The sequence below is a fragment of the Musca vetustissima genome, unplaced genomic scaffold, assembly GCF_032173495.1.
Source record: "Musca vetustissima isolate MV318-11 ecotype Yass unplaced genomic scaffold, APGP_CSIRO_Mvet_v1 utg5888, whole genome shotgun sequence".
NCBI lineage: Eukaryota > Metazoa > Arthropoda > Insecta > Diptera > Muscidae > Musca > Musca vetustissima.
Window position 1 is genome coordinate 119,506 of NW_026885167.1, and position 72,089 is coordinate 191,594.

The 72,089-nt window shown below is 34.7% G+C and overlaps 5 protein-coding genes across 5 annotated transcripts; 3 read left to right on the plus strand and 2 right to left on the minus strand.

The window, feature by feature from the left end:
• Positions 1-8,649: 8,649 nt before the first annotated feature.
• Positions 8,650-11,272, minus strand: LOC133332308 (probable ATP-dependent RNA helicase DDX56). The gene is made up of 4 exons (XM_061540711.1): positions 11,181-11,272; positions 10,369-11,111; positions 9,161-9,556; positions 8,650-9,094 (listed from the first exon to the last, which is right to left on the minus strand). Exons 1-4 carry the CDS (start codon positions 11,241-11,243, stop codon positions 8,656-8,658), a joined length of 1,641 nt encoding a protein of 546 aa, XP_061396695.1. The 5' UTR covers positions 11,244-11,272; the 3' UTR covers positions 8,650-8,655.
• A 1,336-nt stretch (positions 11,273-12,608) lies between these two features.
• On the plus strand, positions 12,609-13,172 carry LOC133332294 (mpv17-like protein). Its single transcript, XM_061540695.1, has one exon. The coding sequence runs from the start codon at positions 12,609-12,611 to the stop codon at positions 13,170-13,172; it is 564 nt and encodes a 187-aa protein (XP_061396679.1).
• A 1,951-nt stretch (positions 13,173-15,123) lies between these two features.
• On the plus strand, positions 15,124-17,769 carry LOC133332293 (protein misato). The gene is made up of 4 exons (XM_061540694.1): positions 15,124-15,204; positions 15,272-15,355; positions 15,428-16,079; positions 16,849-17,769. The coding sequence occupies exons 1-4, from the start codon at positions 15,124-15,126 to the stop codon at positions 17,760-17,762; spliced, it is 1,731 nt and encodes a 576-aa protein (XP_061396678.1). The 3' UTR covers positions 17,763-17,769.
• A 494-nt stretch (positions 17,770-18,263) lies between these two features.
• Positions 18,264-55,806, minus strand: LOC133332295 (inositol hexakisphosphate and diphosphoinositol-pentakisphosphate kinase). Its single transcript, XM_061540696.1, has 19 exons — positions 55,484-55,806; positions 55,244-55,302; positions 44,857-45,057; positions 44,555-44,786; positions 42,286-42,440; positions 42,132-42,219; positions 38,843-39,047; positions 35,701-35,982; positions 35,439-35,624; positions 35,272-35,375; positions 34,358-34,526; positions 33,888-34,085; positions 32,865-33,798; positions 32,718-32,798; positions 32,365-32,614; positions 26,129-26,344; positions 24,052-24,456; positions 19,332-19,729; positions 18,264-19,267 (listed from the first exon to the last, which is right to left on the minus strand). The coding sequence occupies exons 1-19, from the start codon at positions 55,800-55,802 to the stop codon at positions 18,293-18,295; spliced, it is 5,457 nt and encodes a 1,818-aa protein (XP_061396680.1). The 5' UTR covers positions 55,803-55,806; the 3' UTR covers positions 18,264-18,292.
• An 8,297-nt stretch (positions 55,807-64,103) lies between these two features.
• LOC133332306 (NEDD8 ultimate buster 1) lies at positions 64,104-67,242 on the plus strand. The gene is made up of 6 exons (XM_061540708.1): positions 64,104-64,227; positions 64,295-64,418; positions 64,490-64,839; positions 64,912-65,154; positions 66,121-66,672; positions 66,756-67,242. The coding sequence occupies exons 1-6, from the start codon at positions 64,108-64,110 to the stop codon at positions 67,224-67,226; spliced, it is 1,860 nt and encodes a 619-aa protein (XP_061396692.1). The 5' UTR covers positions 64,104-64,107; the 3' UTR covers positions 67,227-67,242.
• Positions 67,243-72,089: the final 4,847 nt, after the last annotated feature.

A 72,089-nucleotide genomic window follows, 5' to 3' on the forward strand; every position in this document is an offset into this window, starting at 1 on the left:
CCGACCTGTCTGTCAATGTATTTTTGTTAACAAAGTAAAGGTCGCATTTATGATCCGATTTGGATGAAATTTGGCACAGGTCACTTAATTGGCCCAAGGACGAACCCTATTAAAATTGGAGAAAATCGGTCCACGTTTAGGCATAGCTCCCATATAAGGGTACCCCCAATTTTTCGGTATATTGAGGTTCTTGAGCGCGTTTTTTAACTAAATCGCTGAAATTTGGTACTTTGAGTTCTTATTGGGTATCAAATCTCTCTACCAAAAATTATAAATAAAGGTCAATTTTTTCGGATAGCCCCCATATAAGATTAGCCCCAATTTTCGCTATTTTGGGGGTTTTGATCGCATTTTTCGACCGAATTCGCTGAAATTTAGTACTTTGTGTTCTTATTGGGTAACAAATCTCCCTACCAAAAATTATAAATAAAGGTCCATTTTTTCGGATAGCCCCCATATAAGCGTTTTTTATCTGAATTCGCTGAAACTTGGTACTTTGAGTTCTTAAAGGTCCATTTTTTCGGATAGCCCCCATATAAGATTACCCCCAATTTTCGGTATTTTGGGGGTTTTGATCGCATTTTTCGACCGAATTCGCTGACATTTGGTACTTTGTGTTCTTATTGGGTAGCAAATCTCCCTACCAAACATTATAAATAAAGCTCAATTTTTTCGGAAAGCCCCCATATAAGGGTACCCCCAATTTTCGGTATTTTCGGGTTCTTGGGCTCGTTTTATAACTGAATTCTTTGAAATGTTGTACATTGGGTTCTTATTGGGTACCAAATTACTCCACTAAAAATTATAAGTATAGGTCCAGTTTTTCTGGCAGTCCCCATATAACGGTACCCCCAAATTTTTGGTATTTTGGGGGTTCTGATCGTATTTTTCGACCAAATTGACTGTAATTTAGTACGTCGAGTTCTTATTAGGTAGTACATCTCTTCACTATAAATTATAAATATTGGTCAATTTTTTCTGGTAGCCCCCAGGTTTTGAGGTTCTTGAACCAAATTCTTTTTTCTGGTACAGGGTATTATGTCTTTGTGCATATGTTTGTAAGAGGCAAAAGGAAACGAGACAGACACATGGTTTCGTTTGAGAATATGCATGGAATCACTTTTTGAGTCGATTTAAGCACGAAATTTGGCACAGCGTAACAAATTAGGTCTTGAATGATGTGTGTTAAGTTTCCTGAATCCTGAAGATCTGACCAAATGAACAATTTAGTATCGGTTGCAGAATGACCTGTTTATGGTTCCAATTTCATTTTACTGGTCCTTTAAAAATGCGACGTCTGTTAGGATTCATCTGTTGAATATACTCAAAGTGGTGAAGGGTATCATATAGTCGGCCCCGTCCGACTTTACTACTTTCCTTACTGGTTTTGGAAAAAATAGTGGATTTTTCATGATTATACGAATTTTTACTTGCAATTTAAGCGAGGTACATCTACAATATAGAAAAGATAACATATAATTGAAATTAAAAAGACATTCATTCAAAATGTTGCTCTTTGTAGGTCGCCATATATACCAAAAAAGTTTCAAAACATTCACCTATACTGATTTTTTTTGCATTTTTTTAATTCCATGAATATTTATCTTTATTGTGAGTCAATGGTTGAAATTTTCAATGGGGACATTGAAAAGATAGTAGCTACGGATCCATTGCTGTCAGGAGAAAACGAAATACAAAACTACAGATACTCAGGTTGGAAATTTGATCGAGGACTTTGAAAATGCCGAAATGATACGTGACTTTTTATGGGGGTATGTAGAAACATGAAGAAGATGTTTACTATCAATGTCCCGGTATGCGATTTTTGCGATGTTCGTAGTACCTTTAAAATATACCTGTAAAGAAATTGGAAGTATATATGGGGGATATACCCAAATATCGAACCACATTTAAAATTTCGGTAAAAAAGATTTTCTACTTAAGGAAGCATATCAAACGCGTCCACAGGTTGCGTATAATGTTTATTGGATATTTATGAATTAAACCAACCACTTCTTATTTCCTCTGTATATTTACCTTACGAGGGGCCGGATCCACCGGGCAAAATTCATCAATTCAAAAGATCATCTTAGAATGTGATGCTAATGCTCACCATGTCCACTGGATAAGGAGCAATGCCACAGGTGAGTTTGTTTGCAACAGATATTGCAAATTATCATAAAAGTGCTCCTTCTCGGACCAAAAATTTAAATTTCCAATTTTGGTACGAACCAGAATCTATATAGGAATCCTAGACAGGCAAATTGGAATAAATTAATCGCCAAAACAGCACAGGGAATCAGTGACAATAATGACTTACTGACGACCGGTGGTGTTGAAAGAGCTTTGTTAATATTATAACTAAAACTCTCCAAAGATGCTATGAGTGTCCTAGTCCAACCACCTTTTGATGGACCTTTTGTCTCTACGAAGGGACACGAGGATATTATACAACAAAGTAAGCATAATAAATCAAAACTAAGTACAGATTGGAATACTTATAGGGACTTTTTCAATGTGTACAAAAGTGAGATTAAGAAAGCTAATCGAGAGTCTTCGATATGCTTTAATGAGTCAGTAAAGGGAGTTTATGAAGCGGCAAGATTTCGGAAAATAAAATCGAATGAAATGATGCAACGTGAATAAGAGACTCTGGACCTTCTATCGGATGTGGGTACGGATGAGAATTTGTTGCATCATATTCAACCTCAGGCCATGAATCTCGGGTAGAAGACCTAAAAAGCTATCGTATAATACCTGCAATGTTGCAGAATGGGACAGAGTAGGTGTTAATAACACTGAGAGAGAGAGTTATTGGGCCTGTTCTTGGTTATCATTCATATCAAGTCTGTGGAGAGAAGTTTAATGTAACCATCATTGCCAAGGTGGGGAAACCTAGTCACCCTTTACTGAAAGACTAAAGACCGATTAGGCTTTCTTCCTTTATATTAAAGGCAATTGAAAGGTTATTAGATCTTGAGGTCAGTAAATCAGTGGACTTATACAAAGAAACGTAGGTGAGCGTATTAAGAGAGGTCTAATAGCACTTTATTCTAGCAAGAATTCAATAAAGAAGAGCTCAGGACTGTCACCACACATCGTACACTGATTTTACTATGTAGTAGTACTTCCCATTCTTTCACGCAGCCATAAGCGCATTTAGGATGAATGATATAGGGACATGACGAACTTCAAACTATGTGTACGCCAATATCCTAAACTTGAGATTACGAACTCCTTCACAATAGAAATTCAAATGACTAAATTTACCCATACCTTAATTTTGAGGAATTTAAAATAACAATACCAAACAAAGAGTCCAGGGCAGGCCTTTCAATATATATTAACGGTTCAAAGGTGAAAGAAGATACAGCTGCGAGAGTTTTCTTTGAAGAAATTTTAATTGAGAACTTATACAAACGAAATAATAATTGTAGCATTTTTTGAAGAAGAGATTTTAGCAATTCTGAAAGTAGCCAAGTTGATCAAGGAACAGTGTACTAGTGACTCGGTACCGCTGACTATATTTGTTGATATCTCTAGAGTAGCTCATGTTTGTAAATTTGTTGTGCATTTACATTAGATATTTTTGCACGATTAACTTACTTTATGAGGATTTATTTATATTTGTTGTAAACCTACTATAACATAATGTAACATCAGAGCCTCGTAAGACCATACAATTGTATTACATAAGCATGGACTACCGACTCAAGACGACAATGACGTATGTAAAGTTTGATCAAACTCAAACGGTTCACATCTGATGTTGCTTTAAATTTAATGTAAATCAAAATAGGTTCAAATCTGACATTGATTTAAATTCGATGTAAATTGTGCAATGAAAACTTAAATTTGTCTATAAAAATTATTTATTAATTAATTATTTATATAAATTCATTCCTTAATATTAAAATTAATAATTAAATTTAAATTCGAAATTTCCACATTTCCGTTTACAACGGCCAACGTCAGCATCATTTTTCCCCAATTCAAATTAGTGTTGGCAACCACCCTTCCATTGCGTGTTAAAAACTTGCACACTACTAATCAGTTACCGGTTATTCATTAGCCATACTGTCATAATAAACATTTGCCGTAAAACGATCTACATAGCCCTAATAAACATCGGACATCGAAGAAAGTGCAAAGCAGATTGAATAAAAGTGCATATTTTTAACAAATTTAAGACAATTTACATAAATAAATGATAAAAATTCAATTCAAAACTGTTCAAACGTATATATTTTATAAAAATTTATTAAAAAATTATTGAAAAAGTATTCAAAACTCCAAATTATGCAAGTTTTTGTGGCGCTTTGATTAAACGGGGCAATGAACATCAAAAGAAAAACAAATAAAACTGTACTTGGTGGATGTGGTGGTGGTTGCTGCTGCCGTTGTTGTGCAGCAGTAGTGAGCAAGAACCAACAAATAAACGAAGGAGCAAGCGGACGTCAGAGCACCGCTCTTGTGCAATAAAGAGATAAAAAGACACAAACAGAAGAAAAAAACACGAAATCAGGACGCAATACATGTTCTCGTGAATGAACAAAGCGATAAATAATAATGTGAATGCAGTGCAGTGATCGTTTAAAGTTTCCCCTTTTCTTTGACCGAATGAAGGCATTGTAATTTTCGTGTGTCATAAGAAGAAAAAGAAGCAAGAGCCACAGAGTTACAAAACACTTTTTCGTTGAGCTTATAAATTCCCTTGAAGGAGGAGGTATGGCTCCCCAACAACAACCGCCACCTCACAATAACAGTGCCACCGCAGCAGCAACTGCTGTTGTGTCAGCAACGGCAGCGGTCACTGCAAATGTGACCGCCGAACCAAAACATTCCAACCAACCCTTTTACATATCAGCCCACACTTTGTGTCATAACAAACGCTTGAAGCAAAAACGTTCCAAATATGTGGAAATCTTTCGCAAAGCCCTAAAGCAAGCCGACAGGGTCAACCAATCTTCTGCGGCCCGCAATAGAAATAAGACTGATAAACGTCGTGAAAAGCTTAACTCGTTAAGAGCTGATGTTACCATTGACTTGCTGTCCGATGATGATGGGGTGCAGCAGGAGCCAGAAAGGCAGCATCAGCCCTCAACAATGCATGAAAATGTTTTTGTCGGTAAAATGTGCTTGGAAAGGGCAGCCATACTGGGCCTGATGCCAGTTGTGCGTATGACAAATGGACCAACAACAACGCCCCAAACTGAACCGCCACCCTTAGCACCGTTGAGTAAACAAAAGCAAACCGTAAATCTACAACAGCAACACCACCACCAACATAAGCCGAATCAAAGAAGATCATTGCAAATTCCACCACCACCAACGCCGCAACAATTATTAGCATCACAACAACAACACCAACTTTCACAGCTGCAGCAACAATATCTACGAAAACAACAACAGCAGCAGCTGCAGCAACAGCCGCCACCACGTAAACGTAAATCACGACCCCAGCGTCGCTCTTTACCAGTTGTACTCAATAATGAAAGTATTGTCCTTAGTGATGATAGTGATAGCGAACAAAGAACGATTATCGATTTGCAAAAACAACAACAACAATTTCTTAATCTACATTCGGATTTAGCTGTAATAATTCCTACCAACCAATCATCACCTTGTCAGCAAGCTTTCCCGGCTAATGTTGCAACAACAACAATTCCTGCCTCCTTACCTGCATCTACATCATTAGTATTACCAAATTCCATGCAAGTTGATGAAGATGTTACAATATCACTGGTACCACGTTCTCTTAATGCCACAACTTGTGCTCGTGCCACAAAGTCCTTAGTGTGCTCGATTAATAATAGTCCTATTAGTAGTATACAGTCATTGCCACAAGATCAACCAAAACAACAACAACAGCAACCACCACCACCATTTCCCATGCTACCGGATGAAACCACTGTGCATACAGTTATAGCAAATCGCATCTATGAATTATCGCTGACAAAATTACGTGAAGGCTTGGCATCCTGTGGCATACCCGAATTCAATGATGGCCAACAGAAAATCTCACCCACACGACGAAAAGGTATGGTGCAACCGCCACCCATTGTAACCCAGCCACAGGCTCCCATCTCATTGAAATTATCCAGTGATTTGAGTATATCATTGATCTCAGATGATGATGAAGACGATGGACAGCATCATCACAACAGCTACAACAACAATGAAGCATTACTCAGTCCCGCCTTTTTACAAAAGTTACCTGTTAATGTTTCGATAGCACCTGTCGTAACGATAACGCCACATGTAAATGGTGGATCACCATCGATGGTGGGTGGTGGTGGGCAAGCGGCTTTAGTGGATCCGAGAAAACTTAAATTTGGCTAAATTAGAAATATAATTTTTCAAAATTTCAAAAAAAAATATCTAAACAATATTTTGACACACTCGTGGGTTTAGGCCGCTGGAATAGGCTACAAATGGAAATAGAATTGAAGATACAGTCGAATTATCTTTGAGTCGGGACACAGTAGCACTAATTAATTCCATAACTGGAAGTCCCCATAAGTCGATTTTTTTGGATGTAATGGATGGAAGTTCGACTGCAACAATTTTACCAAAAAGACAGTAGCCAATATTGTAAAATTTTAAACTAAGCTTTTAAAACAAATTCAAAGCTTCTTAAGAAATTTGTATCTATTATTTATTATCATTTCACTTTTTTTAAAAAATCCCTCCATAACATTCCTATCTTAAAGAAGTTATACATATAGTTACAATTGGAATATTGTTTTCAAATTTCTATCAACATTTTTGCAAAAAAAAAAAAAAAAAAAAAAAAAAAAAGAAATTTAATTAAATAACAAATTATCAGAAGATAAAGATCAAAATTTATTTGCAAATTTGTTAAAAATGATTTTATAAAAAAGACGACACGAAAATAAATTCTGTGATTTTCCAAAAGAAAAATGTACATTTTCAAAACCTATGAAAATTAAAAAAAAAAAAAAAAACAAAAGAAAAAGAAAAACATTTACAAAATTTGCAACAAAATTCGAAGTCATGTTTTGTTTTTTAGAATCATATCGATTCTCTTTCCTTTCTCCACACAATCATGTTGTTAGTTCAATTTAATGTATATAAAAGTAGATTTACTCTCATATTTTTTATAAAACTGTATTAAGCTATTTTACAACACACTATGTATTTTTGGTTTATATATCTAATATTTTATATATAATAATATATAGAAGCCTCCCGTCATCATTTCTAATGCATTCCTACTCTACATCTCTTGTCGCAAGTATTCTTTGCCCTTCATATAGTTTAAGTAGAATCTTGTAGGGTTTTCTTCTATCGAATAGTTTTATTTAGAACTTTCTTTTATTTCGAAATATGTATTTTGAATTTTGAAAAATAGTTTTTTTATTACTTTCTTGAATGTGCAAAAAAAGAACGAACTACCTATCGTACAAAAAACAAATGCAAATATCTCTTTTTTATTGTTCTTACATATTCACATTATTTTTTTAATGGAAAACCGAAGACATATGCATATTTATGTATTTATAAGTGATATATAGTATATTATATAAGAAAAAAGTATTTATGGAATAAATTGAAATTTACTTTTACATTCTAAAAAAAATAGCTATTTTTTGTAATATTATCCCTATATTGACAAGATGTATTTACTTTAAATATGGACAATGTGATCGAATACATTCAGTCCAATCGTCAAAAATAATTCCGTGCGGAATTTCTTTCTTCTCCCTTTTCCCCAATTGTAAAGAAATTTCCCGCGGAATTCCCTTTTTTACATCTCATATTTTAATACTATTTTATGCAACAGTGTAAAATAGGAGTTAAAGGGAGAAAGGAGAAAAAGTAGGCATCATAAGAAATTAATTCTTGTAGGTCGAAGACAAATAAAACCCAATTGCAGCATTTAGTGTCAGTGATGGAATTACATTCTGACATTGCAAGTGGATTCTATAAAGGGAGCAAAGAGTCTTTTACTCGGTTTTGAAAAAAAAACGGAAAATGAGCTTAATTCGATGGACCACCAAAAAGGCCATCGCCGAATGGAAAAAGGTTTAGAACTCAATTTTTCACATTCATTTGCATAAAATAATTCATTCATTCTTCAAATTGCTTAAAATAGGTTTGGGCTGACCAAAAAAATATGTAAAGCAAAAAGCTGCACAGAATTTAAAATACAAAACAGGAACAGGAGGCGGCCCAAACAGGGAACAAAAATTATCAAGCACCGAAGAAGCTATCTATAATATTATTGAAATTAAATCTTCTGTAGAGGGTGTTGCAGTAAACTCTGTTGGTCTTGACGATGATGAAGAGACGCAGCGAATATTTAAGTACTGCCTGTGAAGAAACAGGATCAAAATGACTGTTTTCGACTCGCTATAGAAATATGACTGAAATTATTGGAATCGCTCTCGGCCCTTTAAAATTCGAAATGTGTTATTCATTGAAATGCCATCAATCTAATGATTTCCCTTTCTTCATAATGAAATCAAAATACCATGCTTTTTTTAATTATCACGACGTTGTCTCTATTTCGTATTAAAAAGGCATATTTTCTTAACATCTACATATATGTTAATATGTATGTATTTTACATAAAAAGTGAACTTAAAATTTATAACATACGTAACTAATTAACTACAATTACTGCATCTCTCATTTACGACGTCTATTACCTCCTGACTTTTTGCCAAAATCAATTTCACTACACAACAGAGGATTACTTGCTTTGCTTTCATACGCAGCCTTGGCAGATGAATTGAAATAACGTGGTTTCTTTGTGGATGCAGCTGACGATGATGACGAGGTAAGCGGCGTTGTAGCAATACGTTTTAATGCCTTCGGTACAATATATTCAGGAACATGTGATAAATGAGGTTGTACTTTAACTGTCTTGAGCGGTTTGTCATGGCGCAAAACTTGTAAATCACGTGTATTTTCACTAAAGAATGCCTTCAACTTTTCGCTATTGAAAATTTCTTGTTTAATTTCACGCACACGAGCCTCATGGACAGCGGTACGGGTTACAGCACGCCAGGCATCTTTGGCACGATAACGGAACGCCTCAACTTCTTCCATTTTAAATTGGTAGTTTCTAAAAAAAAAACAAGGAATAAAAAAATAATTTGTTTGCAATAGGATGTATTGAGTGGCTACTTACTTAATAACCTGTTCCTCGCTCATGTAGCCGGCCTTCAAACGCTCCTCCACTTCATCATTGATTTCCTTATCCTTAATGCTAACCATGGATAGTACGGTACCCTTGTTATTACCTCTGGCTGTGCGTCCAGCCCGATGAATATAAGAGCTAACATCTTTGGGGAAATCAAAATTGATGACATTGGTAACACATTGGAAATCAATGCCTCTTGATGCCCCAGATTCACGATCCGATTTATTGCGTCCAGGATTTTCCAACATATGCTCATCGGAGGCAATAATGAAATCGTATATGCCTTGATTAAATTGATTAATGGTGTGTATGCGAATTTTTGCTGGTAATTCCGAATTGAGGACACATGATTTTATGCTGAATTGTTCCAAAAATAATTTCAATCTGTAAGAATGAAAGAAATAAGAAGAATATTTAAAATGATCATTCATCGCAGAGAAAAATATTTTATTTTCGTGTAATTTGAGTCAGAGAGAAGATTAGATAGGTAAATCATCTGGAAGCCAACTGTGGTTCGGCACAGATGCTTCTTCTTTGTAATCGATAACAAGTTTTCATCATACAAATGGAAGGAATGTATAGTGGCGGTGGGCTAAATGATCAGTATTTTATTTCTTAAATTACGTTAATATGATCTGGATGTACATGATTAAAAAACTATATTTTTCCATAACATAATCTTAACATGTCGAATTTAAATAAATAAATTTATTTTTAAGAAATATTTTTTTTTTCAATGTCAGCTTATGCGTTACTATGTACGAAAAAAATGAAATTAATTGAAATCGTGAATATTTTAAAGAATATTTTTTCGAGGTCCTGGAAAGCGTTGACTCTTGAAAGTATATTTTTCAAGAACAAAGAAAACCGTAAATTATTTAAAGAATATTCTTCAAGGACCCCACGAAGTAGTGGCTTTTTTCAAGGACCTATGATATCGTTTTAGAGAAGGGAGAAGGTTTGGAAGCGTTTGAATTACTTGTCTTAATTTTTTTCCAATCTCAAAAGTTTGGATTTTTTTAATGGAGTTTCATTTGCAACAGCTTCATTTTGCAGATCGATTGATATATCTTCACGAGTTTAAAATAAAAATTTTAAATACAGCAAACCGCGCTATACGTTATCTTCCATAATAATATATTGGTTACGATCTAATATCGTACACGTATAAAATATTTTACAATTTGTATACTCACTTATAACAGCGATCCACGGTATTGACGAAAATAACATTTTTCCCGCGAACCAAACGAAGCTTCAGCAAAGCATATAAAATCGCCGGCTTATCTACTTCCTCAGCCAAAATGCGCTGATGTGATAACTGACTCTCTGGCACAAGTTCAGGCTCTTCAAGTTTTAAAATAACCGGATTATTCAAAATAATATTTTTCATATTCATAACATCTTCGGTTATTGTGGCCGATACCAAAACAGCTTGATAAATTGGTGGTAAATATTCGACCAACTTCTTTACATCTTTCTCAAAACCAAATGAGAATACCAAATCTGCCTCATCTACGACAAGAGTTTCTAAATGTTTCAAATCCATTGCACCCGATTGCATATGTGCCAAAACTTTGGCGGGTGTTGTTACAACAACATCAGGCCTCTCGGAGAGAACATGTCTTTGTGCCACCGTATCGCTGGACGACAAATCGACAACACGTAAAACTTTACCACATTTTTCACTCATTTGTTCCATGGCTTTACGTGTCTGCTGGCATAGTTCTTTACTGGGAGCCAGTACCAAAGCACTGATACATTGCTCGGCAGCATTCAACTTGGAATTGAGAATCTTTTGAATCAATGGTAAGGCAAAAGCAGCTGTCTTGCCAGAACCGGTGCGAGCCTTGACTATAACATCTTTACCTTCTAAAAGTAAAGGTATGGCGGCCTCCTGTATCAATGTGGGTTCACTCCAGCCCATTTTTGATATGGCCTACAAAATATTTGTAAAAATATATGTATTTAAAAATGTTAACAATTAAGCTTTTATACTGGGTTTTACCTTTATAATGCGATCATCCAATTCCATTTCATGGAATTGCTTTATTTTACGTTTCTCCGTCATAGTTTTATTTGCTTTTTTAACAATTTTTCCAAATCGAGGCGTTTTACCCACCACAAAACAATGCACGTTTTTATATGCTTCTTCTTCACAGAGAATGAAACTCATCGTAATTTATTAGCTACCATCTGTTATGATGCCATTTGATCACCGTTGCAAATAGTAAACAAATGCTATCAATTCAATGTGAATACGATCTTTCCTTCATTTGAAAACATAATTCATTTTTAAAAAATATATACAAATAAAAAAATTAAATATTAAAATATAGATTAACTTTTATCAACATGAAGAACTTTATAGTACGTTTACATTTATATTATATATATTATTATATTATTATTATTTATATTATTTTTCATTGCGCTCCGGTGATGTTACAAACTGTTGGATATAATAGGTTCGTTCGTTTACTTTCCCAGTAATATTTACTCAGTAAGAATTTGCAGAGAGTAAATACGAATTTTTCCTTCTCAAGAGAGAAAACTGCAAAAAGTAAACGAACAACATCCAGTAAAATATAGTTTCGACACAGCTGATTAAAACAACAAACAAATTCGCGCAAACTAAAAAGCAGCATTTTTATTAGAAAAATGGATAACAAGCGGAAAATTGATGTTGTTTGTTCCCCACAAACATTTTAAAGGGTTGCGACCTGTTATTCCTGTATCTGCAATTGATATGGGGGTGGACATAACCGATGGTGTTCCAGACATGTTAGGGATGCACACTTTTTTGTTTGGTTTTTGAACCTAAAAAATCGTTCGCCAATTACTCTTGTATTACCTTATTTTTAAATACTTGCGTTTTCTTCATCCATTTTGGTATTTAATGATACAAAATCATAATAAAATTCACAAAACAATCAATTTTCTTGAGAACAATTTTTTGTTTGTTTACAAAACATAACAAAACAGCTGATTAAATATCAGCTGATGGTACAAGAAAATTCTTACTGAGTAAATTTTCCTTGTAAGAATTTGCAAATACTCAGTAACACAACTGTCAAATCTGCTCTCTCAATTAACTCTCTTTTACTGGACTTTTGGGTAAACGAACAACATTTTGTAATAATTTGTATAAATTCGTACAAATTATTGAGTAAACGAACGAACCTAATATAAGGCACAAAGAGATACCCATGAAAAACTCATAAAATCTACAAAAGTCCCATGAAATATATTTATAACCGTGAATGTGGCAACATAAGGCCACTTTGAATTCCCCCCAAAACACTATCGAATAAACATATGTTTTGAAAAGTAGAAGAGTTGGAAAAACATAACACAAGACGCAAGCGGCTTATTTCACAACAATATTAAATTTAATTAATTAAAACATTTAGCTATTAAAGTTATTAAAGAAAATATGTCATCTATACGTTCACTGCGTCCATATTTGGCGGAAGGTTTGCGAGCCGCCGGAATTATGGGTACCGGTGACATTTTGGCGCAAACTGTTGTGGAGAAAAAGTCCCTTAAAGACGTCGATTTAATACGCACAGCAAAATATGGCTCACTGGGAATGCTGTTTGTCGGCCCAGTCCTCAAATTCTGGTTTGGTTTATTGGATCGTCAGATTAGAGGCCGTCAAGGTGTGCAACGTGCTCTAAAGAAAATGGCTGTAGATCAAGTGATAATGGCCCCCTCACTGAATTTAGCCATCGCCAGTATGGTGGGGTTAATCAATAATGAAAAACCTCAAGAAATAGCAGAACGTATTAAAACTCAATATCCGGATATAATGAAAACTAACTACATGATCTGGCCAGCAGTACAGATATTAAATTTTGGTTTAGTACCTCTGCGATATCAGGTGGTATTTGTACAGACAATAGCTGTATTTTGGAATTGTTTTGTTTCGCAAATGCTGAATGAAAAATTGGCCACAAAGACACCTCAGACTATCGAAGAACAAGGGAAGGTTTCATAAATTAGTACAATTTTTTAATTATGTTATTTTACGTAGTTTTTTATGTCCTATAGTTTTTTAATTAAATTATAAGATGATAATGACAAATACAACGTATATAGAATTGTATAAGATGAAATATGTTGACAAGTTCATATCATATTCCACATCTAAAAGTGGAGTTAAATTTTCGGAACATATTTTTCCATGTTAAGCATATTTTAAATTCATGATAAGAAGAATGCTTAAGACAAAAAATAAACAACTATTATATTTTTCATAAATTTAAATATTTGTATTAAATTACTTATAAATTTATAATAGACACAAATTAAGTGTAATATGCACAATTTACATAAAATCGGACGAAATTCTGAACATGTTTGATTAAAACATATGAAATGTCTAGTCTCAATTTCGAAATTTCGTCCCAATCGTTTTCCGTGCAAAATATCTTCTCAGTGGCACACACATTGGATGTATGGTGCACTATTTGAATAAAATCGGAGCTATGGAAGTTATATCTGAAACGATTTAAGTCAACCCTAACACACGTAATTCTTGACTCAGTCGCACACACATTATTTTAGCTGCACCAAATTTCATTCGGATCACAAATGTGACCTGTATATTATTTGCAATAATGCATAGAGAGGCAAACAAATGGGCGAACATACTAATAAGGTGAGTATAGGTAAATATGGGTTTACTTGTGTAGAAGTAAAAACGTCTTTAAGTTTAGCCAGGACTAACATTTATAACCTCCATCTTTAGGTGGATGCAATCGTTCGGCACCTTTTTTAATTCATATCCAATATGTACCTAATTTGAGCCAATTTGGTTAAAAAACCCGAATAATGACGATACGTTTATAAGGGGACAATTTTAAAAATTGGACCAATGTTGAATTTCAGCGAGAATTGAAAATAATAGGTTCTTTCGTTTACTTTTCCAGTAACATTTATTCAGTAAGAATTTGCAAAGAGTAAATACGAATTTTTCGTTCTCATGAGGGAAAATTGCAAGAAGTAAACGAACAACATCCAATAAAAATATTGTATCGATACAGCTGATTAAAACAACAAACAATTTGTCGCAAAAAAGGAGCATTTTTGTTAGAAAAATAGACAAATTGATATTGTTTATAAATACTTAAGTTTGTTTTCACCTATTTTAATGTTTAATCATACAAAATAAAAATAAAATTCATAAAACAATCATCTTGCTACAGAACAATTTTGTTTTTTGTTTACAAAAAATAACAAAGCAGCTGATGGTACAAGAAAATTCTAATTCTTTGTTAATTTTCCTTGTAAGATTTTGCAAATACTCAGTAACGCAACTGTCAAATTTGCTCTCTCAATTCACCCTCTTTTGCTGGACTTTTTGGTAAAGGAACGAACCTAATAGTAAAAAACGAAAATTGGAATGTACCGTTATTAGGAGACTATCGTCAAAAATTTACCAATACTGAAAATTTTTAGTAAGATCCAATGTGATTAAATATAAATCAAAATTGTTTTCGATTTACAATTTTCTCTTTGAAATTGTTTTTAGTTGTCCCATTAAATACAATTGAAAAGTTTTCAATTTTCAGGTTTATTTTATAAAAAGGGAGATATTTTCTGAGAGTCACTGTATAATAATGTTAATACGTTATTAATTCACTTGTGAATGGCAAATAAAAGACAATACTGGACCATATGTTTATTTGTTTACCCAATTTAATTCGTCACTTTCCCGGATTCCTCACGCCGTTTCATCAACGTTCCATCTCATATGGGACTTTTTATACCGGAAGATTAAAATATTTCTATTAAATTTGTATTATTTTTAAGGATATATCTTCAAGGAGAAGAAAAACACGGGTTTACATTTAAGCTTATGTCATAAATCATCCTACTCTATTTAATTCGTGTATTCCAAAAAGGCTGTGTTGCTTCGAAGGCAGCATATTTTATTACGCTTTAGGATGTCCAATGTTCGTGAAATCTTAACACTACAGTTTGGTAACTATGCCAATTATGTGGGAACCCATTGGTGGAATATACAGGTGGGTTATTAATAATGAAATTCTGTCAATGAGTTCTGAATAAAATTTTCTCCATATTTAACAAAAGGAATCTGGATTTACCTATGATAGCGGTGCTGAACCGTCAGAAATAAGTCATGATGTGTTGTATAGAGAGGGAGTTAATCATAATGTAAGTTACTTTAGAAAAATATTTATTATTTACATTACAGAAACTGAATGTGTTTCTCTATTTCCTTTACAGAGACAAACCACCTATACACCACGTTTGCTACTTGTCGACTTAGACGGTTCCTTGAAACATTTACCACGTGAAGGTGAATTATATGGCAACAGTTTAAAACGAGACATTCATGAGAAATTATTCGGGAAAGAAGGTGATGATGAAAATACCGAAGAACATGAATCGGTTAAAAAGCTCAAAGAGGATATAGCATGGCAGCCATCGGATGTTGAAATCGTGGCTGAAAAAGAAGCCGCAAAACATGAATTTCAAGAGGATTTAGATAATGCTGCCACCACATTAGAGGAGAAAAAGTACAATCTAGCCGATAATGTTGATTCATGGGCAGATTTTCTATATGGTCGTTATCATCCACGTACTGTACATGTTGTTAAACAATATCGTCATGATGTGGAGAAACAAACATTCGATACTTTCGGCAGTGGTGTTCAGTTGTGGAGAACAGAACAATTCGAAGAAGATTTTTGTGATCGTATACGACAATATGTTGAAGAATGTGATTTTATGCAGGGGTTTCAAACGCTATTCGATGCATTTAATGGTTTTGGTGGTATGGCCACACAGTGTCTGGAACATTTAAATGATGAATATGGTAAAGCCAATTTGGCAATACCTTTATATACGCCGAAAAATATGCATTATGAAAATGCAGGTAAGTAAACGAAAATGTTGAGGCAAAAATAATAATATACTCTAGACTTTATGGATGCATATTTTATATTACATCTGTTGGATGAAAGGGATTGAGGGCTTGTTCGCGTATTATTTTGAATGACAATTATGGAACGTCACATACTTTTTAAAATTCACTAAGGGTATCAATTAAGTACGAAATCGAAAAAATCCATAACATTCCATTTAAAAGGAGATTCTGTCGCGTAGCCGAATTTGACATCTGTCTATAGGAAAATTTTTTTATTATCCAACCCAAAAAAATGTTTCGGATTCTGTCATGTATCCGATTTTGGCATTCATCCATAGCAGAAAGTACATAAAAGGGTCCCAGTGGAATTTTGAACGTTTCCACGACAGAGGGGTCTACGATCCGAAACGACCCGAGTTTTTCTCGGAAAACGTCTGTCTCCTCAGCCAATAGGGCTGCTACAACAACAACAAAAGTGGAATTTTGAAACCCCTTATTTAAATTGATATCCATATTGCCTTCAGGAAGTGGTAAAATACACGGTTCTCAGCGGAACTTTGATTTTGAAATCCCATATATAAGGATGTATGGTATTCTCCATAGAAATAAAATAAATAAAAAGTGTTAAAAATTCAAGACGACCAGCGAGCGGGCCATAGACATGACTTGTTTCAAATTTGGTTTAATTTTAAGGAAGGCTATAAAAATTTAAAATTGTTCCACAATTTTTATTAGTTAGAAAAATAATTTTTATTGATTAACTTTTCGTTATTTATAGATGAAGCCATGTCGGATTCAATACGTGTGGTAAATAGCGCCTTGACTTTTAGCCAACTTATCGAACAGGCCAATCTCTTTGTACCACTAAGCACACAAGATCGTGTTTGGCGTCAGCTGGGATCTCCGCGTAAATTCAATTCCATCGAATTCCGACCGGACAATCTTTACCAAACATCAGCGGTGTTGGCCTCTTATCTGGATACAATTTCCTTACGTTATCGACTCAAAGAAGCACCAGCTTCAAATACTTTGGCAGGATTTTGTGGTGATATGACCAATTATGGACGAAAATTTGCTGCAGCAGCTTTTAATCTTCCATTTGCAATGCAATATAATATGGACCTTATCGATTGTTTGGATAAATTTGAAGGTCCATTGTTTACACAATTAACGCCAAATTGTAAAGTGGGTAGCGATTATGTTATACAATCGTTGTGTGTCCGCGGTATATCCAACGATCGCTTGAAACGACCACGCGAAGCAGGCAATACGGAACAAATGCGTATGGCAGCATATCGTTGCGAAAGTGTATCGGAAATGTTCCAATTATATCTGCAATGTTCCAATCATGCTGGAATGGCTCATGTAACATCGATAAAATCGCCTATGCCAACACGTCTACCATATCCCGATGAAATATTTGCCGATCATTTAACTACCTCAGGTTTTATACATCCTACGGAAAAAAGACCGGAAGATAAACGTGTTAACACAGTGCCATGTGTTGCATCTATACAATCATCAAGTGAATTGGGTGATACCTTGGAGACACTACATCGTGAGGCGAAACGTATTAAAATTGCAAAATTGCATCGTTTCAAGGCAGCCGGTTTGGAAGATGATGATTATGTTGAAGTTCTTGAGAGTTTGTTACAATTTAAAGATAATTATGAGGATAATTTTGAATTATAGCCCCATAAACGTTGTCTCGTTGAAGACAAAAAGGAGGAACAGTACATAAATGCAATGTGTACAGGATCATTTAAGAAATTAAAACTATGTTTAAATTATTGATTTATGCATGTGAGCAAATCAAAGAGAGGACTATATAAAGTTGAACTGATGTGAAACCTTTTGGAATATCAATAATAAAGTTTGATATTTATTTATAAAATTTATTTTTTTAAAGTGAATACTAAAGGTAATTAGAACTGATATGAAGCCTTTTGAATTTCACCTGTAAAGCTTTATAATACTCTTACTTACATTTGAGCGATTGTAAAAATAAAAAACAACAACGTATTCTTCCTTTCAAAGTAGAATTTTATTTAATTTAAATTTCATTTAGATCCACTATTATTCTCATAACACATACAATTTGCATAGGTTTTTGTTTTTGTTTGTTTCTTAGTTTTGAACTTACAATTTAATAATTTATATAGTTTTTGTCCCATCTGACAATAAAGACCGTACTCCGGTATATGTTTTTTTCTTGTATATTTCTAAACTTTATCTACATCTTGTTGTTGCTGTAAAACTTCATCCATTACCTTTGTGGTGGTGAAACGTTTATTTGGACGATTTGTGGACGGTGAAGTTGACGAACTACCCGCCTCACTGCTTGAGGAATGTTGTTGTGTTGGGGCCTGAGCGGGAACCAATAGAAATTCATTGAATAAAAAATCGGCGTCCATTGATTGGGTTTTGCCATGGAAACTGCGTGTTATACGTTTGGGTGGCTCAATAAATTTTTCTTTGACAATTAAGGCGCCCGGGCGAGGACTGGCTGGGCCACTGGCTGAACCCATTTCTGTAGGCATTGTTATGGGGCGAAATATTGCCGATTGTGAGGCTTTATGTTGTGGTGAACCACCACCGGACGATGGTGGTGGTGAGGTTTTCAAATTTATACATGACTGCGTTAGATTGACATCAACAAAATCCTCCACATTATTTGGCACTCTCTTCAGGGTATTGCTTTCGAAGGGAAAATTGGAATTAGATGTGGATTGTGTTAGATTTTCGAATTTCCTCAAACGGGCATCTTGTTTCAATTGCAAACTGTTCGGTTGGGGTATATTGATGGAGGCATGCAAGGCAGCATAGTCCTTTTGGCGATCGATATCGCCACTTTCAAAAAGACTTATTTGTTTTTGGATTTTTGGTGAAATAGTATCGGATGCTTTGCGTATACTTAGCAGGGGTGGTACAGGATCACCACATGTTTGGGGTCCTGCACTTAAGGGGGCTTCATCATCGACGCTGCAACAGCAAGGTACTTTGGGTTCATTTTCATCTAAACGTTTATTGCGCATACTGCTAAAGAGTTCGGTTGATTGTTCGGCATCATCATCGGGTGGTTGATCAGATTCCGCATGACCTTCACAACAATAACACATTTCCAATTGAGGAGCCTCGTCGTGGGGTAATGATGGTGTGGTAGCAGCCGAAGGTGTGGCATCTTCATCATCAAAGCCCTAAGGACGATAAACAAAAAATATTTATTTCCATAATTGCCTCAAAAAATCTATTACAACTTACATCCACGGACAATGTCAACGATCCTTTATTCGCGACAATACTTAAATCCATATTAAAGCTAACCGGTGTTAAACAGGCACTTTTTCCACCTCCCGGACCACCTCCACCACCACCACCAATGGTACCCATATTAAATTCCGTATCATTGCTATCCAAGCTATCCAAATTCATTGGTGTGTAAACGCTAACCGTATTCAAATCACCATCCAATCGAGGAAAGAATCGTGCCAATTTCGCTGCCGTAGCCGATGATGCAGGCAGACTATAATTCCCACCCTCATTACTGGTCAAACTAATCGACATCTCACAGCTGGGTGTTTCCTGGGAATATGTATCCGATATAGCCGGTGATGATGGTTCCGTAATGCTACTTGCAATACTGGATTGTTTACTCCATACTTTAGGAATAGAAGAAGTGGGGCAAAGAAATCTTCATAATTTAGCAATTTCAAATATTGCTTGGAAGTTATGTTGGAAATCATAGGCATACCATTTAGATTTTGATGTAAACAATATTAAAATTGTAGTTTTGTTTTATAAAAAATATATTTTGCTTTTATTTATTTTTTTTGTGATTTGGCAGAAGAAATTAGAAACGGGCATCGGTGCTTTAAACTAAAACAAATAAAAGTGTATTTATTGCAAAAAGCATGCAAAATATATTGAGAAATAGTTTTTAGTGCAAGATAATAATAATGAAATGATTTCTTTTAAAAATCAGGACCCTAACAACTTCGCCTACCCTCTTATGATATATCACAAAATAGCAAAGATTAATTTAAAATTCTGGAAAAAATGAATCGTAATATTTCTTTCAATCTTAAATCAAATTCGAAGATGGGACCCATCAGTCCACACCTTCTAGTACCTCCCACACAATGTAATACTCCATAAAGTTGTGTTACATATATTAAATTGAGCACAAATTTAATAATCTTCTATCAATGTAAATATCGGATTACATACACACTGTGTTTGACCTAGAAGTATGTTATAATTTTCTTTACAAACCACCAGCAGAAAGACAAAGTTGTCGTTTTTAAAAAATCAATTTTTGTGTGGTTTTTCATTTTCAGGTAATAGGTGCCCAGCACTGAACAGTATGTTTCGGAACATCACTAAATTTAAATGCAAATAACTCGGCGACTACTTAACCGATTTTTAAAAAATTTGCACCAATGAGTCGAGGGATTTCTAAATTTTTGGCATTGTGTGAAAGTTCAATGATATTTTAATCCACTATATCGACTATTTAAGAATATGTAAAGAAGGTAGGCACAACCTTTGTTCGATTTGCACGGTCAGTTTTTTTTTACTCTCAGCCTTAGTGAGAATTTTTACAACGGTGTTAGAAAGAGGACATGTATTGCTTTCGCATGAACTAGGATTATTCACTTCGGTCAAAAATTAACAAAATGACAGACGTTTGAAAAATTTTTTATGGAAAATCGGCTATTTTTGACTACAGCCTTAGTTAAAAAAAAACAGTAAGGAAAGTAGTAAAGTCGGACTTGACTGACTATATGAAGATATATATATATATATATGGGAGCTATATCTAAATATGTACCGATTTTCACGAAACTTAGCAATTGAATTAAAATCGGACGAAAATATATATATGGGAGCTATATCAAAATCAGGACCGATTTTCACGAAGCTTAGCAGACATTATTCTAGACTCAATTTAGTACGCTATGCCAAATTTCGCGTAAATCGAAAAATATATAGGGACATTGGTGCACCATTTATATAAAATCGGACGAAATTAAATATGGGAGCTATATCTAAATCTGAACCGATTTTCACAAAACTTAGCACATGTGATTCTAGACCCAACTCAGTACGTTATGCCAAATTTCTTTCGAATCGTAAGATATGAAGGACTTCGAAGCACCATTTCTATTAAATCGGTCGAAAATAAAATTAGCTACCCCACAAAATGGAAAAAATGTTTATGAAAATTAATTTTATAATATAATGCGAACTAACTATTCGATTTCAACTAAACTCTGAAAAACCTAATATTTTATCGAAAACCTGTATAATGTTGGAAGATGGGACTCATTAGTCCACTCCTTCCTATATCTCCCCTACAAAGGATCAATATTTCGAAAACTTGTAAATCTCAAATGAAGCGAACGCAATAGCCAATTTCATCCAAACTCTGCACAACACAATGTTTTTACCAATCCTATCGGTCCTCTTTCCTGGTACCTCTCACACAAAGTATCAACATATTGAATATTCATAAATCTAATATAAAGCGAATGGAATGTCCGATTTGGTCCAAACTGTGCACATCGTAATATTTCATTCAAACTTAAATCTATTTCGAATATGGGGAATATCGGTTCGCTCCTTCTGGTACTTCCCCCCAAAATGGTCTAAATTCTGCTGAAGATTAATTGGGAACAAACCATCGGATTTAACCAAACTTTGACACCCTAATATTTTAACTAAACCTGTATAATGTTGCAAGATGGGACTTATCGGTCCACTCCTTCTAGCTCCCCTCCTACAAAGGGTGAATATTTTGAATGCTTTTAAATCTCATAAGCTCATATCCATCAAGAATTCTCAAATTATGTATTTGCAGATGTGTCTTCTTTCTAAGTACTTTTGACCGCAGTTTTATTGGGCGGATTTGAACACGGCTGGTTTCAGTAGATTCAGCACGTAAAAAAACTAAAATCACGCGGAGTTCAACCCAATAAATAGGATTTTTTTCAAAAAAAATTGTTGGTGTCGATGTATGGTTGTTTTTTTTTTTTTCAAAACAATCGTTTCTGACCCCATGATGTATATATTCTTGATCAGTGTAAAATTCTAAGACGATTTAGCCTTGTCCATCAGTCTGTTGTAATCACTCTAGCATCTGCAGAAACTGAGCTAGCTGTCCAAAAATCTGCACAGAAGTGCCAGAGCTATATCAGTCGACGTGTAGGCATATCCCCCATATAACAGTACCTCCAATTTTTCTCTATTTTGAACACGTTTTGAACCGAATTGGCTGCTATTTGATATTTTTAAAAAAATCCACGCCAAGGATCGTAAGCCCGATTATGTTCCTTGCAAACAAATACTCGTGAAAATCCTCACAACATCCTTGGAAAATAAATTCCATCCCAATGATAAAAAATGCTTCCAATATACTTGCAAACATAATTTAAATATTGTGGATACTTTTAGCCATTTTAAAAAAATACTTAAAATCAAATCAATCAATTTTTGGAAAATAACTTTTAACAAATCCACGCCCACTAGGTTAGTGATGTTTATTTTTTTTATAAAACTCCCCAAAAAAATTATATACAAATTTTTCACATCTATATTTTCATAGCTATATAGTTGTGTATTAATTAAAATATTTTCCAAGGATATTGGGATTATTTTTAAGAATAGTTTTATGGTGACTATTTGCCTGATAGGGATGGATTTTCATATATTTTTCCAAGAATATTTGTCGACATGTTAAAGAAAATTCTTATTACAGACCTGTAGCTCATCTTATCAACGACTTGTAGCTCCTTGTAAAAAATAATAATAAAAATACTCTCAATATCCTTGGAGAAATATTTTTAAGAAATTCGCACCTATCATTTTAATGTTTTAAAAAATCCTACTAATATCCTTGGAAAATATTTTTTACAAATGCATACCTACTATGCTTTCTTATAAAGCTCCTTCAATATCCTAGGAAAATATTAAAAAACACGTCTATGAGACAATATAGAAATTACCTTAAAAACCTACACAATATATCTTTTGAAATTTATTTTTATAAAACCATCATAGACATAGGGTCTAGGGTCCTTATACAAATACCCTTAAAATCGTCCCAATATCCAGAAAATATATACCCTACAGCATTTAGCTGTCTTTTAAGGCTTTGAGCCCCGACTTCTTTCCGTAATCATAGAACAATTTTCTATTCACAGAATTAATGCAACTATCCTAAGTGATATATGAACAAAATTTGACATCGCTATATCCTTGCATTCGGGAGATACAGTACATTCTTTCTGAAAAATAAAAGTCCAATATCATGAAAACCAAAAGCAAAATCGACGTATATTTTTTTACAAGAATCAAAAATAATTCTGATGGCAGAATTCGTACAATTCGAATACGAAGAGATTTAAATAATTTGGACTGTATACACAAATTAGTACTGTATCGCATAACTTTACCAAAAATTTTAATTTTTAGATTTTTTTTTTTATATGGGTCGTCCATATTCAGGTCTTGACATATGAAATCCAAAGAATATATATCTACAAACTGCATATTAAATATAAGCTCTGATAATGTACGTCTATAGTTTCCAATATCTTTAGAAAATATTCTTAAAAAATTAACGCAAATCATTCATATTAAAAAAATGGAATTGAAGTGATATATTTTTTTAAAAAAGTGCAAAAATCTTACCAAATTTTGAACTGAAAATATTTAAATAGCGCAAACAGCAATACTTTTTTCTAATATATCCAAGGAAAACGTTTATAACTCAAGATAAAAATTAAAATAAAATAACATAAAATTCCATGTTATATTAAACAATATTTTTATTATATTAAAAATAAACATATATTTTTTGTTTGTTTCACATAATTTAAAATTTGGAATTGAAATGGAAAATATAAAATGTAAACATTGAAAATAATTCCAAAAAAGACTTTTTTAACTGCTTTGAATTTCTAAATAAATTAAAACTTACAACTTGACCCACCAGCTACTGAGGCCGTGTTTGATGTTTGCAAACGCTGTTGATCCACCACAGCTGCTACCGGGGTCGACTCAGCATCTGGTGCTGATGTCCGAATCGGATAGCCGCACAAACCACAACGTTCCGGATTCTTTTCATTCAGAATACTATTGTCGTTGCAACGACAAATGTTATTGGTCGGTGTACTGGCCGTTCCCGAACAGATATCCTCATCGGTTATTGTTGTCATCATTGATAGTGGTGTTGAGGGATTTTTCGGGGGTGTGCATGTTGGAGTTTTGAATAGCGGTGCCGAAGTCATTTTTTCCAAAAACTGATCCAATTGTTTGAGCGACAAAGCATTGTGCAATGTTTCTAGGGGCCGTATCGGTGGTACACCACCAAACCCATCCAGAACTGTTAAAGGGAAGACTTATAAGATGAATAATAGAATTTTGTTTTTTCGTAATTAGAGAAAAACACATTGGTTGGATGGCAGGTGAGTTTTGTTGTTGTTCATTGATAGGGTAACACAGATAGGCACAACAGATCGAAGAGTTTATGAAATGATTTTTTTTGTTAAAAAAACATAATAAATTATTAAAAAACATAAATAGAGTATTTGTTTGGATCTTATTTTAGAATTTATTAAGAAATAACAAAAATTTTAAAAATTGGAATCGAGTCATGAATTTTTAAAATTAGCTTTAATGTTTTGCTATAATTAGGACTCCGCTTTCCTGCTACTGATATGGAATATTTAATTCCTATAGCTCTCATATAGTAATAAAGAACATAATACAATAATTTTCATTTCATTTATTAAGCATAGTAACAAAGCCAAATAGGCCATTTAAGTAACACAAAACAACAAATTTTTTATGTCCGAAGTTTTATTAGGCCTTCATGGGAAGTAACTAACATAATTTACAACAGTTACACACCTCATGAGCCAACCCCTTGTATCAATACAAACTCTAACCGATTAATATGATACCCTTCACCACTTTGGGTATATTCTACATATGTATCCTAACAGACGTCGCCTTTCGAAGGAACATTGACATGAAATTGAACGAATATGTGATCTTTATCTATAAGTGAACCGACTAACATCGATCCATACACATACCTTTCTGCATTCTAAGCTGAATGCATGAATGCTAACACGGACAAAAATGTATATGGGAGCTATATCTAAACCTAATGTCACGAAACTTAACACACATCATTCTAGGTTTAATTCAGTACGCTGGGCCAAATTTCGTGCAAATCGAAAAATGTATAGGGACTTTAGTACACCATTTACCTTAAATTGGACGAAAATATATATGGGAGCTATATCTAAATCTGAACCGATTTTTCCCAATTTCAATAGGGTTCGTCCATGGGCCAAATAAATAAGCTGGCCTACAGACGGCACAAACTATTGGGTGCTCACTTTCCACCGAGTCTTAGTTTCTTCTCAACAACGGAACCTGCTCTAATCTACAACATCATTTGAAACATAAAGTGGTTGGGAAAGTGCAACATTGGCACGTAATATATCGTCTGTCCCATCTCTATAGCCATCGATACTATCCCATACTTACCTTCTCACACTTCCTTGTAAGCTTTTCATCCCTCTCTCTATCCACCTTCTTTTCAAAAAGTTATTTCTAAAATCTAAGCTAAAGATTGTCTTCAGAAAAAGTCATTAATAAAATATACGCTGAGGATTGCCCTCAGAAAAAAATATTTGAAAAAAATACGCTTAGAAAAAATCTTTAAATAATCTATGCTTAAAAATGTTGTATTAAATATTCTACACTTACGTCGAATGGTCCTCAGAATAAATTATTTAAAAAATCTTCCCTTCTGATCGTCCTTTGTGAAACAATTTTTAAAAAAAGTTCAAATGTGGGTTGGTCCATAGAAGAAATGGTTTAAAAATATCAGAAAGCACAACTCAACTTAAACTTCCCTTAGCATGGTTCTCAAAGAATGTTCCCTCTATCTTTCCATATCAGTAGCTTTTTAAAACATTTTTTTAATTAAACATTTCTTTTCTAATAAAAAATAATAATTGTTTCGCAACATTACTACTTACCCGATGATGATACTGGTATCATATCTCTTAAATTTGGTGCCGATGAACTGCCACTGATCACGGCCGTACTGAATAGACTATTGGCGCTTGTGGTCATCTTTTTACTAAAACCACCGAATCCCAACATTTTCATATAAGACATCTGGCCGGCAATACTGTGTCTTTGGCGTCGGGACGAGACCGATGACGACGACGATGTCGAAGTGACAGTATTATCTGTAGTGGTATCAGTAATAGGATTGTTGATAATGGAGGATATGTAAGGGGGGTCATTGGTTGTGGTGGTGGTGTTGGCGATAGCGGTGTTGTTTTGGTCATTGTTATTATCGACAACAAAAATGTTAGTAGTAGGTGTTGTGGAGGAATAGTCCAGGGAAATGGTTTTATGAAGTTTTTTATGTGATGCACAGGGGGAGAGTGTATTGTAGGGTGATGTTTCGTCATTTATGGTTATATAGGGAGTTGTGTGGCGACACGATGTTGGGAAAAAGGAAGCAGAGGATATGGGAAATTCATCATTGTTAGTCGTTTCATTTAAATTATCATTATCATGGGAAGTAGTAACAAGTATGTGAGAAGAAGAATTACTTGGATTAGTGGTGTTGGTGGTGGTATTGGTGGCACTGGCTAATGGTGAGGGTCTTGAATTCAAATTATATAAACGATAATGTCCCGCATGTGGATGGATGTGATAATGATGATGATGGTGATGATGTATGTGATGATGCAAATGCATATGAGACAGTTGGGCTGATGGGGTATAGTCATCTGTAGTGGAGGAGTTGAGGGGCTGGTTGGTGGTGGTGGCTAGATCCATGTCCACGTCTTGAAAATTGTTAGTTAAATTGCGATATGCAGTATTAGTTGCGGTAACATTTTCAGCAATTGGATCAAATTGCCTAAAACTACTAATTGTGGGAAACTTAAATGGACTGGAATTTAGCTCAGCTATAACGGGTGCCGATTGTGAAGCAACTAAATTGGACATTTTTCGTTTCGTTTGTGGATTGTTGTTGTTGATGTTTTTGTTCACGTCTTGACTTTGCACATGCTTGTTGTGGTTGTTGTCGTTGTTATGTTGTGTTGCAGTTGTTGCAGAGGGGGGTTTATCTAAAGCCTGACATAATTCCAATGTGGACGCTGTGGGTGAATTTGTGGGCGAACCCCCCGGTGCCTTCAAACTATCCATGAGAGATAATTTCCTTGTTGTTGGTGGTGGGGGTATAAAAAATTCACTACTTAGTAGGGAGGCTGGTGCGGAAGAAGAAATTTGTATTTCTTCTTCAAATGGTGTGGGACAATCATAGGCCGGTGAATTGCTAATGGCCATAGGGGGACTCGATATTTTACTATAATTGTCCATGTCACAAAGATTTGCCTCACTTTTAGAATGGGCATGCGGTTGCACAAATTCATCTTGATTTGTTGACAAGTGACCCGAACAGTTACACGTCAACGGGCGCTCGTTTGTGGCCAATGGCGATATGCGTCGTATTTCTCTTAACTTGTGCATAAAATCTCCCTCATCACCACTCTCCATGCGTCGCATGGTCAACAACTGGGCCTGTTTCTTTTGCATTTGACTGCTGGGTGAGGGTGATTTGTGTGCCGTACACAGAGTATGCGATTCAGGGGTACCCGGAGTTAATGAAAAATCTATTTCGGACAAAGGTAGCTCATTGGTGGACGAGTCGATTTTAAAGAATGTCAAATTATCGGTTACACGTATTTGAAAACAAGACTGAGTTAAATTAGTATTGGGACGTGATGTTAAAATCTCTTGAAAATCTTTATTTTTAGCTGTGGAGAAGGTGGAGGGAGGTGAGGATTTGGGCTCATCGTTAGGTGGTGATGAACTTGGCGTCATAGCTAAAAAGCCATAATCCAAAACAAAATATTGGCAGACAGAGAGATATATAAACAGAGGAGAGAGCAAATGTCAATAGCAAGGCGGCATTTACAAAGAAGGTGGTGTTTATTTTTTTAATTTTGGGTCGAAATGTTTTGGAATGTAAATGTTGTTGTGTTGTCGAAAAAAAAAATAAACGAAAAAAATTGTAGATTTGTTTCTTTTTTTAATAAATGTTTATATGGCATAAACTTAAAGGTATGTGACATACACGCACAACAATAATGCATAACAATTTGGTTTTTTGTTAGGAGGCGAACGAACGAGTAACCGCTTGATTGGTTAATGGCAAATGACAATGGTTAATGGCACACAAGAAATTGTAAAGGTGTCATTAGGTGGTCCTAGGAAAACATTATTTAAACAAATCTTCTCTTAGGATGGTTTTCAGTAAACAATATTTAAGAAAATCAACGCTTATGAAAGAGAAACTTTTTTCAAATCTACACTTAGAATAATCCTCATTGAAAAAAATGACTTAACAAATCTTAATTTAGAAAGGTTCGGTGAAAACAATATTTAAAAAATCTATGCTTAGAAAAGTCCTCAGAAAAGTATATTTAACAATTTCGCTTGGAAAGGTCCTAAGAAACAATATTTTAAAACTCTACGTTTAGGGAGGATCATAGAAATAATTACTTTAAAAAATACGCTTAAGATGGTACTTCGAAAATAATATTAAAAAAATATACGCTCAGGATAGGCCATAGAAAAATGATTTTAAAATCTACGCTTAAGATGGTCCCTTGAAAAAATTATTTAAAAAATACATGCTTAAAATGTTCTTCAGAAAAAATATATATTTGGAAAAATCTACGCTTTGGAGGGTTCCTAAAAAAATACTTCAAAAATCTTGCACTAGGATAGTACTAAAAAAATCTGCACATAGTCCCTAGAGTAATGTATTTAAAAAAAATACTTTTAGCATGATCCTCAGAAAACAATTACTTTAATTACGTTTAGGATGGCCTTCAGAAAAAAGTAAAGTAATTTAAGCAATGGATGGTTGATGGTACATACTTTAATCTACTTATGCATATCAATCAGGCCGTACAAATGTCGTTTTAACATTTGATGTTCATATTGAAATATATTAACCCTAATTCTACCACCCTTAACCTCTTTAATACCTTTACTATATTCATTGTGCCAACCACATGGTAATTTATGAAAACAAGAGAATGTTTGGGTTATTTTATTATTCGCATTTTTTGTTTTGTTTTAATTGAGCGACAAAAAAATTAGTTGTTAAAAAAATTTATTGCACAGCGCACATAACACACATTGAAATAGTAGAAGAAGAATTGAATGAAGAGAGAACAACAGGCAGGCAGTCAAAAGCAAGCAATTATTTTGCTTTATTTTTTAATTTGCTATTTAGTTTATTTTTAGATGAATAATGTACATTATTATGTTAAGATTTAGGTTGAAGATTGAGAAGAAATAGTAGTAGTGGTGGTGGTGGGTAAGTGTTTTAGAACTTAGAAATATATTCAACAACAACAACAAGAAGTAACACAACATTTTTACAAGCATGCAAAAAGTTAGTTTTTGTGATTTATTTTTTTTTGAAATTGTTCGGCGGATTGTATTTTTGGAAAATGTAATTCGAAGTCCCCTAATTGTTTTCGTTATTAATTTTGGATTTTATATTCAGTATGTAATTGTGGATATTAAAACATAGTTCTATAGTTGATACTTTCTTCCTTAGGATGGATCTTAGAAAAAATATTTAAAATAATGAACTTCAGAAAGCTATAAATTTAAATCTAGGCTTAGGATGATCCGAAGATTTCTTTTATATCTTCTCTTACGATGGCTCTCAGAAAAAATATATCCTTAGGAAGGTACTCGAAAAAAATATTTAAAAAATATATTCTAAGGATGCCAATTCGAAAAACAAATATTAAAAACCAGTAAGGAAAGTTCAAAAGTCGGGCGGGGCAGACAATATGATACCCTTCAGCACTTTGGGAACACACAAAAAATGCTCATATGCACAATATCCTTCAGATAGAATATACATAGCATCTTTTGGGGACCATTGAAATGGAATCGAACGAAATTAACTGCATGAAGTTAATAGATATTTGAACTAAATTAAACCAGCCCATACACATACCAATCTGAAATTTATAAAAATTAAATGTCAATCATCGAGTAACGTCAACCTGTAGTAACTTCAATACGGTATGCAAAATGTTTTCTTAATCGGAAAACATAGACAGTATGGTATCAATTCAAACCTAACTCAGTACTCTGTCTCAATCGCTCAAATATTGGCAGTATGGTGTTCCATTTACATAAATTCGGACGAAAATATATGTGGGAGCTACATATAAATCTGAACCGATTTCAATAAAACTTGGTATATATCAAATCATATATGAGAGCTATATCTAAATCTGAACCGATTTCAACAAAACTTAGCATATATCAATCCAGACCTAATTCAGTACTCTGTGCCTAATTTTGTCTCAATCGGAACAATATTTGGAGTTTGGTGCACCATTCACATAAGGACGGTCCTCAGAACCACAATCGTTAAAAGAATGGACGTTTAGAAAAAATGTTTTAAAAATCAAGGCTCAGTTTATTAAGCATATTTTCTAAAATATAAAAATATTGTGAAGCAACCCAACCCCGTCTTAGTTAAACAAAACGACGGCTTTAATTTAAAGAATCGACGTAGACATTTGTCCTCTAATTATTTTTGACAAAAATAGCTTCCTACATATAGAGGTTTTTATAATTTAATGTTTATTGGAGGACAAATGTCTATGTCGATTCTTTAAATTAAAGCTTTCAGAGACACTATTCCAGTTGCAATAAACATACCTCTAAAACTCCAATTATTGTGAAATATTTAGTTCGGTTTTAAAAGTATAAGGACACTTTAAAAATTGCAACGTGGCGGACTACATGGTCACCTCTCAAAAGCAGAAAAAAAGCTATTCTCTGGACCGTTTTTGGGGGCTATATTCAAAAATAGACATATATTTATAATTTTTAGAAGATTTGCTACATAAAGATGAACAAAAATATAAAATTTCCGATTTTAATTCTTAAAATACCGAATATTTGGTATACCGTTATAATTGTATATTCTGAAATCAGTTCTTCATAAGAAAATGTGAAATATAATAATATGTATATAACAACAATTATACTGAATACAAAAAATCCAAAATTATTTATTTAAGGCAACGAAAGCCAAATTCACAGAGAGAAAAATTTGTTAATTTAACTACTGGCAATACTCATGAATTTATTACAAATAAAAGTTTTCGTTAAACTTTTATGTGGAGTTTGAAAAGCAACAAAATTAATGCTGCTGCACATTGTCAGTAGTTAATTTAACAAAACAAAATTTTGTATTTGTTTCTTTTCGTTTTAGATACAAAAGAAATATGCTTCAGCCAAATACACGGAATTTCCCGACCAGATGCTTATATAAACTCATTTTGAAATTATACAAAACAAAATTGTTAAGATTTTGGTTTGTTTGTTGGATTATTTGATTGATTTGTTTTGTTTTTTTGTAGAGATTCGTTTGTATGTTACAAAACACAAGAGAGGTCGTATTTTGTACATATACATAATAAATCAAATAATAAAAATGTAAGAAAGGAAATTTATATTAGAAAAAATTATATATACTGGAAATTATAACCTATAGGAACGAAGAACATAAAACAAACTAAAGAACCGAACCCCATTAGTGGTTAAGTAATATTTGAGATTTTTTTGTTGTTGTTAATTTTATGGCACAAAGGGATTTACAAAATTAAATATACACAATGTAAAATAATAATAAGTGGGCTTAACAACAATTTTGTAAATCCATTTTATGATAATACCAACAGCACGTACCATGTCTACGAAAAAATTTATGTTACTGTTAAACGCTCTTAGAAAAATTATAAATTTCGAATGAAAATTGTATCCCTTTTAGTATTCTTATACATTATTTACACGCTGCACATTATATACATTAGGCATTCCCATTAAATTGCAACAACTTCTGATAACATAATTTTCGACATTGTTCATCACCGTGCTGTTGGTATTTTATTTACAAAACACCCATTCTCTTTGTCATGCAATTTTAAACCAAAACTTTTCCCCCATAATTAGAAAATAATTTAAGTTAACTTCGATTTGATTAAAGAATTGTAAAAAAAATGATAAATCTAATCAATTAAATAAATAGAAAAAAAAACGGTAACTAACAAAAGCATAACGACGTCTATGCAAGAAAAAGGCAAATAATAACAATAATAATAAAAACGATAACCAAAAACAACAGCTATTTTTTTGAACATACCTTTTGATTTTTGTGATCTCTGCTCGAAACTACGTGAACGTGGTTCACCATCTGGGCTGATGGGACGATTTGCTTCCAATGAACCAGTTTGTTTGTTCGACTGTTGTTGTTGATGCTGAGAAGCCAGTTCCTTATTTAAACGTTTTGCCAAATCCATAGCCTCATGTCCAGCCACAGTGTGGTGTGAACCAATTGGTATGGGTTTCGACTTGGAATGTCGTATTTCACAATCAAAACCATCGGGAGAAATCTAAGGGAGAAATTAAACAATTTAAATAATAAAGAATACATATAATTTAAAATTTTTAATTATATTTTTATAAATCTCTAAAAATATATAAATTTTTACTTACCAAATGAGTTTTGACTGGACTTTCATCTGTATCATTTTCCTCATCAATGCGTGATGGATTATTTGAACACTCTTCATGAGTCTGTAATTTAAGAAATTAATTCCATGAATTACCACAACATTATTCCCAAAAAATATAGCCCTTTACCGATGTTTTTAATGTACCCGAATCATTACGCGAATGTGGTCTAAATCCTGGTCCAGGTGGTAAGTTCTTTTGTACACAACAATTTACGCCCGGACTAAAGTGTAACTCAACATGGAATCTCTCTTCGGAAGTGGGATCTTTTGTTGGATCCTCATACAGCATAATGACAATTTGTGACATATAATTCAATTCCGATACCATGGAAATATAATCCATGGCACGACGCCATTGTTCATCGGTTAATACATTCAACAATCCGCCGTAACGTAATACCGTCAGCAAAGAATGGACATGACTTTCACTGGTGAAATATAATCGGGTACGAACATGTCGGCCAGGACTGGCAACACCATGACTATATTGTGGATTTAAACGATTCACAGATTCATCTTCGACCTCTTCAATGTTACGTTGTAAATCTGATTTGATTTTTTTCAAAAGTGGTGTGCAAATACCCTGACCTATGGTTAACTTCTCTTGCATTGTCAACCCATATTCTTGGGGTATAACGATATCGGCCAAATATTTGGCGTAGATATACAATTCCTCAGCTTGATCATATTGTAGAGTATGTTGATTGTGCTGCAAATCATATTTTATACAATCATAAATATCGGGAATCTTTGAGATATCATATAGTTTGGATTTAGTACTGAAATCTTTTTCGATTTTTTCCCAACGACAACGCATTAAATCCCATGTTTCACCATGATACAATATGGCATCTTTGGTCTTGGGATCATCTTTTTTAACACTAATAATAATCAAAAGTTCTTTTATCAAGCTATGGACATGATTGCAACATTCTACAGGATTTTTGACGAAATCTAAAGCTTGATTGATTGAGATGCTGTTGTTCGGATTGATGGCGGCACGATCTTCTGCTGTGAATTCACGATCAACCTGCATGAGTTCGTGTAGGCGATTTTTGGCCCTGAAGAAGAAAACATTAATTAAAAAAAATCAATCAAATCAATCGATGGTGTGGTGCTTTGTCGAATAATTACTTCATCATATACTTACATATTTTGATATTTGCTAGAATCACAATCATTATCCAGTAAACCATTTGTATTAGCACTCTTAACCATTTGTACTAGAATTGGGGTTAGTTCACCCTCCAGTGCCAATAGACCTTTGGCAAAGGCCGCTGCTGTCATTTGAACTCTACCCTCATCGGAAGCATATATTTTTAAATCATGGCGAAAGGTTGAATGTAATCTAAAAAAATAAAACAAAATAATTAATGTATTATAAACAAGGGTTTTAATAATTTAATAATTTTAATAATTCTTTGTAATATATTAAATAGAACAAGCTTTTTTGTGTTACTCGTGGTAAATACATGCAACTTTTTTAAGCAACTTTCACTTTTCTTACCTCTCTCTCCTAAAATTCAGCAGAGTTGGTTATACAAGTTGCATGTGTAAACCCTGACTTATGAGTAAATATAATTACAAAATAATTTTCCTATTTAATAGGTGTTTTATTACCTTAACAACCCCAAGCCTTGAGTGCCAGAATAATCTTGCCGTCCTTGCCCACCAGGATACATACATCTAAATATACGACCCAGTTCTTCGGCTTGTATACGACCAGCTGGGGTTAATTCACCACCCCATTTTAAGATAAGGACCAAAGATGGCTCCGATGGTGCGTCTACTTTATATGGGAGAGAACAACAATTAAAGATGTTAGTAAACGATTTTTTTTTAAATATACCGTTGCAGAGATGTGTAAGTATGTAATTATTATTTAGATTAAATTAATATGTATGCATAAATATATACATTTTGTTGTTATTGTAAAATATTTGATTACCAAAAATGACTAGGCATTCATATAGGGGGATTGAAATTCAAAAGACTTGGTATGGTCTTGAAGGATCCTTTAAATAATTTTTTAAAATACTCCACGAACTAATAGGCATTGCAAAAAGAGAAATATAAATTCAGGCTCGGGTAGGCATTAAAAATATTTTTAAAACCCAATTGAATAACCCGTATTTTTTAAATAAAGATTCGGTTGGTTCGTAAAAATATTCATAAAAAAATCCCCGCTCTGATGGTTCGTAATAAAATATTCCTTAAAAATCTATGCTTTGGGAGTTATTATAAAATATTCTGTTAAAAATTCTACAAGATTTGAAAAATACATTTTGAATTATTAAATATTAAATAGTCCTTTTTAAATATTATTCTTGAAGAAATTCGTTAAAAAATATTCTTTGAAAATCGGTACTATATTAGTTTTTTAAGTTAGTAATGGTGCACTGTGCAATTTTGAAAAAAGGAGATCGTGCATTGTGTTTGTAGGTATTGTGTTGAATTTTTGTTAGAGTATTTCTACTATAGAATAATAGTCATGAACATTCAAAATATAAGAAATAAAACAAAATTATACATACAATTTTTAACATTATTACCGTCATCAGAACTGGAACCTCTTGGTCGGCCTTTTGGTTGATATTTCATTTGTACTTTGCGATTAATGCCAGAAAAATGGCCATACCTATAAAAAAATTAAATGCTTTATTTAATAAAACGCAAAAAAAATCATCAGCTTAGATCTTACATTTCCAAAACACTTTTCAATTGTTCCAATTTACTTTTCTTCTCCTCAATTTCGGGATTATCTTTTGTCTCAATTTCGGCCAATAGAAATCGGGCAATATCTAAAATTTCCTGCAACTGCTTAGGACGTTTCAATTTCACGTGACCATTTTTAAAGCCATCATATTTTTCAAAAATTTCAAAGAATCTAAAATAAGGGAGAACATTGAATGTAAATTTTTGGTTTTCAAGTTTTTTTTTTTTTTTGAAATGCCACAACTTACTTGGGATGCCGCACTTCAACTTTCATTTTTTGTTTAGGCGTACGATCACCATGCCGAATGACAGCCACAACACAGCGTAGTTCCATCATTTTACCAAATGTTGTCGGTACAATGGGTGGATCATCTAACTGAAATGGCACCGACCATGGTATATGCAGGGTCGGTGTTAGTTCTCTCAATATCATATTGCCCAATATTTTTGCACAATCGTCATAATATTTATTGGAATTTTTCACAAAACTAAATCCATTGACGTCGCAGACAAATGATTTGCCATTTGCTCTAAAAAATTGATAAATATTAAAAAGTGAGGTAAATATTGTGTACTAAATAGAAATGAGCTAAGAGGAATTAAGGCATACGAGTATTGTTTTAATAATAACCCCTAGTAGCTGCTAAATTTTTCTGGCCTATTTTTCCCACAAAGAAATTCGATAATATAAATTGTAATAAGGGGCAACAAGGTTCAGCAGAATGCAATTAGTTAGCTAAGAAAAAAAGAGTTTAATGCTACTGAAAGTTTCGGCATTGAGAAGTGTCTGTATCGCAAAAAGTAAGCGGAGCTCGGAGAAAATAACCAAGAGTCAGCGATCACTGGATTGAAATTCGAAATGACTACATAGATCTTTGCACACCTCCTATGATAATTGATGCTCATTAGAGTACGACTCGATATGTTTTTCGGCGCAAGGGAATCTTCTTAAAACCCCCTACAAAACAACGACAATAGCGAGCTCAAAAAACTTCTACGGTGTCAGGACATTCAAAGTGGTCTATCATGATCTTAGGAACTGATGTAAAAAGTGAACACTGGAATAGATCAGATAAAGTGACTTTCTATCGTTTTGTCGTCTTTGAGGCATACCAGACCTCTATTACAGTCTCGTTTGGATTTCTCTTATGAATTTGTCTGTACTTTCCTTTCACCTCGATATTACAAAGGGAAGAGTGATGCACTAATCAGGTTTATTGTTGCGAATAATGGAATTCTCTACAAAATTCGTGTACAATCAGTGGTTTTTGGGAGTAGGTGACCGATAGTACCAAGCTTTGTACTGATTGAGATGTTTATGAAAAAGTATAAAAGTGGGATCAAGTGAGGGCCCAGGACGCAAATCTTGAGTGTGTAATGAAGCATCCAATTTTCGGATATAAATATCTAAGGACCCAAAATCCATAGATAATATTAAACTACTGGATGACACGTAGACTAACCCCGTCAAAGACACACCAGACTCATTATCATTCATTTACATTCCCGGTTGTATGGATCTCGATAGTGATGTCAACCAAACACATCATTGTTCCCGAACTGAGGACAATGATATGCCGATAAAAGGCCAGATAAGCTACCTAATACTGGTGTGAATAAAAAGGCTTTTGAATCTCCTGGAGTAGATGGCATAATTCCAGTCATGTTGCAGCATGTCTTATATCGAGTATTAACCACACTGAGAAGTTCTTCAGTGTCTGTAAGCGCTTATCAGTGTTATACCAAGACTATAGACCTATTCCAAAAGACTATAGACCTATTAGCCTATAGCCTGTTGGAAAAGATCAGCAAATCGAAGCATACCTACATCTAAGGCAGATCAGTGGATACATAAGGTGATCGGATACATTGAGGGGGAAACTCCAGGACCATAGGGCATAATAGCAATCATGTTGAAACATGCGTCTGATCGATTATTAACCATACTGAAACCGATTTCCTGCCTTTTCTGTGTTCATTCCTATCAAGTCTCTGGAAGAAGGAAAGCGAGGAATACAAGTCACACTTACCATAGAATTACGAAAAACACACACACACACTAGAAAGGCAATGGGATATGAGGTTGGTGATAATTGAGAGGAGTATGGATTACTCCAGCCTCGCTTTGGATATATTCCTAGATATCGAAGGTCTATAGCCGCTGCAATGTGAAACTGGAATTTATCCATTTCACTCTCGATCGCACAGGTGTTACCTCAACTGTTATTGAGTGGATTGATGAAATACTTGGTAACCGAATCATCACTTCATAATCCTGCTTATGTTCCACCATATCAAGATAAAAGATGTTAAATGTTAACTAAACCATATCCGATATCATGTTGGGTACTTTTGTAATTTTGTGAAACTGGACTTAAGTCAATGATCTTGGGGTCAACCAGAAACGTAAAATTTCAAATTTCCCTCTACCTATCTTGAATAAGGTGGCTTCAAAGTTCTCATTGCTAACTATAAATTTAATAAAAATGGTGCATGATTGTTAAGTTGTTCTGCATGACTTACGCCGAGTCATTAGTCTTTGATCTGGTCTGTCATACCACCTATTAATTATTTTATATATGCTGTCACAGGAATTAAGATGGTTTGGGGAACCCTGGGCACAACCTCAAACTATGTAGATCTACTTCATTGTGATCACATACTGTATGGATCATCAAAAGACCTGATTCTGCGTGACCTGTTGTGAGTGAACTATTGTCGTCAATGAGAGCTTGAGAAAGAGAAGGAAACTATCGAATTTCTCTTATATAGGTGTTAAATGCTAAGAAACAGTAGACTCTTTGGAAGATACGAGAAGGATACTCAAAACTTCTACTCCGGTAATTTGTAACTTTGACAAAAATCTATCCTGGATAAGCTATAACCTTTAATTTATATCCTATATAGCCTTAATTTTTTCTGTTATATCCCCTCTTTTCAGGTACTCAAGATAAGCACCATGGATCAAAGTTCTCCGAGATAAAGAACCACTAAATAATGTAGTAGCTGTACATCTAATCTGATAGCTTCTTAAGCAAGGCCGCCACAACCAATTTTACTAATCCGATCCAAGTTTCAGAAAATACTATAATGTTATAATCAAAACCTAGGCTATCACTATATAAACGAATTAACTTTGCATTTAACCCTCTTACATTCTGATAACAAATAGTAAGGAAATTATTTAGTTTTTTGGTTAACGAGGCAATTATTAAATATGACCAAACACTATGGACTTGGCAATAAAGAAATAAGCTTGAAAAGTAGTGCAAAGACTATAAATAATAGGCAATAATAATAAAGAAATTTAGAAAAACTTTTATCTATAAGAGTAAATATTAAAACTACATAAAATATTTTAATACAAGAAAAATTCAAATTCCACATTACCTCAACAAATCAAATCCACAAACGGTCTGTTTAAAAGCTAAGCAAACTTTACGTGATATTAGCTTCTCCGCATGATTCAGTATGACGGGATAGCGAATCTCCTTGCCTTCGCTGTCACGTTCCACTTTACCGTCCAACGCTGGACTTTTACGTGCCTCAGCATGGGCATAGTCGGGACCCACTGTGTAGACCTTAACATCCGTACCTGGAAAATATACTACGTTTTAAAAGTAATACCGGGTTGTTATATAAAATCTCAATTATTTTTTCTTAAGATTTTGTTTTTGTGATCTTTGGTTTCGGTTAACTAGTAAAGGATAGTAGTTGTGGTGGTGGTTGTTGGTATTGTGGATGGTGTTCAAAAACAAAAACAAAAATTGGAAAAATTAAAGTTTATTTTTTGGGAATTGAAGGATGTTGTATTTCTTATTATTGCAATAATAAAAAAGAAAAAAATATATACTCAAAAATATTGCAATTTTCTTTTGTTCTTCTTCTTTTTTTTCATTACGAACATCAAAATAACGAGAATAACGACAACAACAATAGCAATATAGGATGGTTGGTGTACAAACTGGTTTTGCGCAACTTATGTTTTTTTTTCGATTAACGTTCAGGCAGGACATTGTTTATATCGCAAATGATTTCAATTATACGTTTCGATAGACTGTGAAAGAATGAGTTTTTTATTTTTTGAGGGGGGAGAGAGAGTTGAGTTTCGTATTTTATTAATTTATTTATTTGGTGTATTCAGCCGCTGATATGGAAAAAATAATTTTGATTTTATTTTATTGTGATTATTAATCGATTAATGTTAAATTAGATATACATATTTTGTAAAATGTAGTTCTATAAAAAAAAACAAAAACTAATAATATATTTAAAAGAATAGGCAATTATATTAATAAGCCAAACATGTTGGAGAACAAATTAATGACATGCAAATTATTAATAAAATAATCGTTTAATAAACAGAAGAACATAAATTACTTAAAAATAGAAATATAAGGAAAAAAGCAGTGAAGAATCAAAATTTGAAATGCTGGTATGATTTTAAAATGATACATGAAAATCTGATAATTATTATCTGTCCTCTTAAAGTTGTATTTACGAATAATATAAACCCTTCGTATTTATGTTCTCATATATTATTTAAAAATATCAATTGATATTAGGAATGGACACTTGGACTATAATGTAAACAAGTCATAAATTTTTTGTGATTTTCGAAATATGTAGTATTAACATCGGAGCTGGTTTTGTTAAATTGTTCTAATATACGAGAGACTTTATATCCCGATACATCAGCTCCAAATTCTCTTGTGCCGAGTTCCGTAGAAACTAACCCCAAACTCGTTTGCATTATCCGCAGCTGCTCTGGACTGATCCGACTTAAGATCTATTGCGACAGGTGTTATACTGAGTTAAATCCCAGGGAGCTTTCAATATTTCCATCCGCAGAATGTAAAATACCTTCTGTTGCTGTACAATACATCGAAAATCGGTCTAATTAATGTCAGACCGGATATTCGATGACAAACCGTAATTTTTCATGTTGTAGACCACCTACAGTTGCCATTGTTCAATTATTTGCTAGGTCCCATTACATCGTATATGTCCATAGATTTTTCCGGACTTCATAACCTTTAAATGAATTCTTTTCCTCAATGTTACCTCATCGGACCTTCAGATCCGCAACCGCTCGCAATATGACTGGTGTCCTTTGCGGGAACCTAGCCACATTTTTCCATTAACAGACTAACCGATGGAATCTATCCATTCTGCTCTTGAAAGCACAGGTGTTCCCTCGACCTAATTGAGTTTATTGATAAAATAATCGTTGGGAAGCTGAATTATCAAGTCATACGTTGTAGAGAGTTCCGTAAGGAAAACACGTCTCAAGGAGGGGTACTCTCTGTCCAATTGTGGTTCCTGGAGATACATGAGATCCTGGTGAAGTTCGACCATCTCATAAGAAAGGCTGTATCTTATGCTGATGATGAAGTTTTGCAGCCACAGGACATTTTTGCAAAATGTCTAGCCACAGAAGAAGTACGCAGAGGCCCAAAAATAAAAGCGTGGAGAACCTGTCACTCTGTACATTCCCGCGTCGAAGTAGATATCCTGATATTCTGGGAACCATTTTAGTGACTATATAGCAATCTACCTCAACTTTGAGAATTTCAACATAATTATTTAGAGAAGAGAATTCCAAAAAGTGGCCAAAAATCTTTCCTACCTAAGCTATAACATATAAATTCATTTACTCTATTTTTTAATGTAATTAGGGAGAACACTTTTGAACAAAGGGTTTACAATTATCCCTTATGTGCTATTCTATCTTATCAGAAACTCAGTATGAGCCTATAGGACAAAAGTATCCATGTGAAACGATGGCTAAACAACTGGCTGTTGTACATATTGTAACATAACATAATCTATGGACACATATTGACATATATAGTCACCAGCACTATTTATTTATATTAAGTCCTTTAAATTAAGTTAATTATATTAAGTCCTTTAAATTAATAAAGCCGAGAGACGCATGTCCAGGATTCACTGTTTGAAATATACTTATACTGTAAGAGTTATCGTACATACCTTTAACCTGTTCGAAAAGGTTGATGCATAATAAGGTAAAGATGGCTTTAAATAGGTAAGATGTTTTCCTATCTATGATATCATGTGGCTGGGCAATAGGTTTATAGATGAGAAACATGAACAATATTGTTAAAATGGCAATGTAGTTGGAGTTGATACAATGGTAAAAAAGCGATGTGTTTTTTTGAAATGGAAATTGTTACCTACAAAAGCTCTATTAGAACGAACATTTCTACAATTGTTTTTTAGTTAAAGAAAACAACAACATTAGTCAACAAGATTCTTATTCATAATTATTAACACTTCTGTAATTACAGAAATTTCAAGAAGCATTTAAAAAAAATACTCGAGAGAAAAAAAATTAACTTCACAACAAAAATATTCAACCAAAAATCACAAGCAAATTGAGTTTTATAAAAAAAATTGAGGCTTCATTTAAATAAAAATTAATAAAAATTGGAAAAGCAACATTCAAGAGAAAAAAGAGAACACAAAAATAAAACTTGGAAAAAATATTGCCATTATAAAGTATATTGAAAAAATAGAAGTTTTTTAATCAGTTTTTAAGAAACAAAGTCTGGCGATTTGTTTTGTTTTTCTTAAAAACAACACAAAAAAAGAGAAAAATAATAATCATAAAATAACATTATGACAAAAACAAAGGTAAAAAACAATTAATACGTACCATCGGTAGGCATAAAATCTTCGTAAATAAATGAACCAGTTTTGCGAACACGCGACTCTGGAGAATAAACACTGCTACGGCTACCGATCTAGAAGAAAATAATGTACGTGCATGTTTTATAGGTTCAAAATAATTTCGGATTATTGCTACAAACCTTGCGGAATAAACGTTGACTACCGCCACCGGCAGATGTTGGATAATAAATGTAAATGTTATGATCCTCCGCCGAAACGGGCTTCTCAACAAATGGTTTATTGAATATAATACCATTAACTTCAACATGATCCTCGGATTCGATTAGTTCATGTTCTAAAAATACACAAAAGGGAATAATTTGGTTAGGTTACTCGTACACAGATATAATGTAAAAAAAACGTTTTAAAATAGTTCGTTAAAAATAAACAAATAAATTGATAAGCTATACAAGAACCTGTGGAAAATAGTATTATTCCTCGTTATTCCAGCTCGGAAACACTATTTATTACGGGAAAATCTTCGTTAGATATAACCCTATAATATATTTATAGATAATAGCCGGCCATAGAATGCTCTTACGAAATGGTCCTAAAATATATTCTTAGGCAAATCCACCCTTTGGTTGACCCTCTCTCTTGAAAAAATATTCGTAGATAAATCCAGACCTTCTTTGCCATTGCAATTTTATCAGATAATTCAAGGACGTGATTGACCCAAAAAATATATTTAATAAATCTATATATTTAATAAAATATTTTCAGAAAAAAACAGGACTTGTTTACCGTTTGAAGAAAATATATGCTTAGATATATCCAGACCTTGGTTGATCCTACCAAATATGCTTGAATAAATCCACTTCCTGATTGCCCTTGAAAAAAATCTACTCAGATAAATCCAGGCCTTGGTTTCCCTAACAAAATTGGTTCCCCTTGAAAATATTCATAGATAGATCCTCGCCATAGTTGAATTTAAACCAGTAAGGAAAGTAGTAAAGTCGGACTGGGCCGGCTTTATGATACCCTTCACCACTTTGGGTATATATGGTACATATGTATCTTTATAAATGCATGTCAATTTCATTCGGGCAGATTTAAAGTCGTCTGCGTACCATGGGACATATTTATAACAAAATTGATACACGCCGCACTGTTAAGAATTCAATTTCAATCAGACACCCGTTCGAAATACATATGGAAGCTGCATCTGCACTAATTTCAACAAACCGCAAAAACTTCAATCAAATCTCATTTTGATACGTTGTGCAAAATTTCGTGTTAATCGGACAAACATTAGTGAGTTTGGAGGAGCTATATCGAAATCTGAACCGAATTTTCCGAAACTTACTACACATCATACTAGACTCAATTCAGTAAGCTATGCCACTTTGGCACACTATTTACTTAAAATAAAAAATAATAAAATATGTATGGCACCTATATCTAAATCAGAACCGATTTTCACGAAACTTAACATGCATCATTCTAGACTTTATTAATTACGCTATACAAAATTTCGTGCAAATCGAAAGATATGTAGGGACTTTTGTACACCATTTACATTAAATCGGACGTAAATATATATGGGAGTTATATCTAAATCTCAACCGATTTTCACGTTCACATTCACCTAATTCAGTACCCTATGATATATAGGGACTTTGGTGCACCATATAACTTAAATTGGACGAAAATATATATGGGAGTTAATTATAAAACTGACCCGATTTTCTCTAAACTTAGCACACATCATTCTAGACTCAATTCAGTACACTATGGAAAAGTTCGAGCAAATCGAAAGATATATAGGAAGTTTGGTGCAGCATTTCCATAAAATCGGGCGAAAATATATATGGGAGCTATATCTAAATTTGAACCGATTTTCAGAAAACTTTACACACATCATTCTAGACAGAATTAAGTACGCTTTGCCAAATTTCGTGCAAACCCAAGAATATATAGGGACTTTGGTGCACCATTTACATTAAATCGAACGAAAATATATATGGGAGCTATATCTAAATCGAAAGATATATAGCGACATTGGTGCACCATTTACATTAAATCGGACGAAAATATATATGGGAGCTATATCTAAATCTGAACCAATTTTCCCAATTTCAATAGGGTTTGTCCTTGGGCCAAATAAGTGACCTATGCCAAATTTCATCCAATTCGGATAACAAATGCGGCCTGTACTTTGTTTACAATGGAGAGACAGTTAGATGGACGGACATTCATAAATCGACTTAGAAAGTGATTATATGCATATTCTCAAAAGGAACCATGGATCTATCTCGTTTGCCTGTTACAAACATATACACAAAGACATAATACCCTGTAATAATACCCTGAATAAAAATCATGCATCTGATTAACCTTTGAAATATTTTGTTATCAAATACGCCCCAGTATAATGTTGAACAAATTTAGTACTATTATTTTACTTACGTTTTGGATCTGGCGAATCACGATCTAATACCGCATAACGTGGTATTTCAATTCCTTCCTTTTCCAATATAGCATAGACCCGGCGACGATCTTGTATATCATACTGCATATGAAGATTATTTAGAACATATGGTTTACGCAATTGAGCGTACTGTATGGCCTTCTCCAGGGGAAAACCTTTAGAATGAAATGAAACTAGGCAATCACAGATGGGCCAATTTTCGACAGGTTCCTACAAAAATAAACAAAACAAAAAAATCAATGTAGATTATGATTTCTTTATGAAATTTGAATAGACTTACCTTCAAAATAACATCCTCTTCGAATATGACCATTTTAATGAATTCAAATTCTTGTAAACGTGTCAAAATCTCTTTCATTGGTTTCGATTGGGTCTTTTTGGCCATGGCGCATATGCCCACAACCACTTGTTTACCGGTATTCGAGGATGTACTGGCATCGGAATCCATGCCGTCATTACTTTCACAGAAATCGGTGTCGCCCTAGAAGCAATATAGATGAATTATGCATTACTCTTTTGGTTTGATGAATATACGTGCTTTTAACGAAAATTTAGCATTCGAAATAAAATAATAGAAACAAAATTTCAATTTGTTTTCTGGTTGTCGTTGTCAGTTTTTTTATAGAGACATTACGGGCAAGGTAAATGTCTGGTGCAATAGGGTAATTTTATTATATGTGTATAAGAACACATTACTTATTATATAGCTTTATAAAATAATAATAAAACATTCACGCTTATAATGTGCCTTGAAAAAAATATATAAAAATATCCACGCATTGATCGATCCTTAAAAATATATTCTTAAAAAAATATACTTTAATAATTGGCGTTGAAAAACAATATATTAATCTTTTACTTATAATATTATTATTATCCATGCTTTAATAAACCTTAGGGTGTACATATTATGGTTATAATTTTTGAGATCCTCGTATCCTTGCAAGTAAGAACAGGGGAATTGTGAAGATAGAGAGGGTGTAATAACTAAAGCAGCAAAGCTATCTGATAAACAGTTGGTGTATTTTGCTATGCTGTATTTCATATGTACATAGGAGATATGCGATCGTTTTTAAATATTCCTTATCTTCACATAGACGCCAATAGTCCATTCCATTGACATCTCAATTAGAGGTGAGAGGCCAGATTCGGCAGTGTCCAGTTATAATATCTACTGTGCTTGAGGGCACATTTCTTTAAGTCTAATTGTTGTTGATTGGAGCTTAACCAAAAGGTCCAGTGGCTGTAGATTATGGATCACGTTCAAAATAATTTGAGGTGTTCTTTTGTCGGACGAAGTTATATTTTAGATAAACGATGCACCAAACTCCTAATGTTTGTCCGATTGAGACGAAATTCTCCACAGCGTACTGAGTTAAGACCAGATTGATGTTTGCTAACTTGTGTTGAAATCGGTTTAGATTTAGATATTTTTTTAATCCAGGGTTAGAAAGGACCCTGAAAAATATTCCTTATAAAATGAGTACTTGTAATAGACTTTAAAAATATATATTTAAAAAAATCCACGTTAAAGAAATACTCTTTGAATAATGCAATGGGACTTAAAAAATATTGCATAAAATAATATTTTTGAAAAAACCCACCTTTAAAAAATTAAATATCTAAGCTTATTACAAAAAAATCCAAGCTTATAATGGAAATTAAAAAATATTCTTAAACAAATTCTTATTTGTTTTTGAAAAAATATTCTTTAAAAAATCCACAGTTCGGAGGACATATAGAAGTTTTGCTATATACTACTGAAGCATTAAATTGTTTTGCCATCCAAATTCGCTTATCTCAAAATAAATATTTGCCAAACAATTTGATAAAGCTTTGTAAAAAAAATGGGGAGAATCGCTGACCCTGTTCCCTAAATACGCAAACAAAGATAGTGGTGATGTTCCGACTATATAATTTATGAACAAAACAATTGTAAATGCAAATAGTCCATGATATACCTGGCAAAATGGGTGGTGGGCAGATAAATGATGCACACATTGTGCATACACAAAATATTTTAAATGACCAATTAACCCTTTCAGTGTTTTTGTCAAATATATTCGACATTTAAAAATTCTCTCTTTCTTTGCGATTTTTCGGTTATCCTATGTACCGTTAACATTGATGTTTTTTGTTTTTGCTGAAAAACAGACGAAACTGTCCGAGGGTTAAAATGAAAATTGTTTTTTTTTCTAAACTCTATGCCTTTATATGATTTTAAGTACAAAATTTTAGATTTTTATTCCAACAAAATTTTTTTTTGACACTGAAAGGGTTAAGAATCTATGAATATTTTTTGGCGGTAAATATCATAGAGAATACGTAACGAACAATAAGCGGAAACAAAGTTTCTAATAACCAAACGAACAACAAATGTCAATATTTAGAAAAATATTTAAATAGTTCGTGACGACAATGCCACTTTTAGTGGCTGCAATGATAACAAAATAATAAAATAAGACGAAAACAATAATCAAAATAAAACACAAAATAAAAGAAAAACCATAACAAAAGTGTACGAGAAACCTACATTCAAACATTCATCACAATAGCAAAAGTCATCGACTTCATCATCATCTTCCTCATCATCATTGTCATAGTAGTAGTCATCGTCGTAGCCGTCCTCAAATTCAACATTGCGTTCAACGTCATCATCATCATCACCATCAACGTTTGCATTTGCATAATAATTATCTTGTTTGGCTATGCCTTCTTCCGCCACGCCGGCGGATTCATTTTTAATATCGTCATTGTTATTGGCATTTTCTTTGTTAATCGCTGACCCCCTTCTTGGTGCACTTTGACAACCACGACTACGACGTCGTCGTTGTCTTTTAGTTCTTCGCATTTTACATTTTATATTATTGGGATCAATTTCCACAGTGTCATCATCAGTCAAGCGGCGGCGGTGATGATGACCTTCATCACCATTCGGATTGGATGCATTGTCATTTTCATTGCAATTTTCCCCCGATGTAGGCGTTGTGGGATGTTCACCCATCAAATGGGCATGTTTTAATTTACGGCGTCTTTGCTGGGAACGATATTTTTTTAAGCGCCACCAATCTTTAAGCCATGTCCATTCCATGGCTAATAAAAATATTCAAATTTCTCACACACAAACACAATTAAAAAATAAAAGTTTTCGTTATGATTTCCAAATCTTTATGGCCGTTAAAAATACATTCGTCTTTTTTCCCGAAACAAAAGAAAAAAACGCGCCAACCACAATTACGACTGTCATACACAAGTGCGCCCAATCAACTGACTAACTCTTGGGTGCAATAATGCTCATTTCCCATGAGCAAGAGTCGTCTCATTATTTTAAAAGAATAATAATACTTTCTTATTGTTGTTCTTCTTGTGTATTTAAAACAATAATTTAAATTTATTGTTGTTGTTTCAGTTTCTCAACTGCAAAAGAGAAGATAAAAACGAATTCAATTCCGCCAATACTATTCTCCGAATACCTACATTTCAACTGGTATACTACTACGACTATACGTTATTGTTGTTGTTCTACATTGTTGTCACTTAACTATATTTGCTATCACCTATGAAGGATGGGATGGTGTTTTGGAGGGCCAACGTCAGGAGTAGACTTTTGTTGTCATTAACGGGCTTATCATGGCTGTCAGCTGCTGCTCACTTATATTGATGGCATTTATCTTCGAAATTAGTTATCACCGTTTTGTGCGATTCCCTCTCCTCTGACGTCATAAATTGAATTGGAAATACAAAAAATAACAATTGTGGTCAAATGTATTTCAAATCGTATTTGGCTAGATTTCGTTTAATAACAATTAATGAAAACAAATAGATTCGACTTGCGTACTTGCGTTAAGAAGCTTGTAGGTCTGTTAGGTTATAAACTTTTGAAACAGGTATTCCAATTAGTACCCAAAATATCAGAAAAATACTTCCAACCGGCTGAAAAAAAGTTTGAGGTATGGGAAAGCAGTATATAGAATATAAAAAATATCAATCAAAACATGGACTTACATGTCCGCTAGTAGATTTGGATCCTTTGAGAAGCTAAAAGGCCAAATTACAAAAATGTCAGAAATCCGGCTAGAGCCATTAAAATTCCAAATTCCAACTCAAAGAAAAAATCCAACATTTATAAGAAAAAATCTGCCTGTATGATCTTATTCTTCGAAAAACCAAAATTGTAAATTTCTAAATTCCTGCATGTAGAAATGCTATCCTCTAAGAACACAAAATACAATAGTACATACACTTTGATTGGAAAATTATACTAGAATCTTAAAAATATTTTAAATTGCTCCAGACCTTACATGGGGAACTATGCCAAATCATCCATCAACTTGAAATTAAGGTCACTTCGGATGATCATGTGGCCGTCATTTCAGGTGTGTTTTGAAATATCAAAAATCGGCCAGTCGAAATCTGCGTATATTTGGGGGGAAGAACCTAATTTACAGCAACTAGTAAATTAGGTTCTTCAAGAACGCGTACTAATATATCCTCTTCTCAATGCCAACGAAGATATAGTAAAAATTATTTAAATTTTATGGTGACGAGAAGCTGGTAAGTTACTTGTGATGGAGTGTTTTCCTGGCTGACAGAGCAATATTCATTGACTATTATAATAATAGGACGTACACTGCTGATGAAAAATTTAAACTTACGATTCTGCCTCGGTTACATCAAAAGGTAAAAGTACAATAATATTATATTTATGTTGTTTTTTCTTACTAGTGGTAGAGGGGGATCGACGAGAGGAGCGGGAGGAGTAGAAAGATAACATTATAGCATAGCCAGGCTGTCCCGTATCCGTCAAATAACTGAATCTCTTGCATATTCAGCATAGCATGTTCATAGTAGTTCGACCGTTTCCAACTCTTCCTCATCTAATAGTAGGTCTAATAGACTCGTCTATCTGCAGATCGGACGAATGTGACCCTTGAACAAGATCATCAGTATTTCATTATCGTTAAATATTTCTGCTGTATATTTCTGTTGATGAATCATCCATTATATCGATTGGAAGCTCATCAGCCGAATATTCAGGATGGGTATTTCGTACCACATTTGATAATTTTCCTAGATGCCGATGCCAATGGTATTCATGGCATCATTCTAGTCCCCCTAGAAAAAATCATCCGAGAGAAAAGCCAGATTTTCATCCGTGCTAAGACGCAAAGACTCATTTTCCTCCTTTAAATTGAGGAGAAAGTCAGTCTGTCTCTCCAAGCTCTCATGCATGTCCTTAAGCCTGATGGGAATGGAATTAAAAAAACAGTAAGGAAAGTTCAAAAGTCGGACGGGGTCCATTTAAATAAAATCGGACGAAACTATATATGGGAGCTATATCTAAATCTGGACCGATTCCAGCGAAATATTGGCAAAAATTATATAACCTATTTCAACAACATTTCGGGGACGTCAACCTGCAGTAGTTTCAATACGTACGTCAGCCTGTAGTAACTTCAATACGTTATGCAGTATTTTGTCTCAATCGGACCAATATTGGCAGTATGGTGCTCCATTTACATAAAATCGGACGAAACTATATCTAAATCTGAACCGATTTCAACAAAACTTGGCATACATCAATCTAGACCTAATTCAGCACTCTGTGCAAAATTTTTTCTCAATCGGACCAATATTGGGAGTTTGGTGCACCATTTACCTAAAATCGGATGAAACTATATATGGGACCTACATCTAATTCTGAACTGAAATTTCAATAGGGTTCGTCCTTGGGCCAATTTAGTGACATGTGTCAAATTTATTTCAAATCGGATCATAAATGCGACCTGTACTTTGACTTTGTTCACAAAAATACATGGACGAACATGCATAAATCGATTTAGAAAGTGATTCTATTCATATACTCAAAAGGAACCATGGGTCTATCTCGATTTATTTTTCCTGTTACAAACATATGCACAAAGACGAATACCCTGTACCACAGTGTGGTGAAAGGTATAAAAAGAGTTGGTGGTGGTCGATGTCATTGGGGAGGTCAACAAACTGTGAAACACTGATGGATACAAGTTTGTCTAACGCCTCTGCGTTCTGGATATTAGGAAGTGGTTTAAGTGACATTAAAATTGCCTTTTTTTGGGACAGCAATACCTGGACTATATTGTGATATTAGCAACTTGGTCCTTTCTTCTGAGACTTAAATCCGTTGACTGTCCACTAATATTTATTGAATTCGGAGCTTCCATATGATTTTATTGACTATTTGTAGTTAAGGTAGCATAGGGAATTTGAGTTGAAGCTATTTTCAGTACATATAGCCAAAATGTTTTTTTTTTTAATTTTTGAAGCTTTGTGAAGAAAGAGACAGAATACGTAGACCGAAAGGTTCCATACTTGGACTTCACCTAGTTTCGTTTAAAAAAAAAATACGATATGCAATGTTTCAGTCCAACCGGATATTCAATAAGATTTGCAAATTTTCAATTTTTTAACACAGGTGCAGTTTGTGGGGAAATACCGTGTCACAGCGTAACATTGAAACCCATTATCTCAGAAAATATGGATTTCAGCAAGAAATACTTAAATTATTAATTACATAGTAATAATCATAACTATTAATGATCTATATCCGATCCGCTATAAATAAAAAAGTTGCTTGATGGATGGCTCCGGGAACCATAATATATATATATATTTTTTGGTTGGAATGTGTTTTTTTTTCTTATTGACGGTAACACAAATATTGTCCGGGACACAATCGATTTTTTATCTATCAAATGCATGCTAATCAATATACCAATCTATCATCACTTCACAGTCAACAACCTTGATGATGAAACCAAGAGTTTATTTTCCACTGCCATTACCAGACAATAAACCAACCAACGGAACGAACGAACGAAACAACCACTCAATCAGTTTGTTGTCATTTATCTTAATTGAATTATCACACCAATATTTGAAATATCAATTTGTATGTATGAATGTATATCGACACATAAATATTGATGGAGAAAGCACATAACCACATATAAGTTTTTTTTTTTTTTTAATTGGGAACAAAATTTTCCAGACTGGTACTGATTCTTTGTGATGCTTTTGATGAGTTGATTACCAAAAACATTGTAACTTATTTATATTATTTTTTATTTCCTTTGCATATTTAGAATTGTTTTGCACTTTTTATTTAAGTTTTTTTTTCACAAGTCGTCATTTTGTTTTGATTTTTAATTTCTTCTAAAGAAGCAAAACTAGTTTTTTATTTTTTGCTTAGTATAATCAATCTTCTGTAACACATTTTTTGTTTCACTCAAAATACTTACATCGTCATAGTAGAACATTTTTTTGTAATTAAATATGTAATTTATATTTTTACACTTCTTTCCAAAAATAAAAAAATAAATATAATTATCAACCACCTGTTGACACGAGTCAGACCAGAAAACAAATGAATGAAATTTTTTGGTTTGGATCTGTAAAGCGTGCTTAGCATAACAAAATCGAAAAAAACAACAAGAACAAAAAATAAAAGCATACGCATGATGTTATTTTTGTTGTTGGCGTTGATTAAAAATAGAGATAAACTTGCAGGCTTGGAAAGGGGAACAGAGCAAAAAGCTGATAAGACCAAACGTAGACAAAAATAAAAAAAAAACAACAAACAAAAACAAACTTTTATAGACATTTTTGCCAATAAGAGAAATGGGTTATGGGTTATTTTAAAAAGTGGTATAAGTAAAAAACTAACTACAATTTTTAGAAGAAAATCGAATTTCGAATTTTTTAAGAACAAATTAATTTTTTACAAACCTCAATATGTGAGGAAGTTTTTCTATAGAAACCTTTATGAACATTAGTAGAGAAGGTATACAAATTTAGACCTCAGAAGGAATCAGACCTCAAAAACTGAGATATTTTTCTATAGTAGATCAGACCTCTTTTTCTATAAAAATCAGACCTTAGTAACTAAGGCATTTTTTTCTATAGAAAAAGATTAGATCTACTAGCTGAGGTATTTTTTATCTAAATAAAAAATCAGACATTAATAGCTATGGTATATATTCTACACATCGCCTTTTCGAAGAAACATTGACATGGAATTGAACGAACTTAAATATGTGATATTTATCTATATGTGAACCGACTAACATCAATCCATAGACATGCCATTCTGCAACCTATGTTCATTCGGACAGATTTAGAATCGTTTGCGTACAATGGGACAAATTTATTTAAATCAATTTAAAGAAAACTTTATACTCGCTATTCGGTACACATTTTACATAAAATCGGACAAAAATATATAAGGGAGCTATATCGAAATATGGACCGATTTTCTCTAAACTCGCCATTCATCATTCTGGACTCAATTCAGTACGCTATGCCAAATTTCGTGCAAATCGAAGGATATATAATAGGGACTTTGATGTACTATTTACCTAAAACCTAAGAAAATATATATGGGAGCTATATTTAAATCTGGACCGATTTTCACGAAGCTTAGCACACATCATTCTAGACTCAATTCAGTACGCTATGCCTAATTTTGTGTAAATCGAAAGATATGTAGGGGCTGGAGCTCCATTGACATAAAATCGGCAAAAATATATATGGGAGCTATATCTAAATCTGAACGGATTTTCACGAAACTTAGCATTCATCATTCTAGACTTAATTCAGGACGCTATACCAAAATTCGTGTAAATCTAAGAATATATAGGGATTTTGGTGCTCCATTAACCTAAAAACGGAAGAAAATATATATGGGAACAATATCAATTTCTCTACCGATTTTCACAAAACAAAATTTCGTGCAAATCGAGAGATATATAGGGGCTTTGGTGTACCGTTTACATTAAATCGGACGAAAATACAGACAGAACGGTTGTTTCATAAGGCGAACTTAAAAAAGATTTCCAGGCGCGTCGGTCTTGTGCGCATCTCATCTATTTTAAAAGAACATTTTTCATGGTTGTCTTCTACTTGATCTTTCCATCAGATTCGTGGCCTTACCCTTCTGTGTGAACCATCACTTGGCTCGTTTTTATATGCCTTTTGACCTGGGTTATATTCATCCATTCTCACATGATGGCCTAACCAACGTAGTCGCTGCATCTCGATCCGTCTGACTATGTCGATGTCCGAGAATAGATGGTATAGCTCATGGTTCATTCAAGGTAAAGCAGCCCTTCCCCTTCTGTGTGAACCATCACTTGGCTCGTTTTTATATGCCTTTTGACCTGGGTTATATTCATCCATTCTCACATGATGGCCTAACCAACGTAGTCGCTGCAGCTCGATCCGTCTGACTATGTCGATGTCCGAGAATAGATGGTATAGCTCATGGTTCATTCAAGGTAAAGCAGCCCATAGATCTTTCGGAGACACATGCTTCAGGTCCACATAACAGCACGGGTAATATCAGCGTATTGAGGAGTATGAGTTTGGTCTGGCGGGAGGTGGTCTTGCTTTTGAGTTGCTGAGTTGGCCACAAGTATTCTCCTCCGGATTTCAAAGCTGATGTTATTAGTTTTTTTATGGCGGTACCGAGGTATATAAAATCGTTCACTACCTCGAAGCTGTAGTTTTCAAGTTCCACAGTTGGTCCGAGTTTACTGGACGTTTTGCGCGTTGATACCATCAGCTTGGTCTTTTCGCCATTTACTGCCAGTCACACTTTGGCGGACTCCTTCCCAATTCGTTCAAAGGTGGATGTTACCGATCGCAATGTTCGACCCATTATGTCGATGTCATCCGCGTAGGCGAGTAACATATGCTGTTTGGTGTACATAGTCCCATTTAATCCCATATAATTAATGTTTTATATCCATGCTAAGAAATTACCGGCAAGATATATCAATATCGATTGTCTGCGATCCACATCGATCAAGCTCGTCAGCTACTTCCATTCCCTTTTTCACTATGACCTAGAACCCAACATTGTTTAACTAAATGTCTCATATCCCGCAGTGCAGATTTACCATCATGAACGAGCCTAGAGTTTATAGTATACTATATAGTCACTGGTACCGAATCACTAGTACAAAGTACTTGGACTAACTCCTCTGCTTTCAAGATGGCTAAAATCTATGCTTGAAAAACGCTACTTTTTTCAATCAAGATCAAGCACGAAGTCATACAAACGAACTCATACTGGCATCGATGCGAATACTTTTTCCCTAAATTAGACTAGCTGCAAATTCAACTTTCTTAAAACCGATACCGATCAGCTCCCACGACGGCGGCGTATTTTTGTAAAAAGTAGATTTAAGATATTTTGTTAAAGAAACGCGCTGCATGCAATGCTAAGTTCTACACCTGTGTTAAATAAAAAATTTATGAATGAATGAACTTGTTAGAAGTCCCAAAACTCCAATCGCAAAGAGCAACAACAAGACGTACTATATGTATCGGTCATTATCTACCACGGTGTTGTATGTAAGAATTTCATGCAATGTTTGTCAAACTAATTAATTCAAAAAATTTCCTAAAAGATAAACAAAATAAAATTAAACTAATTATCAGTTAAATAAATGTAAATATGAAGGAGGCAAATAAATGCAATAACAAAATAGCAAATATTTAAATCAAGCAAACAAAAATTGAACAAACAAATATGCAAGAAATAAAAAAAGCAAACAATCGAAAACAATTTTTGTGAGATGGTAAAAAAGGGGGGTAAAGTTTAAGAAAATATATAATACACCCACCCCATAAGAAAATGAAGAACAACGTAAATCCATGGTGGGTGTAGTAGAGGATGCCGATTCTAAAATAAAAAATTATCAAGAGAAAAAGAAAAGAAGACGACAGCAGGACAACAGAGAAAAAAACGGAAACGTGACAACGAAAAAAGAAAAGAAAAAAAAAAAAAACAAAAAGAAATGATATGAGTAATTTCACAGAAATCCCACGGAAGCCTACAAAGACAAAAAAAACCAAATACCCACCCCCTAGATTAGGTGTCGAACTGACATGTAACAATGTTGCTGTTGTTAAACCCTCAGCACATGAACTGCAATTCATGCACTCTTGACACGACTGTTGTTGTTGTAGTTGCTGCTGTTGCTGGTTATGATTGAAATGTTGTTGCTGCTGTTGTTGACGTTTGCAGATCTGACATTGCATATGATTTTGACGACAATAGCTATGGGCATTGTTACGTCTAAAATGTGAACTGCGACGATAAGGGGACCAATTGTTTGTCGGCTCATTGCAATTGCCGCTACCACCAGCAGCACAAACGATTTTTTCAAAACTATTACCCATTGTGTGTGTGTGGGTGGTTGAGTGCTGCTATATATGACGGCTTTTTGATTTGTTTGAAATTATCTTGATGTTTATTATTATTTTTTTTTGTTTGCTCAATTCTTTTTTCTAGGATATTGATTTTTAATTGGCTGCAGCGATATTAAAGCACATTACATAAACGTTCATAATCAATTGAATTGGAAAAGAAATCCAATTAGATGTATTCACAAACCAATTTAAAATTCAATTTTCTAAACAATATCATTACCTGATAAATTATCAGGATTTTTTTGCAAAATCCTCACGATATTTGTTTTAGAAATTAGACTATTTAAAATATGTTTTAAAAATACCTTTCGGTTTTCTATAAAATGACTCAACTTAATTTTTTCATAAATGGGAATCTAGCACAAGAAAGCCACCATACATCTACTACTCAAGACTCCAAGGCAGACCTTCTGAAATTCCATTAAAAGAGCATCAGGCTTTCTTCTGCTTTTTTATAAGAAGAATTTCTGGTATAACACGATCTTCCTATCTATTGAATGACCTTTTTTGTAAAAGCCTTCCTATGTATACTAAGAATGCCTATGTATACTAGGAAGGCATATAGTCTTTGGCCGGTAACTCTCTTTTCTCAGAGCGCAAATGTCAATCTTCTACTACTTCGGTAGACATATGAAGCTAGGACCCAAAACGGGAACTTTTATGTGGGGTTACAAATATTTTCCGATTCTGAATTACGGTCAGTAAGAAAGGTGAAATCTCGAAATTCTCTCTACTGATCAGGAATGGGATGGCTTTGGAGCTCTCATAAAATCGCTCTTTATAATTGCGGCTCACCGACGTACACCTCAAGCAGCCACTGAGCCTCTTGGTTAACTTTCAATTAAGAGGATCTGATCTGAGGATCAAGGATACATAAGAACGTAGAATCTCGTACTCTGCTATCCTAGCCTCATAACAGAATCAGGTCCTTCACCTTCAATTGGGATATCAATGGAGTGGGTTGTTGCCATTTATGTGAGGATGAGGAAGAGTTGGAAATGATCGAACATTTCCTATGTGGATGTCTAATGCGACGTAGCAAAAGACACCAACTGTTTGGTACTTTCATACCAACATGGAGAACGGATTCCGACCACCTACTACCCCAAGATATTGGGGGTAATGTTGGATATCCTTTTAAAGACGTCTTTGCAAGTCATTGCTTTTTGCGATAAGGTGAGAAGTATAAACAAGGTTTTCAAGTCGCTGACCGGCAGAACTTGTGATGCTCCCATAAACATTAGCTCGGTCTGTGGTATGGCATGCGACGCCAGTTTGGTTTGCGAAAAATGCGATACGCAATGGAATTAATATTCAGACATGCCGTTCTGAGAACTGCATCAGGGTGTATCCTAAAGACACCAGTGTACCCTCTTCATGAGGAGACTAAGATGGCAACAATCAAATGTTGTCAGATATTTGCATTCGCCTTATAGACAGGCTTTGCCCGCCTAGGAAAGTTATTAGAGATATTTATAATCTAGAGAGAAATGACCAAAGATACAAGCGTGAACCTTTAGATAAGGAAGTCATACAGATGCCGTCACTAAAGGAGTAGACCAATACCGTATGAATGTTATACTTGCAGACCATCCAACTTCCATAGCAGCCGAAGAGAAGAACCTAGCTAAACTGGCAGGAGTAGTCTTAGCAGAGCTAATGCCAGAATGGTGTGTCTGCCTCTATTTCTACAAGGTGGGAATTGATGACACGATACCTAACACATGGCCAGCATGTGGACTAGAACCACAGGACACGTTTTACCTATTTATATTCTTTTTATTCAGCAATAACACTTAATTTCACCCTCTGTTCATTTCTATCCTCATTTTTCAAGTACTCATTATGAGTAGTGGACCAAAGGCCTTCGAGAGAATGCCCGAATGTCATATACGGTAAGTCCTTGATAACAAATAACAAGTTAAGTTAGTTTATCACGTTCGCGGACACTAGAATATTCAAGGAATTTAAAGCCCGGTCGCGAATCGTTTTGAAATTTTCAAAGGGGCTCGTATGTACCATTGAAAACTATTTTAATTAAAAAAGTGATTCGGTCGCGAAGTTTAGTGCTGGTATTTGTACACAGGAGAAAGTTTTAAATCCCCGGCCAAAGGCCTTTTCTATTTTATGTCATGTCAGTTGGCCGATTTTGACTGGGGTCTCAGTGCATCCTCTATCCCCTTTCTTTTATATAATATCTTTTTCAATTACTCATGATAAAAAATGGATCACAAAAGAACTCCGTGTGAACGCCCGAACGTCAAATGGTAATTTCTTTATAACAAGTAACAAAATTCTAGTTTATCACGTTCGCGGACATTAGAAAATTCAAGGAGCTTAAGTTGCACGTCACGGATCCTTTTGAAATTGTCACCAAAAGTAGTTATAAGGAGGTTCTTATGTACCCTTAAAATCTATTTCATTTAAAAGGTCCAAGGGTCGCCCAGCAACCCACTAAATATATTCTACTTTTAAAAGACATTCTGTCAGGTTGCCGATTCTGACAGTCTATATAAGGATCACAATTTTAGAAACCCAAATCGAATTCAGTACAACCATTACATTTTTTATTAGGACTTCAACCCCTTAAAATCGTTACCCATATGTCCTTAGTGAATTTCAAAAGTTATGGGGAAATACAAGGGGCTCAGGTGACATTTTTTAGTTGTAATTAGGGTTTAAAAAATTGTCAACAAAATTTGTTGACGGCCCATAAACATTACCTATGCCCAAGTAAATGTCGATCAGGGAAGTAGTTTATTTCCTATGTTAGCCCTAGAATATACCAATAGACAATATATGATGTGAAATATCTATTATCACCACATGAACATCGATTAAATTCAGGATATTGCAATACTCTTTTGACGTTCAAGGATTTGTTATTTATATTCAATAGGATCTGTTGCGCAAATCGCATTAAATTAAATGTCAACATTATTGTCATGTTTTACAATCTAATTGGCTTTAAAAAAAAGTGACCTCCTTAAGCCAATACACACAAAGTCCCTACATAAAAATATCCAATTACTTCAGAATATATTGTTCACATAACAAGTAATCCCATTTAAATGCAATTCTTCACAGCCCCATTCCGCATTGTACCCCTCCGTATTTGAAACAACAGTAAATGGATGGTTTGTGCAGCAAACTCCCCAAAAAAAGCAAAACAGCAGAATCATCATCGTCGTCATTGGGAGATTCACATAAAAACATATGACTTGCTGTGATACATACAGAAATTCCGGACGACACAACCAACAACGACAACATCAATTACATTCCTACATATATATTCTACACTTCTCAAGGCCATTTCAAACGAAAACTTAACACTTATTGATTTTTCGAAATGTGTTCGTCGTCTATACAAAAAATGAAAAAAAAAATACAGAAGAGGTGGAAGAAAAATAATCGAAAAACATTTAAACAAAATACCATGCATGGTGGGGCGGAAGGATGAGGGAAGTGGGTTGGCAGAGGTGTTGTCTACACGACATAAACAATTTCTACATAAATCATTATTAATTTTTTTTTGTTTTACCAATAAGAATAATTACACTACAAAAACCAACAACAACGACAACGAAAAATTGAAATGAATTAGTAAAACAGGAAATTACATTGCCATCATGACCCAAGAAAAATCCCGGACGTTGATGGGTACGCTCAATACTGCCGCTGCTTGTTAACGAGGTATGATGTTGGGATTGAGATGATACAGCTGCAGCGGCTGCGGCGGCAGCAGCTGCTTGTTGGGAAGATTGTTGACGCAGATCCTGGTAACCCGACTCTAATTCGGTGTAGGACATCTTTTCACAGTTAATGATGTTGTTGTTGCTGTTGATGATGCGGCGTCGGCTGCTACTTCTGCCGGCGATGAACCTTGAGAATGTGCTGATGGCGGCGGTGGTGGTGTTGGTGTCAAGGTCTTGGTGCTTGATGATGATGGTGCTGCTACTAAATCTAGGTGTGCCTTCTTCTGTGGGTCCGTGAGCAGGCGAAATGTTTCAGATGTCTGACGGTTTTGAGGGGTAGATGGTGTTTTTAGTAAAGTTTTTGGGGAATTTTGTAGTGAATGCATTAATCTGAATTTGCAATATGCACACAATTACAAAGGAAAAAATTACGAACACTAGGTGTATTCCACTTTTGTTTGCGATGATTGATTGCCTGAGGTGCAAAAAAGCTAACTTTCTTTGCAACTTCTGTTGTGAAGGGAGGGTTTTTTTTTTTTTAATTTTTTCACGATTTTTTGGAATTATTTCGCACACAATACACACAAAAAGCAGCTAACCGACGAAGCATATCAAACCCAATTTTTTATATGTTGACCTTTAATACACTTCTCGAAATGGAAAAAAATAATTTTCACTTCTTGGGAAATTCCCACACGTTTTTGTGATCTACTTTACAAGACACAATTTTCCGCAATTCCGCAGTTATGTAATGCAATTTTTGTTGAGTATATATTTTTCTATTCGATTTGACGATTTCTTTACACCGCAATATTGGCAAAATGAAAATTTTTGTGTATTTTCCAAGGCGTCTCGCTAAATACACGACGACAACAATAACGACGACGACGACGGCAGGCACACAATTGTCAAATCAGACATCTCTTCTTGACTGGTGGTGTTGCTGCTGTTTCTGCTTCTTTTTTGTTGTTGCTGTGGTTGGTATTCTTTGATGTTATTATTCTGCACAACAATCAGCTGATTTTGCAGATTTGTCAGAGCGGCTGCATGTGTGAACGTGTTCAGTACATGTGTTGCTCCAGCTGGGTTTGTTTATTGTTTACATGCTTTGTGCATGCCCGATAGATAGGTGATAATAACCGGCAAAATTGTTTGTGATTGATTTTATTGTGTTGTTGCTGTTGTTTTTGCATTCATTTGTTTACATTTTTCTTAGGGCGTATTTACACTATCGATAAGAATTGCAAATAAATTGACAGGCAACCAAAGGGTAGAGGTCATATGTTAAATTTTATACGATTTCATAATGGAATTGAATTCAAATATTCAAGCAATGAATAATTTTAGCTATTCAATAGCTCATAATACATTTAAATTGTACTTGATTTTGTAAGCCTATTGAATATCAGAGGTTCTAATTACGAAATGTTTTATTTTCAGAAGTCTTCGATTTTTTTAAAACAGCTAGAAGGGAGACAAGACGATATGTGCCAACTATAGAGGAATAAGTCTCCTTACCATCGCATATAAAGTGCTATCCAGCGTGCTGTGTGAACGACTGAAGCCAATGGTCAATGACATTATTGGCAAATCCACCATTGGCCAGATTTTCACTCTGCGAAAGATACTGGACATAATGGGTCGAACATTGCGAGCGGTAGCAGCCACCTTTGAACGAACTGAGAAGGAGTCGGCCAAAGTGGACTGGCAGTAAATGGCGAAAAGACCAAGCTGATGGTATCAACGCGCAAGACGTCCAGTAGACTCGGACCAACTATGGAACTTGAAAATTACAGCTTCGAGGTAGTCAAAGATCAGCAGAATCAGCTGTGAAATCCGGAGGAGAATAGTGTTGGCCAACATATGCTACTGTGGTCTGAGTAAGCAACTCAAAAGCAAGGCTACCCTCTCGCCAGACCAAATTCATACTCTACAAGACGCTGATATTACCCGTGCTGTTGTATGGATCTAAAGCATGGGTATTTGCACAAGAAGATGAGACAGCTCTTGGAGTGTTTAACAGAAAAATTCTCCGGAAGATCTATGGGCCGATCTGCGTCGATGGTGAATATCGCCATCGAATAGACCTTGAGCTATACCATATATTCTCGGACATCGACATAGTCAGACGGATCGAACTGCAGCGACTACGTTGGCTAGGCCATGTTGTGAGAATAGATGATGATGTCCCAGCTCAAAGGCATATAAAACGAGCCAAGTGATGGTTCACGCAGAAGGGGAAGACCACGAATCCGATGGAAAGATCAAGTAAAAGACAACAACTCGGAAATGGTCTTTCAAATTGGATGAGATGCACACAAGACCGACTCGGCTGGAAATCTTTTTTAAGATCAACTTATGGGGCAACCATAACAAATGGGATTTGTTGATGGGACAATGGGTGGGAGATTGATGATCTACGGGTTCTCTCTTTTACTTTGAGGTTCTTTCTTATATCTTATATGCCTCGGTGGGGGAATCCTATCAATAAGGTGATGTCATGGATGATTCCATCGATGACACCCAATCATGTACTGCATCGACAACATGGGAGGTGAGCTTCGAGGATTGCATTCATTCTACATTCTATTCAGACCTGATCGATAAGCTTCCCGGTCCAGAGGCTCCCGTTTATATCGTTGAACCCCTATCCTTAATGTTTAGTGACCGGAATTATATGGCATTTTCATCTCCACAGTCTATGGGATAAGCAATGTGGTCGACAATTTCATGGCCGATATTTTCAATTTCTTGCGTGGAAGAAGACTACCACCGACATAAACCGGGGCCAGAGAAATTTTCCGAAATTTCACCCCACCCTGGAACAGCCTGTTTCACTTTGGTTTAGACTTTCTATTCCGAAACTCCACGAACGTTTGGCAAATATTTCAAGCAAGGCCGCAGTGACATATATGGGAATGAAATAGCTGACGAATTTGTTGGAGGGGGTTCGCAGTCATCCCCCATACCGATATAGGGATCTGTATGACCTAATCCGTGAGAGTTACTGCGAGAAACCCAGTAGCTGATTTTAGGATTTTAAAAACTATCAGGTCTGAGTTCTCACTTCGTAAAACTACATCGCTTCTGCATCAAAGTAAGAGATAAAAATCACAACTTTTACCATTACTTATTTTTTCAGATAACCATGAGCACAATGGAAAGATGGGGAGTGATATGCCTGCTAAGCAATTGGTGGGTATATATCCTTTAACCTAACACTGGTCTATAGCACGGGCTGTTCCGCTTTAGTCCTCGACTTATATGTGTGAAAATGACTTGCAGCGATCTCAATGTAATGTGTTTCTTATGGAACCCTTGCAGATGATCGGTAACTGGATAGCTTTCCAGAATATTGGGAAGGAGTAATGCATGTAAAAGTATTTGCTACAGGTGAAAAGTGAGATGAGGACAGTACGATTCATTTTACAGGCGGCCTTGTCTGTCTTCAAGGATAGCTGATGTTCGCCACTTAATGTGACTGAGGTCATATCATCCTTTTTCCAGGGTTCGAGAGCGATTTAACCGTTGTAAATAATTAACTCACATCGATTCAAATTTTGCCACGCTTTAGATGCTGTAACTGCAACTAATCTGCTGTCACACTGCCACTGTCTACAGCGTTCAGAGGCAATGGAAAAAAGTGGTGTGCTGATGTAGACAATTATGGGGAGGTGGTCTAATCCAAGTTAAATGACGGGGTGTCAATAATTTATATCAGCTTATTTTGATCAGGCTATGCCCGAAGTTCTCTTATTTGTTTCCTACTTAACTCACAGTCGTGATTTGTATTAAATATGTTACCAAATCAAAAAATTGTCCGAATCTTTATATAGCCTGTACGCAAGATCGACTGATGTTTAAAACTTTTAATAGGAAGATTTTCCTTCCAATGAAAGCTCAAAGTACCAATTAGAGAAGACTATTTTAATTTAAGTTGTAAAATCAAATCCTCAAATCTCAAATCCTCAAGAAATCGAAAATTTGGGTGAAGCGGCATTGACTCGTTTGATATCGAAAACGTTTGGAATAAATATTTTCCACTCAATTAGAATTCAAAATATTAAATTAGATAGATACATAATTATAATAAATTCAGTTGAAAATGTTGGCCAATTTTGTTTAAATAGAAATACGCTTTGAGCCACCTTAATGAAATCACATCGTGTAATCACGGCCTTGCCGGACAGTACTGCTTTCCAATTACAAATTCATACAACCGTTATTTAAAATACATTCATGCTCGCCCTACTTCCCTTGTCATTTCTTCACACAAAGTCGACATACAGAGACCTATCACGTACAACGTGGTCAAAATAAAACGTGAACAAAAACAAAGCAATATCAATATAAATAAACAAAGACCACGGACGACAGAAAAAGAGGAATATACTTATTGTGAAATTAATGTCGAAAGAAGGAACAGAACTGCATATCATTCTCGGGGGACAAAACAAATCTGGAAGCCAACCTAAAAAAGAAACCAGAAAAACAAAGCATTGATGCATTTGTAAATTTCGAAGACCTTCGATTTATCGAACGATTCTCTGTTTGATCAATTCATCAGTTCAGTGAAGATGTCCCAAATAGATAATATTATCATACAGGTGAGGGCACGTCTGCAGGCTCTGGCCATTAAATTATGGTTGGAACCATATTACTATGAAGGTGTTGGCTGTGTCGAAGATGAAATAGAGGTAAGATTTATTATCTGCTTTGAATCTTCGAATGATAACACGTGTTGATTGTTCTATATTGAAACAGAAATTGGCTGATAGCTTTAGCAGTAATTTGGGCATATCGAAATCGAATTGTAAATTGGCCCTAAGTGAACTGCAAGAGGGTGCCTTAAGAAAATTGGCAGCTCGCAAAGAATTCGAACAGACTGGTGGGTATATATTAGAATATAATAATACTACAGATAATATATTTATGGAATACTGATGTGATTTATAATAGGTTTGGCCACATTCAGTGTACGACGCATTAACAATCGCCAGGGTACACAAAATATTGTCGAAGTCAAATGTCGCCTCAAGGCATTAGGTAGTGAGTTGCATGAGAAAATTGCTCAAGCATTGGATGTTGTCGATCCGAGTCGTGTCAAATGTATATCATCGGGTAAAATTGTCAATTGTGATAGTACGCTGGAGTCACAAGGTCTTAAGAATAATCAACAGTTAATGGTGATTATCAGTGAAGTTGATCAGACAGCGACACAAAATCATGAGGAAGCCATGTATGATCGTATACGTAAAATCAAAATGGATGTTGAAGCTATTGTCGATTCGAGTCAACAATTGTTTGAGGTAAATGAGTGTGTGATTTTCATTTGATGATGTTATTTATAGACAAATTGTTTATTGTTTTCTTTATTATAGATGGAAGATCAAGACGGTAATCCCGTATTTCTGCCACCTGCCGAAAATCGTGCCCTACTAATGGCCATGAGCTATTATGAAAAGGCTCGAGCTGCCATGAAACGTGAACAATATGATGAAGCATTGATACTATTATTGGAATCGGATGAAAAGTTTATAACGTGTAATTCGAAATTTTTGGAAGCCGTTGATAATTATGCCTTAGTCAATTTGGATATTGTTTGGTGTTATTTGTGCCTAAAGGTATGCTATATTTTTTTCCTTTTTTATTTGTGTACACATTTGGGGAAGTAATACCATTGCTCATAAGTGAATATTTGTATATACAAAAGGATTAAGATATTGTAATACAGTTGGACTTCCATAACTCGAACTTCCGTAAATCGAATAATAATTAAGTCGATATATATCGAATCAGATTTAGATTTAGCTCCCGTATATAGTTTCGTCCCTTTATATTCTTCGATTTGCACGAAATTTGTCATAGGTCCAGAATGATGCGTGTTAAGTTTAGTGAAAATCGGTTCAGATATAGATATAGCTCCCATATATATTTTTATCCGATTTTATGTAAATGGTGCACCAAAGTCCCTATATATTGTTTAATTTGAATGAAATTTTGCATACTGTACTGAATTGAGTCTAAAATGACGTGTGTCAAGTTTCGAGAATGTCCGATTTTATGTAAAGTGCCTATATATCAGAATTAAGTCGAGACTGATGTGTGCTAAGTTTCGTGAAAATTGGTTCAGATTAAGATATAACTCCCATATATATTTTCGTTCTATATTTTCGTCCCTATATATCCTTCGATTTGCAGGAAATTTGATGCTTATATAGTCAGTCGGTCCAGTCCGACTTTACTGGTTTACTTGTTCAACCTTTTTTTCTGTAATTTAATATTTTTACAGTTTTTTATAGTTTTTAATAGTTTGCCCAAACATGGGATCATATCTCTACATACCTCATCCACCCATTATAGAAATATCTGAGACGTATATCCCAAACGAAGTGACAGATTTTCTCATTTCGGACTTTCAAAGCCTAAAATACATTTTGACAGAAAATGTTCAAAATATATTCATGATTGAACATTGTCCCCACACAATAGTTTGCACCGGTTATAGGTTAGGTTATAATTCAAATAGTTTATAATACAAAAAAATATTCTTCTAAAAATAACATTTTGTTTTTGTTTTGTTTTTACAGAACGTCACCCAATTACCTGATGCCCAGAGACGCCTTGATATCTGTGAGAAAAGTTTTCGCCGTTCGTATGGTGAAAATCTACAACGTCTAATAACGTTGAAGGGGAATGGCTGTGCCGAAAAGGCTCTGATAATGCGTTTACATTTACTACAAGGTGTAGTATTGTTTCATCAAAATCGACGTAACGAAGCCTACGAGAAGTTAATAGTTGCCGAATCAGAATTGGATGGCCTAAAGGTGGATGATGGATCGGTGGTGGCATTAATGGAAATGGGTTATGAACCATATGAAGCGCGTTTGGGTTTGAGAGCTTGTAATGGAAATCTAGAGCAAGCCATTAATTTTATACACGACCGCAAAGCAAAATTGAGAGAGGCAAGACAGAATTCGAAAGAAGAACGTAAATTAAATGCCAAATTAGCGCATGAAAATAATGGTAATGGCAAAGATTGGGTAAATCCACGTAGTGTTTGCACTCTCATGGAGATGGGTTATGCAAGGGATGTTGTCGTTGAGGCCTTAAAACGTACCAAAAATGATGTACCCAAAGCGGTGAGTGTTTGTTGTTATATTAAATATACAAATTATAAGAAAAAACAATACCTTGTAAAATATTTTCTATGTTTGTATTCCAGTTGGATTTATTAAACACCAATGCCGAGGAGTTAAGTCGCAGTCTTCCTCCTCCTCAAACAGCTGATAGCGAAATACTAACACAACTACAGCAATTAGGTTTCACCGAAGACATGGCCCGTGTTGCCTTGGAGACGACACAAAATAGCCTCGACAAGGCAATTGAATTTCTTATCAAAACACATGGCAGTGAAACGGAATTACTAACCGCAATGGAACGTATTTCAACTAGTGCTGCCGCCGCTGCCTCTGACATGGTTGCCAATCAGGACAATGAAGGACCATCTACATCCTCGGGTGTCACATCGTTGGTAACCAAAGCATTGGATAAAGCACAAAAAGAAATCGAGTCGCTAAAGGCCTATAAACGTTTCACCGAAGAAATGCCCGACAATGAACATGACTATTTAGACTTACCACTCGTGCAGGAGGAACAAATTCTTGTTGAATATAAACGTCTATTGGAACAATAGCAACGACCGCAATGCAATGCAAGCAAGCATTAACATGAAATGTTGACAAATAATTTATATACATATGTATGTAATATACATACATATATGATGTTGTCTGTTTATTTTTTCTTTATATTTTCTTAAAAATGTTTTTTTTTATTGTTTTTATCACCATAGATTTGTTTTCAAAAAAAAAAAAAAAAAAATTTTTCTAAAATGAATTTGGCCAATTTATACTGTTATAAATATATAAAAATGTTTTTTATTATTATTATTTTTGTAATATTAAAAGAATATATTTTTTCTAAATAAAATTTTACATATCTTAAAAAATATTTTCACTGTTAAATATTAATACGAAATGAATGAACATGAAAGAACATCGTTAGGGTCGAATTTGTATACCCTCTAACAGGTATAAAAATCCTAACAATATTAAATATCGAAATATTGGTTTTAGATCCCATGTTTCTTCGGACCAAATCCATTTCAGACAATTTGAAGACGAATAACAAATGTCCGCCTGTCTGTCTGGCCGGCTGGTGCTCACGATAACTCTCAAGGGGAGTTACCTATTTCATCCAAATTTTGCAGTAATATTTCTTCAAAACTTAGTTTAAGTTCGGGGGAATACTGGTTCACCCCTTTTGGCACCTCGCCCACAAATAGTCAAAATATTGCTGAAAATTATTTTATAATATCATGCCAAAGGACTATGTGATTTGAACCAAACTTTGCATAAACTATTATCTTTACCAATACTATCAGGCGAATGGAATGTCCGATTTGAATCAAACTTTGCACAACCTATTATCATTACCAAGCCTTGATCAACCGGGTGGCGTAGGGGATGATAGATCCAGACTTATCTTGGTCTCTCTTTCATCTCAATTGTGGACACTGACCTAACCGCGGTGTCACCTGGTGTAGCTATTTTCATCATCCCTTGAAATAGTGAGCTAATATGTGCCGTGAGTTCACCCATAATAACTATAAAAGAATGGGTTGAGGCGTCGGGTTAGTTGCCCACACTCGGAAAACCCTCCTACTATGAAAAAACTAAGAAAAAGAAAACCAAACCCCCCTAATGTTGACGACCCCCGAAACGTATAAAGGACCACGATTTGCACTTGGAATGTGTGATGTACTCAAGAAGTACAAAGCCGTTATTATTGCCTTACAGGAAATGCTATGGAAAGGGACAGGCGTAAGTAAATTAGACGATTACGCACTGTATTATAGATGCCATTAAACGAGACATGAATTTGGCTGCGGGTTTATGGTTGACAGGAGAATAAAATACCTCCTCTCCAGATTCACTCCAGTAGACGAGAGAATTGCTTTAATTCGCATAAAAGCGAAGTTCTTCTACATCAGTCTTATTTGCGCCCATGCTCCGACCGAAGACAAAGATGATCAGACCAAAGACATATTTTACGAGCGCCTAGAAACAGCATATGACCGCTGCCCCGGCCATGACAGTAAAATTCTACTAGGACATTTTAATGTAAAAATCCGAAGGGAAAATATCTTTGGTCCACCGTTGGAAAATTCAGCCTTCATGAAGAAACATCCGACAACGGCATGAGGTTGATTGACTTTGCGGCAGCAAAAAACATGACAGTTGGCAGCACCAGATTCAAGCATCTCCATATACACAAGGCCACCTGGATTTCTCCTGATCAAGCCAAAGTTCACACTTGTCTTAATGTTGCAGCAAAGGTGCGATCTAACACAACACGGAAACTCGCAAACACAACAGGTAGCCGAGGCCAACTCCGCTCAACTTACCCACCTGCTTGACGAAATCACTTCTTGTCCCGATAATAGTATAGAAGCACAATGGCAAAGAATTGCCCACTCCCTACATACTGCAGCAAAAGCAACACTTAGGTACCAAAAACCACCACCAAGAAACCCATGGTTCGATCAGGAGTCTCGCAATTCTACTGATCTGAAAAACACAGCGTATATGGCAACCCTGCAGACAGTAGCAACACGTAATGTGATGAAGAATTATCGGGAGAAAAGGAGAGAGGAGAAACGTATTAAAAAAAAAACAAGAAGAAAGAACAAAAAAAACATGGGTGTGAGCAAATAGAGATGTACAGGAGTCAGAATGAAGTCCGGAAATTTTACCAACGAGTAAAACACCAAACCGGAGGTTTTGATGCAGGCACATCCTCCTGTAGAGATGAAGAAGGGAACCTGGTGACAGATACAGACAGCGTGTTGAGGATCTGGAAGGTGCATTTTGAAAAGCTTCTGGTATCAAATGTTGAAGGATCAATAAGAGATGATGGTAAGGTGCATCCAAGATGAGGTCATGAACAATAAAAGCTTCTGGTATCAAATAGTGGCGAAGAAGTTTAGTAAAATTTGGCTAGAGGAATGCATGCCCAATGATTGGAACCTCAGCATTCTGTGTCCCTTGCATAAAAAAGGAGACAAGATAAAATGTGTCAACTATAGAGGAATAAGTCTCCTACCCATGCATATAAAGTGCTATCCAGCGTGCTGTGTGAACGATTGAAGCCAATGGTCAATGACATTATTGAACCATACCAATGCGGCTTCAGACCTGGCAAATCCACCATTGACCAGATTTTCACTCTGCGCCAAATCCTGGAAAAGACCCACGAAAAACACATCGACACATACCATCTATTCGTCGACTATAAAGTCGCATTTGACAGCCCTATCCGTTCAGAGGAGTTTAAAAGAATTGTTTACGTTCGGCATTCCTCCAAAATGTATACGGCAGTTAAAGTCGGAAAGGACCTATCGGAGCCTTTCAATACCTAACGAGAATTCAGACAAGGTGACAGTTTGTGTGATCTTTTTAACATCCTGCTGGAAATGCTCATACGAGACACAAACGTGAACAGAAATGGCACTCTGTACACCAAACATCACATGTTACTCGCCTACGCCGATGACATCGATATAATGGGTCGAACATTGTGTGCCACCTTTGAACAAATTGAGAAGGAGTCTGCCAAAGTGGGTCTAGCAGTAAACGTCGAGAAGACCAAGCTGATGGTATAAACGCGCAAGACGTCCAGTAGACTCGGACCAACTGTGGAACTTGAGAACTAAAGCTTCGAGGTAGTTAAAGATGTTACATACCTTGGCACCGCCATAAATAGAACGAATGACATCAGTTTTAAAATTTGGAGAAGTATTGTGATGGCCAACAGATGCTACTATGGTCTAAATAAGCAGTCTAGAAATAAGGCCACCTCCCGCCAGACCAAACTCACACTTTACAAGGCGCTGATACTACCCGTGCTGTTATATGGATCTGAAGCATGGCAGATGAGGCATCTACGGGCTGATCTGCGTCGACGGTGAATATAGGCGTCGAATGAACCACGAGCTTTACAATTGAAACGCTGACATCGACATAGTCAGTCGTATTGAGCGGCAGCGACTACGATTGCTAGGCCATGTTCTGCGAATAAATGAGAATGCCCCAGCTCAAAAGACATATAAAGCGAGCCTACTGATGGGGAAGGCCACGTATCAGATGGAAAGAGTAAGTAGAAAACAACATCTTGGAACGTGGTTTTTCAAATTGGAGGAGATGCGCACAACACCGACACGCTTGGAAATCTTTTTTTAAGTTCGGCTTATGGAACAACCGTTCTGCAACAAGTCAGCTAAGTAAGTTAGCCTAGATCAAACTTCATTCTCGTATGGGTCAATAGCGACAGAAAAAGGAATGTGGGAATACGAAAGTGGGACAAAGAAGTGAGGCTTCACAAGAATCTCAAAAATCAAAAGATTCTGAAGCCAAGACTTGGCAGATGGTTCAGGATGACTAGAGAGTAATGCCAATTGACTGCTGTTCGACTTGAGACTAGAGAGTAATTCCAATTGACGGTTGTAGCTTCGGCCCGGTGTAGCTTAACAATTTATTTACTTGTTTATTTAATGTCAAGCGTATATGTTTTTGTTCTCGAATCAGTTAAAAATTAAAATCTCCATGCCCTTGATTTTCATTCGCTGCTGTTCGCAATTAGGTTATATTGTCATTAAAGTGTACGTTGAACTTTGACTCAATTAAACGCTAAACGTTCTATTGTAAAACAAAATTAAATTACATTGTATATAAATTATCATAAATAATTAGCCTCATATAATGACAGACTGCCAATATTTTATAAAAATATTTAAATTTTATAATATTTAGGGCCAACAAAATTATACAATACAAAAACCAGTAAGGAAAGTAGTAAAGTCGGACTGGGCCGACTATTTGATACCCTTCACCACTTTGGGTATATTGTACATATGTATCCTAACAATTGCATGTCTATGTTCCCTCTTTCTCCAACCTATCCTAACTTTAATTTCATTCGAGCAGATTTAGAGCCGACTGCGTAACATGGGGGAAATTTATGAAAAACGATTTATAGCAAAATTGATACACTCTATTCGGTACGCCGCGTTGTTAAAAATACAATCTATAATTTTTAAAAATATAATCTATTTTCACAAAAATTAACACACATCTCCCTAGGCTTAATTCAGTACGCTATGCCAAATTTTGTGCAAATCGAAGGATATATATAGGAACCTTGGTGCACCATTTACATAAAATCGGTCAAAAATATATATGGGAGATATATCGAAATCTATGCCGATTTTCCTGAAACTCACCACACATCGTTCTAGACTTAATTCAGCGCGCTATGCGAAATTTCGTCCAAATCGTAGGATACAAAGGGACTTTCGTGCACTATTTACCGAAAATCGGACGAAAATATATATAGGAACTATATCTAAATCGGAACCGATATCCACGAAATTTAACACACATCGAAAGATATATAGGGACGTTGGTGCATCATTTACATAAAAACGGATGAGCATATA

Bases quoted from the DNA above. Each gene is read 5' to 3' on its own strand.
- LOC133332306 (XM_061540708.1), top strand. From the start codon at position 64,108: ATGTCCCAAATAGATAATATTATCATACAGGTGAGGGCACGTCTGCAG. The intron at 64,228-64,294 runs GTAAGATTTATT...ATATTGAAACAG, and splicing joins GTGTCGAAGATGAAATAGAG to AAATTGGCTGATAGCTTTAG. The intron at 64,419-64,489 runs GTGGGTATATAT...GATTTATAATAG, and splicing joins CAAAGAATTCGAACAGACTG to GTTTGGCCACATTCAGTGTA.
- LOC133332295 (XM_061540696.1), bottom strand. From the start codon at position 55,802: ATGGGTAATAGTTTTGAAAAAATCGTTTGTGCTGCTGGTGGTAGCGGC. The intron at 34,527-35,271 runs GTATGTATAATT...TCCCATATAAAG, and splicing joins CGGTAATAATGTTAAAAATT to TAGACGCACCATCGGAGCCA. The intron at 34,086-34,357 runs GTAATAAAACAC...TTATTTTTTTAG, and splicing joins CAAGGCTTGGGGTTGTTAAG to ATTACATTCAACCTTTCGCC.
- LOC133332293 (XM_061540694.1), top strand. From the start codon at position 15,124: ATGTCCAATGTTCGTGAAATCTTAACACTACAGTTTGGTAACTATGCC. The intron at 15,205-15,271 runs GTGGGTTATTAA...ATTTAACAAAAG, and splicing joins CCCATTGGTGGAATATACAG to GAATCTGGATTTACCTATGA. The intron at 16,080-16,848 runs GTAAGTAAACGA...CGTTATTTATAG, and splicing joins TATGCATTATGAAAATGCAG to ATGAAGCCATGTCGGATTCA.
- LOC133332308 (XM_061540711.1), bottom strand. From the start codon at position 11,243: ATGACGGAGAAACGTAAAATAAAGCAATTCCATGAAATGGAATTGGAT. The intron at 9,557-10,368 runs GTGAGTATACAA...TCATTCTTACAG, and splicing joins ACCGTGGATCGCTGTTATAA to ATTGAAATTATTTTTGGAAC. The intron at 9,095-9,160 runs GTAAGTAGCCAC...TTTTTTTTTTAG, and splicing joins AGCGAGGAACAGGTTATTAA to AAACTACCAATTTAAAATGG.
- LOC133332294 (XM_061540695.1), top strand. From the start codon at position 12,609: ATGTCATCTATACGTTCACTGCGTCCATATTTGGCGGAAGGTTTGCGA.